At 34.9% G+C, this 70014-nt stretch overlaps 3 protein-coding genes and 3 pseudogenes across 3 annotated transcripts in view; 3 read left to right on the plus strand and 3 right to left on the minus strand.

Moving 5' to 3' along the window:
- Nucleotides 1–1615, minus strand: part of LOC122133906 — a 7093-nt pseudogene extending 5478 nt beyond the window's left edge.
- A 24496-nt stretch (nucleotides 1616–26111) lies between these two features.
- On the plus strand, nucleotides 26112–36903 carry LOC109065454 (peroxisome proliferator-activated receptor gamma coactivator-related protein 1-like). The gene is given in 12 exon segments (XM_042766958.1): nucleotides 26112–26267; nucleotides 29308–29565; nucleotides 30035–30118; nucleotides 30352–30552; nucleotides 30596–31292; nucleotides 32561–32611; nucleotides 32908–33424; nucleotides 33612–33776; nucleotides 33851–33917; nucleotides 33999–34120; nucleotides 35332–35483; nucleotides 36592–36903. Coding segments are annotated over 12 exon segments (2499 nt in total). The 5' UTR covers nucleotides 26112–26180; the 3' UTR covers nucleotides 36690–36903.
- Nucleotides 36904–38741: 1838 nt separating this feature from the next.
- LOC109086863 lies at nucleotides 38742–49578 on the plus strand (annotated as a pseudogene).
- A 1656-nt stretch (nucleotides 49579–51234) lies between these two features.
- On the minus strand, nucleotides 51235–60739 carry LOC109045504 (annotated as a pseudogene).
- A 2496-nt stretch (nucleotides 60740–63235) lies between these two features.
- Nucleotides 63236–69381, minus strand: LOC122133907 (kynurenine formamidase-like). Its single transcript, XM_042766997.1, has 12 exons — nucleotides 69227–69381; nucleotides 67996–68098; nucleotides 67658–67732; nucleotides 66955–67003; nucleotides 65433–65518; nucleotides 65279–65351; nucleotides 65104–65201; nucleotides 64932–65012; nucleotides 64822–64833; nucleotides 64591–64733; nucleotides 64414–64518; nucleotides 63236–63469 (listed from the first exon to the last, which is right to left on the minus strand). Exons 1-12 carry the CDS (start codon nucleotides 69254–69256, stop codon nucleotides 63386–63388), a joined length of 939 nt encoding a protein of 312 aa, XP_042622931.1. The 5' UTR covers nucleotides 69257–69381; the 3' UTR covers nucleotides 63236–63385.
- A 410-nt stretch (nucleotides 69382–69791) lies between these two features.
- LOC109086856 (thymidine kinase, cytosolic-like) overlaps nucleotides 69792–70014 on the plus strand; it is a 5518-nt gene continuing 5295 nt past the window's right edge. The window contains exon 1 of the mRNA XM_042766998.1: nucleotides 69792–69908. Coding sequence (XP_042622932.1) covers nucleotides 69832–69908 — 77 coding nt within the window. The 5' untranslated portion in view covers nucleotides 69792–69831. The remainder of the gene's footprint in view (nucleotides 69909–70014) is intronic.

The following is a 70014-nucleotide window of genomic DNA, read 5'->3' on the forward strand; positions in this document are numbered from 1 at the left end:
ATGTGTTACTTGCCTTTTTTGTAACGATTTGTGAAATTTACAAACAATTTCTAAACGAAAACTGTTTCAAAGTAAATCCTACACATTTTTTTTCAGTGCAGTCATGAGTTACATAGTAACACCAGGACTAACAACAGTCTCAATAGATCCACTTGTGATCAGATCACCTGACGCAGATTCTTAATATCAGGCCAATGTCATAGATAAATTTATGAGAATCATTAAACACAAGCGAATCTTTAAACCGGGTCTGATAAGTGAATGACATAGATGTCAGATCTAAGCGTCTCTGGATGAAACACTTGATACGTAAGGCATAGCGTCATCCTCAAAGAACTCAGTAGTGAAAGCGTCCCACCACAGATTATCACACTCCTGAGAGAGAAACACTGATATCATTCATCTGAAGCCGATAGATGTTTCTGTGCCAGCGTTACAGGGTTTACAAAAGTATGTTAAGTTTTTATGATGTTTTTAGTGCTGATGTTTTAGAGTTACGGGGTTTAGGTCTGTAATTTGAAACATTTAAAGCAGCTCGCCTCTCACCTCTGTCCAGTTCTGAAGCCGTTTGTTGAGTTCAAATATCCTGTAGTCTGTCTGATTCCCGTAAGGTGTGTGTCTCCTGAGAAAGACAGACTGTTTGATTTGTGTGTGTTGTGTGTATGATGGGATGTTTAGACTGTTTGAATTCTTGGACTTTATGTACTCTATTTGAATTATTATAGTGATTATAGTGCTTAAAAACAGCTACAGTTATCACGTAAACGATCAGACTTTGCTGTTTTAAATCTCCTGCATGTCTTCAGTCGTCTCATTGATAGTTTAGAGTGTTTTATCCAGTAAAAGCTCTTTTAGTGCATGAGCCATAAAAACCCAATGATCAAATATGACACTAATAAATGATATTTTAGAATGTGAGACTTGTGTTAGCATTTGCATATCATTGCTCTTTTGTTGATTTGTTGCTTCTATTGTCCTCGTTTGGATAAAAGCGTCTGCTAAATGTCTAAATGTGAGCTGTCTCACCCGATCCCTGGCTCCAGGTAGTCGTGGGGGAGGATACAATGGGCGTCGGGCTGCAGAAACAAGACAAAGCAAATAACCATGAAAGATCATGATCATGCTCACATAACATGCTTTATAAACGCCCTCATCCAGACACTGTGAAGTAAGCAAGTGCAGTTCTCCATCACAGTCAGGAAGAGAGCTGTTTTCTGCATTTATCAGTGCTAGAGTAGATACAAGGGAAGCCCCACCCACTTCCTGGACACTGATTGACAGCTGGCTCTTCCTGCTCCCGCTATCTGACAGAAACACATCCACTGACTGCTGATGCAGCTGAACGCTCTTCTGTCCTCACAGACGCTCGCAGCAACATCACAAGTGACTGATTTGAATCGCTCTCCATTTTTCATGCACATCATAAATTCTTCTTTATGGATAGTTTTTAGTATTATATATTCATGATACTGCTTTTGAAACAGACGGACTCACCCCACGTCTCTGTCCAGCATGGTGCCGGGGTGGAAGGGGGGGAAAGCGCTTCCGTTGGGGGGCTCCTTTGGGGAGTACAGCTTGAAGGACTTGGAGGAACAGCCTGAGTGTGGAGAGAACGAGAGATGCACACGTTCAGCTGTGATTCCACAGCATTCATTAATCAAACACCAGGACACAGAGATACTACAACTTCATTAAGAGCGGGAAATATCACAAATACACGCATCCTTCAAGTGGTCGCAACGACAATAAAATAATTATTTGTTCTTTACAAGTAATTGTATTTAATAGAAGCAATGCAATAAATACAATATAGTTTATTAGCCTAGTTGTAGGATTTGCTAAAATACCTAGGGTGCATTTATTTGATCAAAATACAGTACAAATTGACAAAAAAATTCAATGTGAATATCTGTTAAAGTAATTTATTTCTGTATTTTTCAGCATCATTACTCCAGTCTTCAGTGTCACATGATCTTCAGAAAATCATTCTAATATGCTGATTACTGCCCAAAGAAACATTTCTGATTATTATCAATGTTGAACACAGTTGTGCTGCACAATATTTTTTATATATAAATATTATTTTTCAGGATTCACAGATGAATAGAAAGTTCAAAAGAACAGCATACATTTTGAAATAGAAACAAAAAATCATTTGTTACATTATGAATGTATTTACTGACACTTTTGATCAAATTCAATGCATCCTTGATAAATAAAAGGATTAATTATTTCTTACTTCAAACTTCTGAAAGGTAATATATCACAGTTTCCACAAAAATATTGTGCAGCACAACTGTTTTCAACACTGATAATAATCAGAAATGTTTCTCGAGCAGCAAATCATCATATTAGAATGATTTCTGAAGATCATGTGACACTGAAGACTGGAGTAATGATGCTGAAAATACAGCTGCACATCACAGAAATAAATTACACTTTAACAGAGATTCACATAGCAAACAGCTGTTTTACATTAGAATAATATTTCACTATTTTTACAGTATTTTTCATCAAATAAACACAGCTTTGGTGAACAAAAGAGACTTAAAAAAAACCTGTACTCATTCCAAATACTTGATCAATAGTGTATATACACCATTATAATACAGACTATTCCAGTGCTGCTAAAACACAGAGATGCTGATTTTGCATTGACCTTTGTGAAAGAGTGAATGTATAGTGCGTGTGTGTGTGTGAGTGTGTGTGTGTGTGTTGGGGGAAAGCATACAGTGTCTGTCTCACACACTCAGGCAGTAAAGACCCTCCATAAACAGAACACAGGGTCGGAGGTCAGCCACACCCCTCTCCCTCTCCATCCCACCAATTAAACACATCTATAACACGATGCATTCAGCCACAATGAGGTCACGACCCCTGCTGTCGCGGGAACAGCTCCGACTCATAATGACCGCTCGACGTGTCTCGCAAATAAATCGGAGAGCTTTATCAAACACTGACACTATTTACCAGGAAGGTGCTTTTAAACCACAGTAACTTACAAACATACACAGTAACCATTAAACATGTTGCTGAAGTTAAAAGCGGTGGGAAACGTATAAAATCCGCCTGTAAGCTTGAAGCAGCAACACATGCTCACATAAACAAGATTCTTCCACACATTAACATCTACAATGCAGGAGTCTCCATGCAATTTTCAATGCTGGACCGTCCAAAAGCTCAATCTGAAACACATATAAAAAATTCTCACGCTCACAGCGTACAGGAAGCGTCTCAGAGCACATCCTTCATTAAACATTCATCACACAGTCTTTGAGCCATTAAATATTCACTGGGGACGACACTGGACACAGGTCAGGCCTGTTCACGCAGCACAAAATATTCACTGGGGACGACACTGGACACAGGTCAGGCCTGTTCACGCAGCACCACACTTATCAATATTACACGCAGTAAGGCAACAATGTAATATATTTAGGGGAACACAACACATCAATATGGTCTCATAATGTAAATGTCAGTGTTTTAGCTACACCGTCAAAGCTTAACATTTAAAACACAACTAACAGCTTTTCTAATCCATTTAAATCCAAAGAAACAACAGCTTCAAGACTTGAATAGCTTTGCTCCAAACAACTTTTACCACAAAAAGTGATGTTTTTCTTCCGTATTTCTGTCTTGTCTTTCCAATACAAATGTGTGAAGATTTAAAATCAAGATGCACAATGACACAGAAGAAGCTCTTGGGTTCTGAAAAATGTATATAATTAGTTTCTTTCCCTCCAAGTAACATGTCAAAACGCATGATGCAAATTATTTAGCAATAGTTTTATGAAACCGCATCATGATAAATTAAACAAGCATGTTGATAAATCTGAAATAAAGAAATAATAGATTTAAAGTAACAGGACTAGAGTTTAAACATTCATTCTTAGGGGGAAAAAATGTAAATAATAAACAAAAACAATAAAGAAAAAGTCAGTTTACTTGTGAAATAAACAGAATAAGATGGTCTTCTTTGTGAAACAAACAGCAGATCGATCAAAATGATGTGAGTTTATGATTAAAACATGAACAAATCTGCTGCTGGGCTCAGAAAAACTATCTAAATTCAAAAGAAAAACCAGTTTTTATATCTAATAGACACATTTGTTCTTGTTCTAAACATCTACTCCAATTTTGTTCACTTATTTTAAAGACGCTTAATCCCTTTACTCTTACTTAATCTCAAATAAAATGCATCTTGATTTAAGAATGTTTAGGTATTTGTATTTCAAAAACGGTAGAAAATATTCATTTTTTTTTATGCAGTGCATGCAACATTTAATGACTTAATGAATTTAAGGCTTTTTATGACCCACACAAACAGATAAAGCGATATGCACACAAAATTTCTGATGGATAATCAGACTAAAACATCAAAAGCATGTCGAAAGGAAATCAGCCTGTTTATCCATTTAGTAAGTAATAAAACGTGAGCATTAGATCTTAAGAGCGTCCCATTAAGAGACATCATTCAACAGCTGCTTAATGACTTACTAAATCAAATCAAACTACAAAACTCAAACTTCCCGTGCAGTAAATTGCTTTCTTGAAAACATCAGCAGCAGCAGCAGCAAAGCAGCGCACATTACTTCAGGCTACAGGGTTGTCCATAATCCGAATTACCCGTCTAAATGTGTCACCATGATGAGTTGAGTGCACACAGGACAGCAGACGTCATTACACCAGCCCAACATACAGATCACATACAGACGAATCATCTGATATGTCTAATGGACTGTTTTCACCCACAACACCACAGAGACCCTCGAGATCGCGCTGATGGCTTCCAGTAAATGGAAATTACTGCGAAATCAAGAGCAAAAAAAACAACTTTTCAGAGGCCAATGCGGGTGCTGACACGGGGATATTTCACACTCGTAGTAATAACCAGAAACAAATAGTCTTACCGTGAAAAAAGGCAGTGTTGTTCCCCTAAATACAATGCAAAAATGCAGGACTTTGATTTACTTTAAAGGTGTACTGTTCATGCAGCCAGATTATGGCATGCACATGCATCTGAAACAAACAGTTTTAATGAAAATAGCATACAGTTTAAGTAGTCAAACTAGAGTTTGAAAACGTTTTATTACTTAGGCTGAAAGGTTTCAAAATGCATAATCTGACAAATACACTACCCTTAAAGTTTAGTTTACTCGTGAAATAAACAGAATATGAATGGTTAACACTTAAGATTGAGAGAGAAAATCAATCATATGAACGTATCCGTCAGTTGTTTACACTATATAACCGCGCGCACACGTTTCACATAATACACAACACGTTTACTGTGAAAATCCCGGTCTGCATAAACTTAACAACGCAACACTGTAAATGAAAGGCCGTCTCTGTAGGGTTGTGAATGAGCTGATAGTTCATAAATAAAGCCCCTGTGATGAGGCCGCGGCTACATGCTAATGCTAACATCGCAATAAAAACACCGACATTAACCGATAATCCGCTGAGATACAACAGCTAAACTAAATCAGATAAAACGCGAAAATCCGTGTTAAAATAAAAGGTCGACAGTGAGGTTGATATAAAGCGCACGGTCTGTCCAGATAAACGGCCTGCAGAGCGCCGTGCAAAATAGCTCTCAGCTTTAACCTGAATACCTGAGGGCCGGAGGACCGAGCGGGACTCTCCGCACGGTCTTTATGCGAATCCCGGACGCGGAGGATCGTTAAATCGGTGTGAACTCATGGTATAACGAGCGGCTATATCGCAGAATCGTCCGGTTTGCGTCGCGCGATGCCTACGAGCTTCAGGTCCCGGGCGCTCGTCAGCTCATCACCACCCGCCTCGAGACTCTTTGTTTCACGCGCGGAAGCGTGAACAATAGACAGCGCACAGTCCAGACTGAGACTCGCTCGCCTCGCTCCTCGCTCTCTCGCTCCCTCTCTCTTAGATCCTCTCTCTCACTCTCGTCTCACCCTCTCTCCTCCTCTCTCGCTCTCTCTGCTCTCCTCCCTCACCGTCTCTCCATCTCTCTTCTCCTCTCTCTACACCTCCTTCAATCTTAGGATTAATCGCTTGTTTACACACAAAGCTTTCTATATATAATATTTATATAAAATTGTACTTTCGTACACACCCAAAAAAAAAAAAAAAAAAAGGATAGAAAACATTGTATTACTTAATTTTATATAAATAATTATTAACCATGTCATGCACCAATATTAAAAATAATGTGTAAAATAAAATAATGGATGCTAAATACAGAAAAAGTATATGTAATTATTAATATATATATATATATATATATATATTAACATATATACTAATAATATATAACAATCTGCAAAATAATGAATATAAGATAAATGTAAAAAGATGAAAATTATGAATTTTTTTCATTTCTTCTTTGCACCTTATTTTAAAACTATTTATATATGCATTAATTATACACACACACACATATATATAAGTAATTACTTTGCATATTATTATATTACTTTTTTATGGTTATTTGTTATTGTTATATTGTACATTTCATTTTCTAGAACATTAATGCTTTGACAGTATTGTATGTAAACACAATCATGCCCCTAAGTACTTAAACTGATATAATTGCGGACAGACTGATCGAATGTTTTGAGACCCGTTTTATGAATTGTGTGCCCCGTCTGAGTTTCCCCGTTTCATGTTCGATTGAATGAGTCCATTTTATTGCCATTAGAAATATCCCTCTGGTGAGATGGAGCTTCGTCTCTGTGTGTCTCCAGCGCTGTTTGTTTGCGAAGCACTTTTCACATCTCTGTCATCACGTATCGACCGATAAAGAAATAAATCATGACTAACAAATGCACACATCACGCTTCGTTCTGATTCAGTTTTTTACAGCTTTAATGCAGAAGTCCAATGCAAAGGCCGTATTTTTTTTTTTTTAAACTCTGGGCTTTCAAAAAACATTCATTTGGTTTGTTATTTTTTTAACTCAGTCAGCTAGTGTCCACAACAATAAAGCATTCATAACACCATGACGCACACCCCCCCCCCTTGTGAGGAGCATTAGCATACGCGAGCCTGTCAAAGCAAATCAATGATTAACTATACACACAACAACATCTCGACCTGCATTAGTAGTCATCTTCATAGTCTGCCGCTTCTTCGACCTCAGCTGCAGATTAAAATGATAATTTATTACAGATGGGAAATTTCAAATAATCAATTCTGACCCAGGTCGACGGTTGAGACACTTAAGCATATTTGGTTCCCGTGTTACAGACTGACAAACAATCCAGGTTCACATCACGCTGTCAAAACATGTTTCAGTGTATCTGCATGTGATGCATGTGTGTTTCTGATATTTTTGAGATGCTGGCCCAGGAAAACAGTTACCCTATCTACAGCCTAATTAAAGACCTCACACATACAAATATGAATACAAAGATTTTTTTCTCTTCCTAATGTCTTGCTAAAAATGTATATTAATTTATTTTATTATTTTAAATTTTATTATTTTTAATGTTATTATACTTTTATTAAATAGGGCCTATATAGTTAACATTTTTATTTAATTTAAGAATTTATTTTGAAATAATAACTAGATATGATAATTATGAATTAATTTCTATTTTTTTTTATCCATTGCTTATACCTTATTTAAAAAATCACAAATAATAAAAATTTATATATATAGATATATCTATATATATACTATAAAAATTATTATGTTATCATTTTTCATTTCATTTAAGTTAATTTCATAATCCATGAAAATGTATTAAAAATAAAAATGAAAAAAATAAGAAAATAATGTATTTTTAATTTATTATTCAATTGTAGTATATTTAATTACGTTTATTATTTTTCAGTTTATTTGTTTTTGAATCTACTATAATTTATTATTAAATTCAATTACCATATTATAAATTTCTTACAGCTTATTATTTTTGTTTATTATACTCTATATTTGAAATATTTGATCATTATTATCTAATTTTATTAACTCATTTTTATTAACTTTTCATTTTTATCATTCAATGTTTTATTTTGTTATTAAAAAACAACAAACTTTTTTTAAATTTCATAACAAATTCTTATTTATTGGTATATTCTATATAAGTATTTTTAGTGTCATTACTGTGTCTCCAAAAGAAGCCTCTTCATATTATATGCACCAAATATCACAAGCCCAGCAATGCTGCTGTTGCAATGAATAAATCCAGACTAAACAAAGGCACATGGGCCAATAAAAACTTCTGAAAAAAGGTCCTGAGGGCACGAAACATGCATCAAAAATGTTGTATGATATGATGGCAGCCTCCTGCGGTCACTAGGGAAACGATCTCAGTTTATCTCAGGAAGGCTTGTAGCACTGCAAGCGACTACACAAAGGTGAATCGTCCTGATGTTTGTGGGGCGTCAATCTCAGCTTTAGCTGTCCAGAACTACACACGAAGGCCCAAGACCCACACTGCACATGAAAACACACGCTCGGATCCTTCAGAACCGCTCTGAGATCAGATCTCGGAGCCGCCTAAACCCCCGGTTTTTTTTTAGGGAGATGCAGTGCGGTGGGTAGCAGACTATGTTTAACTTTACTAAAGCATGCTGGCGAGATAGCAATCAAAGCAGCTCTGCAACAAACTGCACGGGGTTAAATATTGGTTTTAGGGTTCACTGTTTGTTTTATAAAGACCAGCGCAGAGTGTCTTCTGATTTCAGCTCACTCCTGAAAATCAGCTTGGATTCTCGCAGGATGCTACGGGCTGAAGACAGTTAGCAATCAACTACCATTCAAAGACACATCCACAAACATAGAGTTATGGTATTGTTTTTTTAAGTAATGTCTTGATGTAAATGTCTATTATATTATACTAAGTTTAAATATTAATATATTTATTTATGCATGGTACAATGAAAATATAGAAATTCTGAATTAGTATTTTTTATTGAATATATAATTTTGTTATATAAATTTGATTACTGTCACACTGCATATATAAACGCAAAGTAACTGTATTTATTTTGTTGACTTATATGTGAATTCGTCATCATTCAAAAATTACATAATACCTTGAAAAGATATATACACACACATTCTATGACTTTTAATTTAATTATTTTTTGTTTTTACATAGTATTTAAGAGATTATTTGTAATTTTTTTAAGTTAATTAAAACATAAAGATTTTTTTCTTGCATTCCGTTTTTTAATTTATTATTTAAATTAAAGATAGAAATCTTATTTTTTTATAATGATCATTTATTAAAAATAATTTTAATCTATAGATTTTTTTCTTATAACTATGTATTTCAATATAACTTATAATTTATAAATATTAAATTGAATTTATAGTTTTTTTATCTTATTTTTATGACTTAATTAGTACCTTACTTTAACACTAATTTTATATATTATTGTTATTATACACATTTTTCCCCCGCTTGTCATACTAGTTCCGTAGGCTTTTGTATAAAACGCTCTGCGAATATTGCCAAAACCGATCATGCAATAATAAAGTACTTAAGATGAAGATTTGATTAATAAGCCAAACCTTGCATTATAAAATCTCAGTTAATCAAAGCCCGGAAAAACTGTGAATAATCCAGCAGAGAAAAGCTCATTATCACTCTGAGTGTTGTGGAGTTGGTTTTGGTCATGCTCTCTACAGTAAAACACACCGTGGAGATGGAGCTGAGTATCTCTGCCAGGCCAGGCTTTCGCGCTGAAGGGTGTCGTTACACGATATGGGGGAAGGCTCTGAGGACTATCTTCGACAAACTCACTGTGTTCCCCGGTTCCACAGGGAAGGCAACGAGACATACATCTGTCACAGGCTTGATAACAGCCGCTAATGCAAAGCCCCCGCTGCCCCTGAAACCTGCCCCGCAGCTGACAGACTGTCCTTATAACAGCACAATACTGTCACTCAGACTAATACACAGAATAAGAAGTCAATGGGGCTCCACCACGCTTTACGACCCCTGAAATCTGCAAGATCGGTCAGGGACTTATCCAGACGCTGTGGTGATCATGCAAATATACGGCTGCACTAATTTCAGCAAAATGTGAAATAATAAGATTTTCATTATTATAGTTTTTTTTTTTGCAACACAGCATTTTTAAATAAGATTTTAAATAACTATAGTTTTTTTCAAACAGCAAATTGAGCATAATTGCCAAATTGTTTTTTTTATTTTAAAGTCATATAGTTTTGTTTTTTTTATGTATATTTAACTGATTGTTAAAACAAAATGATCACTAGAAAAAAGACTCAAAAAATAAAATAAGTTATTAAAACACACATTTGTGATTCACTGATAACTTTATTTTTTAAAATCTCTTTTTAATTATATAGTTGCACAATTTAAAAAAATGGCAATTTCTTAAAAAAAAACAATATATATTATATTCATATATACCCTTAGAAATACTGCATTAGTTTTTCTTTAAATTAATATTAAGAATTATTGAATTAAATGTGTTAATTTTTGACAAAATATAGGTATATAGGTATTTAGATTGCCAATATAGCCACACCACAACACACCACCCAAGTAGTGCATTTTTAAAACTCTGAATGCAAAATTTCGACTACGAAAACAAATGTATATACACACACACACACCACCACAAAAGTTTTGCAATTACACTTTTTCGGTGTCGAAAACCAGGCTTCCATAAAAAAACATTTCTAGCAAAATAACACAAAAAATGTCCACAATTTGAAAAAACTGGTCTATAGATACAATCCCCCCATGATTTTTGTAAAGATACTCTCTCATATTTCCAGGTTTGCATGAAACAATGACAAAACTTAAAACCACACAGCGAAATCTATGGGCCCCCAGAAAATTCACCCTAGGAACAAACACATTGATTTCTATGGCAAGTAACTGGATTTTGTCCATGAAAAATAAACAATTTAAATGTGTCCTTAATGATTATTCATGTTTGCAAATTTAGCGGACTATTGCACCTATTCCCTTTAAGCAGTGAGAATGTGACCCATAATGCCCCTCTGCACACACTCTGATTCACAGATATAATGAACAGAAGTGGCACCCTGGATTCACAGCTCTGCAGTCAAGCCCTCCTCCCCCTTCTGACCACAAAGAGGTGGGCGTGGCTCTGTGATGATTGACAGGTCTCCCGCAGGGCTGCTGTATTTCTGTGGCGTTAAGCAGTAAATCAATGCTGCTGTAAAGTGCTGATCACAGCGTTTGGATCAGGATGCAGCGAGCTGGAGGCGCTGGCAGAGTCTCCAGGAGACACACACCATGATCTGTTTCAGACGCAGGAAATGCAGCTCAGAGAAAGAGCTGTGTTCAGACCGAGTCTGCAACACACGACGCCTAGTGGTGACAGTCTGACAGGAAACCAGATATTACAACACTGCCTTACTGTTGAACAAAACACAAAACAATTAAAAAATAATGTACACACACAGACACACACACACACACACACACACACACACACAAACACACACACACACAAACGCACACACAAACACACACACACACACACAGACACAAACACACACACACACACCAAACACACAAAACACACCCAGCAACACACAGGACACAAAACACACACACACACACTCAAACACAACACACACACACACACGACACACACACACACACAAAAACACACAAACAAACAGAACAAAAAAACACAAACACACACACACACACAAACAAACACACAAACACACACACAAACACACACACACCCACACACACACAACAACACACACACAAACACACAAAGTACACAAGGTCTCTGAATTCTCGATTCTGCCATAAAAAAATAAACAGGCGGGGCAAATGGGTCGTTTGAATCTTTTGAAATCGTCCTATTTTCAGCATGTTAATATTCCCTGCATCTATAAATTCCCATGAAAACAAAAAATATTCAAAAAGAGCACCCTTTTTACAATAACCACAAAATAATGTTGTTTTGTTCCTAGAGCACCAATGCACTACATTCGAAAAAGAACAACCCAGGTCTAAACAAAAGACCCATCTATGCGAAGCATAATACATTCCACAAAACAAAGAATAAAAACCTTTTGTTCTTCAAATATTTATTTACAGCAGTACCCAAACTCTTGCAATATAATTTATTTGTCCACTCTAATACAAACAGCAGAACCACATCAAGTTAACAGGCGAAACTTTATCATTCACGCAACTTGGCATCAGCATGTTTTAAAAATCGCTGCATTAATATGTGGTCTTATGCCACAACATGTATTGAAAATAATATACCACATTGTTATGATTTTCTAGGACAATATAAGTTAGAGATGATGCTGTGACGAATGATCCTAACCATATCAGAGACAACTCCAATTGTCCCTACAAAAAAATGGTGAGCAAACAATAAATGTCTGTCCCCCAAGAAAAATCAAATTCACGATCCGCGATCCGATTGGAGAGCGTCGAAAAATCCACAGTGAATCGATTTTGCAGAACAAAACGCAAATTGATTTCGGAGTTTGGAAAAGCTCCCCAGAACTATCAAAACACACTGGAGCATCACAAATCCAGTCATAGGTGTCAACTTTTGGAATTGGACAAGTATGCAATCTGAAAAGCTGAATAATAATCTCTCCACTGATGTATGGTTGTTAACAGGACAATATCATGTCTGAGAAACAAACACATTTGACAACAACAAACAACATCTGATGGGAGCAAAAAAAAAATCTAAATATTGACGCAAACAATCTTTAAAGTTGTTCAAATGAACACAAAAAGCAATGCAACGAACTAATCAAAAATTAACCCCAATGATATAATTACGGTAACGACAATGTACAAAAGCACTTCATGGAACATGATCTTCACTTAATATCTAATGATTTTGGCAAGAAAAAAAATAACAATAATTGTTTTGACCAATACAATGTATCGTGTGTCAATACCCCAAAAAGACTTAAGAATGCTGTCAGTGCTGCAAGGAAAACAAATACGTTACTTTTTAAAATATACAAGTGATGTTTGAACACGTGAAAAAATTAATGTCTTGGGGATCAGTTTTTTTCTAGGGAATGTTTGACACTGAATGAACAGTTCAAAAAAAAAACAAATGACTCAAACAAAAAAGTTGATTCGTTTGTCTGCATACATGCCGCCTTTAGCATCTCCACTACTAACAAAAAAATGTCAAACAGATGGTTTATTTATAAGAACACAGCCCAAAGCCACCGCCAAAAATGCAATACGGTTGTGCTACACGCTGTAAAAGCACGCTGTGAAGGAAACCAAACCATCAATCAAAACACAAAAGCTTCGACTAAGGCGAACATTAACGCCGACACAGCTGAGGTATGATTATCTACTGTTGAGATCACACGAGGCCGCGCCCGGTGTCAGTCTGAAATACTGGTGGCAAAACGGGTAACGATAACACACCGCACCGCACGAATGCACAACAAACACGGCCAGTGTAATCACGAAAATACCAACATTCACACACACAACACGACAACAGAACAAGCACCCCATATAACCAATGACAGCAACAGCATTTAAACCAAAAAAAAGACACACAACATCATACACATAAGACACAACCCAACGCACGCACGACCCACACCACATCGGCCCAACAAATAGCTCAGACCAGCGAAAGCAGTAAAAACACACATACAAAAACGACAAAGAGCAACTCAATGACCTCGAATCACGCATAAGATAACAAAGAACAGAGCAAATCAACAAAACACAAATTCCGCAGGATGCAAAACACACAGAAACCCAACAATCGAGTTACACCTCAACCTCAACATCACAGCGTCACATACATACAATCACACAAAGACAAGAACACCCAACAACAACAACAGATAAACACAAAAAAAAAGCCAACAATGACATATTTGCATAACATGGACACACCACAAACAAATCGAAACAAAACAAAGAACAGAAAAAACACCATAGTGAATACAACCCCCCTCCATAAGCACAGACAATAAGCCACCACACAAAATATTACAAATACCCACGCAATCCCCACCCGCCCCGATAACACAAATACCAAACAACATTCTACAAAAAAACCATAAACAAAGATAAAAAGCACTACAAAACGGCCCCCCCGCGCCCACCCCCGAAGCCCGTAATATCAATCATAACAAGAAAAAGTACCAAACAATCAACATTAGATAAAAACACATAGCCAATTTATAAATGACAACATTACAATATACATTACACAGAACCCAGTTTGCAAAAAAAAATCATAACAAAAAAACAACATATTACAAACATACAACACAAGAATACAAAACCAAAACGACACACCAAACAAATACAAAAAAAATATTCTAACAAACAGCAACCATTAAAACACAAACAACGATAAAAACAAAACATAACAATCGTCCATTTCACAGAACATAAAAAAAAAAACACACGACAAGAAGCCCGATACAATATACAAGGAAAAAAAAAACCAGAATGTACACAACCGAACAACAATCACACACGCCCACCGACCAACACAAACACCACACACAAAAACATAACCAAACAAATACACATATAACCCCCGCAAAGCCACGACGCCCCCCACGCAAAAATCTCACAACAGCACCAATAAACAACCAATACAACCATCCCCCCAAACACATCGCAAAAACCAAAACTCTAAACAAAATAAAAATCAATCACTACCAAACAACACACAACATCACATCACCCACACACAGCCGCCCCTCACGCTCCAAAACACACAAAGAATACACGACCCCAACAACATACAACTCAAACACACCACACATAAGAATATAAAACAAAAAACCACACTACCCCGACAACATATAAAGAAACAACAAAAACCCACACAAACACCAACACAAAAAATCACATATAAAAAAAAAAAAAACAATACATCATACACTCACACATCAATCAATATAATAATCATAATCAACTAAAAAATAAAAAAACAAAATCATAAACAAACAAACAATCAACTCAAAATACACATACATTAAATACATCAACACATCAAAATATAATGTAGCAGACATCACATAAACACAAACAAACAAAATACATATAAACACATACAGATATCAAACAAACAAACATAAGCAAAATCTATCATAAACAGAAAAAAAAATAAACAAATCATAACATACAACAAAAACAATTCAACAACAAAAACTGATAATAACAAACATACAACAAAACAACAACATCAAGCAAAACACACAAACATCATACATCAAAACACAGTCACAAAAAAAAAAAAAATACAACAAAAGAACACAAAAAACAACAAAAATTCTATAAATGACATACATGTGTGCAAACAAAAACAAACACAAACAAAACAAATGAAAACATCACAAAAACAAAACTCTCACAAACACACACACACACACACACCACACCAAACACACACACCACTCTCTCAACACACACCACCACAAACATACACACACACACCTCTCTATCACACACACACACACTCTCTCTCTCTCTCACACACACACAAACACAAAAACAGAAACACACACACTCGCTCTCTCACACACACACACACACCACACACACAGACCGAAACATTGCCACAAACGAACACACACACACACACACACAGACACAACAGTCTCTCTCTCACACACACAACACCCACACACACTCTCTCTTCACACCACCACACACACACCACACACTCACACTCTCACACACACACCCACACACATACACACTCAGACAGACCACACACACAAACACCACAGCTTCACACAACACACACACACCTCTCTCTCTCACACACACACACACCACACCACACAACACACCCCTCTCTCTCTCGCCCAACACACACACACACACAACACAACACCCTCTCTCTATTAACACATCAGACACACACACACACACTACACACACTCTCTCTCACAACACGGGGCAACCACCCGACACCCCACACAGGCACCAACACACCTCTACACACACAACACCACACCACACATAGGAGGTCAGACAGACACAAACATACCACACACCACACACGACACTCTCACACACAACAACACACACACCCTGGTGGTCTGGGTCACACACCGGTTTTTTTTTCAGGTACAAAAGGGGGGGGGGGGGGGGGGGGGGGGGGGGGGTCTCCACACCCTAAACATCACAACCAGTTCGTGCCTACTGGGGGGTTTTTTACACAAACACAACTTCACCTTAAAACACAGGGAACACAACAAAAGAGGGGGGGGGGGTAGACCACACGGCTCTCACCCAGAGGACCCCCCACAACACGTACGAGGGGTTTAAAATGCCCAGCACCGAGGTTATGAGGTTTATTATACTAACAAATCAAACTCAAACCTGCTTATACAGAGCTTTCAGACGGATTTAAATCGATGATTTTTGAGTTATCCTCAGCAAAACCCCCCCCCCCGGGGGGGGGGTACTGTCCCACAATAAAAAAAAAAACCCAGTCCCACCAGAACCGGGGGGAGATGGGGGGATGAACAACCCCCCGTAAACTAAAGCCCTGAAGATACGAAGAACCAAATCAATCTGAACCCTCAGGGGGCGGGGCCCCCACTGGGTGCTAGGGGGTTTTCCACCCCCGTCTGACGGACACACGCCGTGGATTTACTTTTCCGCTGTGGGGGCCCACGTGCTTTGTGAAATGTAATTAATTCTTCGGGACAAAAAAAAGATGGGAAGGAGATGCTTTTATGAACTGGTATAAGAGTCTGTTTTTTGAATCAAAACAGCAACGACTTTATGTAATCGTGAACGCGGTAAACACGGAGACGCGGAGAGGTGGGCCGTGGCCCCTGAGCGCCTCCGTCTAAGGCAAAACACGCGATCACAGCGAACAAACATGGAGGAGGTGAGAAGGGTTTCGAGTCAAATCAGCGAAGGAAGACGAGGCTTATAGTTTTGTCACTTGTTCTGGGTTAATAAAAACATGCACATCTTGGGCCAAAATACTTAATGTTTTAATTAGATTTGAAATATTTTCAGGTTAGTATTAGATTTTTTTATGTCAGGGGAGGGCCAACCGGGGGGTAAAAACTACTTGGTGCGGGCAATCAGGGGGGTGGGAACAGTAATCAAATAATTTTTAATCAAGAGTTTTATATCTAGAAGTTTTTGGTAGTTAAAAAAAAATCCCACACAACATTATATATATACACACATGACATATATAATAAGGGGGCAACAATAAGGGACATTATCATGGTGATAAGCTAATCAACCCAACCCACACCCCCCACCACACTACATTAATTTTGAAAGAGGGCCCGTTAGCCAAGTTGAAAACACCATGCATTTGATATAAAACCCAAGTTTGGGGAGAAGGAAAGAGGGTGGGGGGGTGGTAATACGTAATAAACACACCCACCCCAACCCACACCAACCAAACTTATGTTTTAGAGAAGGGGGCACAAAGTTGGTTGAACCCAACCCACTGTAGTACATACCCCCCCCACCCCGGGGTGGGCTTGTGACAGACCCCCCCAAAAACCAACCAAAAACCCCCGGTTTGCAGAGTTTGAAAACCCCCAAAACAACCCACCAATACCCCGGGGGGGACATAGGGAGTTGGAAACCAAATACCCCACAAACCACCCCAATAACCCCCCGGGGAGTAGCAAGTGAACACGGAAGCTCGACACCACACCCCCCACAAACCCCCCACCCGCAGCCAGTGGAAGTTGGGGGGTTAAACCCCCCCCCCCACCCCCAACCCCGGAGGGCAAATAGTGTGCAAACAAAAAAAAAAAAAAAACCAAACCCCCCATTACACCAGACCCACACAACCAACCCGGCGAGGGGCAAGTGGAAACAACTAAAACTAAATGGGATGACACAAAAAACCCACCCCCACCCACCCCCCACCCCCCAAAACCCCCCCCCCCACCACCCAATAACCCGGAAAAAAGGCAAAGTTGACAAAAACACCCCCACACGCACCACAACCACCACCCCGGGGGGAATAAGGGGGGGGGCAAAAACAGGGGGGCCCAGGTTGGGAGGGCCCAACCCCAGGACCAAAAACAAACCCCACACAAAGCAAACCCCGGGAAGGGCAAAGGTTTTTTGGAAGACCAAAAAGTGTCAACGGGGACCCAAAACATCCACCCCCCCCCCAACTGATCAATTTAGATATCATTCTAATATTCTGATTTATATGAGTGTTGGAAAACAGTTCCTGTGGTCTAATATATTGATGAATAAAAGGTAAAAAGAACTGCATTTATCAAAATAAAAACAAAATTCGAATATTATATTGAATAATATATTTATCTTTACTTCACTTTTTTAAAATTTCCCCAAATCATTGCGGAAAAAAAGTTTTGATTTTTTTTTAAAAAAAGAAAAAAAAAAAAAAAATTAGACCCCCAAATTACTAACCGTAGTGATATTGTTTTTAAAAAATTAATTTTTTTAAAAAAAAAAGGGTTTCTTTTTTTTTTACTTTTTTTTCATAAAAAAGTACCCTAAAAAAGAAACACATTTTAAAAAAAAATTAACAGCAAAAATGTTTAAAAATTTTTGATAATTACCCCAACATATTAAAAGATTTCTAAAAGGATCATGTGAAAGATCCAAAAAAATTAGCTTTGATACAGAAATAAATGATAATTTAAAGTATAATAAATTTAAAAACAATTATTTTAAATTTTAAAATATAAACACCAAAATTAATTTTTTTTTTTGTATTTTTTATCAAATAAAGCAGGGTTTATAGCAGAAGGGGAAAGTTCTTTCAAAAACATTAAAAATGTTTAAAGTTTCCAAAAATTTGGGCCCGTCGGATTTTATATATATATATAAAAATGTCTGACAATATAGTTTAAAAATTTGCCCAATAATGAGGGAAAATTTTTTCGATAAATTTTAAAGAAGAACTATTTTTTATCAATTTTTTTGTTATTAAAAAAGCATCATTTCGAACATTGTTTATTTATATGATAGGGCGTGTTGTACGGGACGCGAGGGGCGTCTCTATTTAGTGTCCAAAACACTAATAAAACTACACACAAAAACCCCTAAACATCTGCCGCAAAGCCCCTTTATCTGAGGGTGTGAAAAGAAAAACGTTTTTTTGATTCGGGGGTTTGTGGGGCGACAAAAAGCAGGGGTCGGGGGTTTTTAAAAAGCCACGGGGACCTTTACCCTCTAAATTTTAAGCCACTCCCAAAAACCTTTTTAACCCACCCCCCTTTCAGCTATAAAAACCCCCTGATCTGCGTTTTTTTAAAAAAAAAAATCCCCGCTCTTTAGATTTTGGTCACGAGCGACGCCCCCCTGGAGGAGAAAAAAAAACTCGAAAGGCAGCGAAAGCAAAACCAAAACTGTTTTAGCAAAGAGAAGCGGCGTTTCAAAGCTGCTGAAGGGAAGGGCGTCAGGGGAAAGGGCCCGCCATGTTTTTTGCCCCATTAAACCGTTTCCCCTTGTTCATCGGCGGGAAAACCCGGAGCTTACCGGGGAAAAGCGCCCGCCTCCCACCGACATCTTCTCAAATCCCCGTCGCCGGGGCGCGGCCCAACGCTGGAAAAAAGCGAAAAGATTCTCCTTTTGCGCTGCTGTGCTACAGGGCGTTTTTGTTTTTCCCCCACCCTCACACACACGCAGCCGGCTGGAGAGCCAAAAGAAAGGGGGAGAGAGTGGAAAAAGAGGGAGAGAGGGAAGAGAGGGAGAGGGGAAAAAGGGTTAAAAAAAAATCCCGCACAAAAACGAGAGAGAGAGGGAGAACCCGGAGCGAGACGCACGTAACTCTGTGCGCTGGACTCCCACTTCTTTAGCTTTTGTAGTTCTATGTACGTGTCATTCGTGGGTTCAGTCAGTTTCCAGCTCAAAGGCACGTGGATCACTGTTATATCACCTTTATCAAAAAGGGCATCTGATTAACCCTCGATTCAGGGATTTTCCATTTTTTAGTTTGCCCAGACCCCAAATCGATCATCGTCACATCAAAGACCCCAGACTAAATGTACAAGACATCTAATAGTTTCACCTAATTATACTGTGAAAGATGTGTATTAAAATATTTTCTAAAATATATTGGGAAAATATTTAGCTTCTATGAAGTTACTGTTAGCTATTTATTTTTGTATTTTAACTCATTTGCTTTTTTTTTATATTTTTAAATCATTCATAAATTATAATTTTTTCATCTTTTTTTATTTATTGTTAGCATTATTTAATTTAATTTTCATCTTTTATTATTTAGTTGGAATTTTGATTTTATTTATGATTGATTTAATTTTGTGTTTTTTGTTTTGCATATGTAGACTAATACTTAATCTTTCTATTCTATAAATGGTTAATTATTATAAACTTATTAATCTTCTTATTATATATTTATACATTTTTGATTTATTTACATATTTTACTCAAATTTTATGTATTGTTTACTTTCTATCAAATGTATTTTAATACTTTTACATTGTATTTTTATTTCTATTACTTGTGTATTTTGAATATAATGTATTATTTATTGTTATGTGATATTTTGTTTAAATGACTTTTAATTAATGGTTTTGTACATTTTTACCACTGTTTTCTCAAAAAATCTCTGCGGGACCCACTAACACTCCTTGCAGCCAACGATTTCCTAATGTTTTGCTCTACTATTTCTTGGTTATGCCAGAAATTAATACTAACGACATCAATTTAAAGTAGAGCTACCAATTTTTTCACTAAAATTAAGGACAATGCAAAAACATATTAGTTTTTAATGCAGATGTTAAATCCAGCTTTGAAAACTTTTATCATTTTGCGACTCTAATCAATTAACCACTTGATGGTAAGTTTCATATAAGAATATAGAAGAATAATGTAGTCCCTTTAATAAGAGTACAAAGATGTCTGTTTTTACAGAAAAATTAGGATTTTGCAAATGATACTGCCTCACTTTGTAAGCTGTCTCAACTCGGGCTTTATCTCTCCAAATGTGTATAAAATGAAAAAACAAGGCGATGAACATATAACGTTATTTAGTAACTGCACTTATTAATGCAAAACTATATAGTGTGTGTCTGGGGGCTGGGGGACAAAAAAACTAAATATAAATAAAACGAAAATAAAAGGAATAAAAAATAAACAGTAAAAAATAACATATATGACTAAAAATATAATATTTAATATTTAAATTTGTTTTCAATAAATTTTTAAGAAAATGATCGGTTAAAAATATTACACTTTATTTTTAGTTTTTAAAAATATGCATGTTTTCCACCCTTTATTCCGTCTCTCAGCTCCTCCGTCGGTCTTGTCGGTGCAGTGGCTTGTGGAGGATAGAGACCAGTGGATGGAATAGAGCCCATAACGGAGAAACAGACAGACTGAGGCGAGAGAGAAGCTGGCTGAGAGAAGAGCGAAGGCGAGAGAGAGGAGAGGAGAGAGAGAGAGAGAGAGATGACGAAGAGACAGCAGTGTCACCATGGCAATGTGGCGCAGCGCAACACGTGCAGGATCACCACACGCACCTAAACACACGCTGTGTTCGCCTTGACATGACAACCAGCCAGGGAACACAACGACCTTAAGGCGATCAATGTTAGAATCAGAAAGGAACGCGCTGTGATTGGCTTTGGTTAGCTGGTGGGACCTTGGACGGAGAGGAGCATTGATATGGTCGCATGACTGCCCCGTCGGGGGTATTGGTTGTTAATGGGGCAGATGTTCCATTCACAGCCGTGCATCAGAACTAGTGCAGGCACATGCGAGTCGGAAGATGTCAACAAGACACCAGTCACGTACTTCTGCGGAATAATTAGAATCATTATAAAACAAAAGTCAAGGGGGAGCGACCTCATGTTATGGTTCTCACCTACGCCGAGTTCAAGCTGTGCTCTAAATAAGGAGAACAGCGTTCACGGAAACAAATGCTGCATAAAAGACAGATGAAATTCTGACTTCTGTATACAGTATATTGTTTGTACCTGTACTTTGTGCATGTGCCGCCTTGGCAGCACTGAGAACAAACAAATCCTGAAATGCAAGCTTCAGAACAAATAGTAATTCTGAGCTGTTTTCAAGTGAATTATTAAGTTACAGTTACATTGATTGAACGAAATTTACCAAAAGATACAGACTTGAGAAAAAGATATTGGCTTTAACATATTTGCTTTTTTAAACATCTCGAATTGAATTATATTTTTTAATAAACTATTAGATTTGTTTTATTTTATTATTTTTTTTTAATAGATATTTTATCTAATTTTGGATATCTAATGTCCATCTGCTCTATTTAGTTTACCTGTGCCGTTATAAACTCAGTTAAGCTTTAAAAACATTAAAAGAATTTAAAATGTAATTTTAAAAATTTAAATCCATTTTTTGTGAAGACTAAATTTTTGCAGCATTTAAATAATTGATTTTAGTTTTGTAGTGTGCTTTTTTATTTTAATTTTTTTTTTTTTTTTACAAATAGCTATAACATAAAAATAAACCCATCTTATCTATATTAATCAGATGAATATCAGTCGATTTCTGAGAAATGTTTGCAGTTTAATTCCCCAAAGTAAGTGTCTGGGTGAGATGAGATGTAAATGATCCGAACAATAATGCAGTGATTGAGAGATGAAGAAAAAAAGGCTCCTCAGAAGATGTGAGATGTTCTGGAGGCCATGTGAAGTCATTCCTCGCTGAGAACAGTGAAGTAAAGCTTCTGGAAACAAACGCTCCTCAAAGATCCTGATGATCAGATTTGAGACTCTAAAACTGTTGATGGAGAATCAAGTAAAGCTGAGCTGCTTCAGTCCAGTAAGAGTTCATCTGGAGATGTTACTGCAGTTATTCTGAGTATTTCTGAGCGTCACATGCGCGGCTTTTGTGTAAACTTGGCATTAAGTATCTAGAAACGTTGTGGGGTTGTGTGTGTGTGTGGTGTGTGTGTGATCCTGTACCTCTACAGCTGTGATCTTTTCAAAGCTGGTTGTCTTCCTGTGTCGCTCTGTCAGGTTTCTCTGCGCACACGTTAACCTCCGAAAAAGTTTCCTTTCATGTGTGTTCTCAGCTCCTCTCTCTCCAGGCTGATCTGGGATCAGATGATTGCACCAAACCCCACATCACGAGCAGCTTTAGTAACTAGGCTGGCGTTCTGTGCCAATGCTGATGGGGGTCAGGTAAGGGCAGGGGTCCTGCTGACTGATGCTCTCTGCAGACCAAAACACACACAAAAAAAATAAAAAAAACAAACAATCAATTGACATGATTAGTAAAAAAGGTCCAACAGTGACATTTTCTTTGTTAATACCCTAAATTTGTTCCAAACCGTATGAGTTTCTTTTTTAAAAGAAAAAATTTGAAGAAGAGTAGGGCCAAAAACATTACGGTGCCAGATTTCCCCAAAATATTTTTTCTTACAATGGAAGTAAAGGTACCGTCAATTTTTTGATCCTTATAACTATTTTGTACCCGGGTCACTATTTTTTAGAATTCTTTAAAACCCAATAAAAAAAGAAAAAAATGAAACAATACACTAGGCAGTGGTTTTTAACCTGTGGGGGCCCCGGCCCTAGGGGGTCGCGTGTTATTGAGGTGGGCCGCCAATTTTATTAAAAAATAATAAATTGTTAAAAAGTAAAAAAGTCAATAAATAAAAACATCATTTCATTATATAATTAAATAAGCCACAGTTATTTTCTGTTCTTGCCAGGTCATTCAGGGTGTGCGATAGAAAACGTCCCTAAAAAACGATTTTAGCGTGCGCGATTTTTAAATCGTTTAGAGAAATTTTTTTCCCCCCCCCCAAACCCCCCCGAGTATGCCATCCCATTAATCAGAAGCAAAGCCCTAGGCGGGAAAACGAAAAAACTGGAATTACCCCACGTAAAACCCCGGTTTAACACGGCGGGATGCGCCTTTTTCCGAGCCCAGTTTAAAATCAGAGCATTTACACGCCGCGGGGAAAAGGTAAAATAAAAAAATGCGAAAAAATTAAAATCTAGCAATGAAAAGAGAAGTTGTGGTGCCGGGCCAGTTTTGCGCGAGAGAAGACACGTTTTAATGTGCGACGCACTTTTTCCGGGCGAGCGGGAGCAGCGTGTTCTGAGCCGCGCGTCTGGTTTTGTGACAGAGCAAAAGAAATCTGCGTGCGGACAGATTCTGCGCTAGGCATTAATGAATTGTGCTTGCGCGTACATTAATGGCGCTCCGCTGCTGCTTCTGCACACCGCACCCACATACTTATAGCACTGCAACGGATGTAGGCTACGGTGTGAACTGTATAATGTTAAACAAATATTTCAACACCTGAGGCACCGCTACAATTAATGAGCTCTATGAAAATGTATGGCAGAAAAGAAAAAATCCCTGGACACAGGAATGTATTTATTTATATTTTTTTGCCATAAGTCTGAGAATTTTGTTACACCTTTACTACTTATTGATTATTTTGAACTTCATGTCTGTTCCTAGAGACGTTACAACATTTTGATAAGCTCTAATTGGTGTTTTCTTTGAAAAATATGTTTCAAATTCATCCTGAATGCATTTATGAATGTAAAAAGCATATCTGTGTATGTGTGTCAAGACAATTGTGATTAAAAATCGAAAATCGGCAAAATTGATCAGAAAGAAATGTGATAGGTTTTTTTTTTTTTTTTTGTCCATATCAGCCATAGTTCATTCAATACATTACAGTTAACAAATCTAGCTTCTGGATTACTGAGTTATTAACCTTAACATTAAGCGAGGATTCACGGTCATTTTTTTTTTTTTTTTTGGACAGTGGGCGTATGAAACATGTAATTTTGGTTCTTGTTGGGCCTGCGAGTTGAAAAAAGGTTGGGAACCACTTTGCACTAGTGGAAGGAAATTGAAAAGTGTGTGTGGGTGTGTGCTGTGTGTGTGTGTGTGTGTGTGTGTGCTGTTTTCTCTATTCTACGTTTTCATTTGAGAGGTTTTCTGGGTTTGCTGGCAAATCCTGAGAGGCCACAGACACTGGAAACGAGGGACGAGGAAAGAAGGCACAGGAGGAAGCTCTGTGAGCGTAGCGCGTCGTCTGCTGGAGGAGAGCGGATCTACCTGTGTGTGTCCAGATAACGTGATCTCTCGGGAGAAACAGCAGGGTCTGGACTGATCCGGAAGGTGAGCCACTTTCACGGAGCTCCCTTCTGCTTCAAACAGCGCCGGCTCGGAGAGAGAGACACAGAACATCCTGAAAGACAATGCTGCTGGACGGCAGAAAACAGTCCTGTAATGTGGACACACTATAAAAACCCTTTACTGAAATGAAAGAGTAAGTTGTTGTGTATGCACTGGCTTAATTTTACATTCTGACAAAATATCCAAAGACACACTAAAGTGTTATTTAATACACGTGGGTCAATAGCTGTACTTATTTGTCTAAATAAATTAAAAAATAAAACATAAAAACCAAAATAAATATTTTTAAAATCTCACATGAATTTAGATTATAAATAATAATAAAAATGCATATCGAAAAGATTACATTTAACAGTGTTATTAATTTATTAGTGTTTTTATAAGATAATATAAATGTAAAAATGTGAGAGATGTCCAGTATACGCTAATATATTTAATATTGACTGTAGCAAGCAATACATTATGAAACAAAGCAACTTTTAAAAAAACCAGTGTTATTTGTTAATATTGTTAATTGTGTTTTGTTAATATATTGAATTAGATTATATTTTCGTTTTTTCATCTTAAATTATATAAACTAAATAAATAACATTTATATATTTTTAATTATATATTATATGTATATATTACAATTTATATTTAATTTCTAGTATTTAGATTTAGTCTAGTTATTGTAGTTGTAGTGATTTTAGACTAAAACTAAATTAAAATTAGAAATGTTTGCTTTGGCAACTAGCTAAAAAGCAAACAAACTGAAGTGTATTTTTATTCATCCTAGGAATGTCGAGACTTGAGAGAAAATTAATAAATCGTTATCCATAAATGTCTACCTGACAAAATCGCAAACCACTAGATGGTCGCTCTATTCCGTCATCCTAATTACAGAAATCAAACAAAATATGAGCAATAATAGTGATTTAGAATACCGGGGGGGTAGTCGAACAAACTGAGATAAAAACGCTAGGCGGGCAGTGTAAGTTGTGTGCCTGGCAACTGCAAACGCCGTTTTTTAAACGAATTCTAAGAGCGAAACTGTCATTTTCCCGGGAATCTCCGCGTCACGTGACTCACCCGGCGCCTCGCGCGCAGCCCCGCTCTCCGAATATTAAAATGGCGGCGCCGCATGGCGTAAAACTGAAGGATTTAAAGTGTGATTTGACGGACTGTACCGCAGCACAAGCGCAGCAGGACTCTCAGGTCTTGTATATGTTTCTGTTGTTTATCTGCAGGTGTATATATAAAGAGGCTGTGACGTATGATCAGATGTAGAAAAGCGATTTCGCGCGTGAACACGTGGGGACGCAGCGGCGTGCTCCGAGGCGGATGTGAAGTTATTACACGCCGCAATAAATCTCGAGAAAAAAAAAATGAGCTTTTGAGATCTTGATTCTGTTAACGGCTCAAAGGTGGTGTTGGTTCGTCGATTCGATGCGTTTAAGTGTTCGATTGAGACTCTTGATCACCAGTTTTAGGTTTTAAAACTGTTTAAATGATCGTACCCCCCGGCAATTATGGATCATGGCGTGGAAATATAACTATCCAAAATTAAATATACTTTGTTATAAATCGCTGCCGTGTTTGTATGACAGCTTCTGTACTCAGGTCAGTATGAAAACGCCATTAAATGAATGAATGACACGAGTCTTTCTGCTCGTGTTCATATTTGAATGCATGAATAAATGAATCATTAATTATAACTGAAGCTTATCTTCACCGTCAGATAACGCTCACGCATCTCAAGTGACGCTGACGTGTCTCACGCACGCGGGCACGCGCGCCAGTCAGTCTGACGTGATCATACTGAATTTAGTTCATTCTCAGATCAAGATTCAATCCGAATCAATTAATCTCCACACTTAATACTGCAGAAAATCAAATTGAGAGTTTTGCAGTTTGTTCTTTAGTCTATTCTCGTGAACTGGTATACTACTGTGCGAAAGTTCACATTTCTTTTGTTATACCGATTTAAAATTTACACTTTTCTTTTCTATTAATTATTTATTAACTTTAAGTTTCAACACTTAATAAAATATATAATTATGTTAACGTTATATTTCTTCATGTATTGTTTTTACTGTAAAATAGTAAATCAAATAAAACATGAAGAGTTAATTTATTAATCTTTGCAAAAATAGTTAACCCCATTTTTAACAATTTTCAAAAATAATGTTTTTTTCATTGTGCATTCCAATTAATCTCAATTAAACGGCTGTTGGGTTATTCTGATTAGGTTAAAAATACAGCCAACTCATGCAATAAAAACAAAATAAAAAAATATGATTTTTGAAAATAAAAAACGGAGTTATCTGTATTTTCAAACAAACTCTTCATATATAAAATGAAATGAATTGTTACTATATAGTTAAGAAAATTTCAGTACTTGCAGTTGTATTGTAATAATTGTATTAATTTTTTTTTACTATAATTACCATTGTGGCAAATTTTTATATGGTTCACAATATGAAGTTTTTATTTTTGGGCAAATATTATTTAAATTATAAACACAATGCTCTTAGTTCATTCGCACTGTAAATTTCGAGCTAGTGTACTACTGAAAAATTGACAATTTTTAATATGCATATTTTAAAATGTACACTTTTCTGGTTAAATAACAGTCTGGCTACATACAATTTAACTTTTAAATTAAATTAAATTTAAATTTATGCATTTAGCAGACGCTTTTATCCAAAACGACTTATAGTGCATTCAGGCTATCAATTTTTACCTATCATTTAATATATATTTAATATATATTTTTATTAAATGTTAATTATTTAGTAGTTAAAATGAGAAATATGATGAAATAAATTTGACATTTTATAGTTTATTTCAGTCAATGTTAGTTTGTTTCTAAAATGTTTTTTGTGGTTGTAGCTTTATTTAGTGATAATGACACTTCTTAAAACAAATGGGAGTTATGTAAACAACTGCATTATTGAAATGCAGAGTAGAATAAATATTTGATAAAAATAAAATCCAAATTTTTTGACCAATCTAGTGTACCAAACCTTTTTAAATTCAGACTGTATTGTAATTATTTCTATTGAAACTATTAATTATTAACTATAATAAAATATACATCGTTGATGTTACATTCATCTGTTACTTCAGTAAAATTAGAAATCCAAATGTAAGAAGCTTTCAGTATCTTTTTCTGATTACAGTTACAGGAAATATGACTCAAGTTCACGGATTGTAGGACTGTTGTAATTCCTCATCATAATGACTTTACAGCTTTGACTTTACTGGAACATAAAGGCAAGAGTTTATCCTGCAGGGTTTGAATCTGACATTGTTTTCCAGTTCAAAAAAGCTCTCTTCCATAATGTACTTTAAATGCGGTATTTTCATGCACTAATTTTGTAGTTAATATACTAAAAGTGATTCTTTAGTACTTCTTAGGATCATCTAAGTGTACTCAAATACAGAGATAGTATATTAAAAGCACATTTTAGTTCATATTCATATATAGCACAGCTGAGTACACTACAGCAGATTTTGGCAAAAGTGGATTTAAAAAAACATTTAATTCAAGTATCAAAAAGTTATAGAAGTTTAAATGTACTGTAAATAAAATGCGCTATATTAATTTTATTTTATTTATTATAAATATTTTACATAACAGGTTTTACTCTAAAATTGGTATAAAATTAAAGCCTTGTGTTTAAATAAGTTATGTTCCAAATTTGAAGTTGATATGAAAAAATTGAGGTTCCCGTGAGATTGTATTTAGGGCGTCATACCACAAACAGCCACCAGGAGCCATCAAAACTCCTTTGAATTTTGTTTAATGAATTTTTCTCTAGATTTCTCTGTCAATTTTACTTCTATCTCAAAATAACCAGCAAATATGAAATCCTGAGACTCAGACCTTTCCAATGATATGTTTGTTGCCAAGATTATAAAAAGTTTTGTTTCTAAAAGACCGTAATGCATTTTGTATATGACACTTGACTCCGCCCACTAAGGGGGGGAGGAGACCGTCATAAGATTTTAAAGTACCATTTCCACTGGTAACGCAATGTCTGATTTCAAAAAATGGTTTTCACAGGATGAATCTTGGGCTTCTAAGCTTTCAAATGATATATAATTTATGATGATTACTAAAAGATTTTATAGAGAAAAAGGACAACAACAAAAAAGAGCGCCAAGCGTCCCACAGGTGGGACGGTGACAGTTAAGGGGTTAAGGAAGTGTACCTTTGTCACCTGCGTTGTGTGATCTGTTTTATCCGTAGGTTGAATTTGTGAAACGCGATGTTCCCGTCTTCGAGCTGGATGTGGGAAGGATCTCCGATGCTCTTCACGAAAGCCTGGATCCGTCCATTTTATCCATGTTTCAGGAGAAGACGCTGACGGAGAGCGTGGAGAGCGAGGCGTCGCTGCTGTCCGCTCTGACCGAGATGTTGGACAGCGTGGACGTCGAGACACTGTCTCCATTCGACACGCTGCCGGACACGGAGCTCTTCTCGGCTCAGAAGGGTTCGGATCACATGGTTAGTCGACATGGACAGGGATGTAACAATATTATTAATATCGTGATGATAAAACTGTCTCGATATTATCGCGGTCACAATCAATGAATCAACATTTATGATAAGTATGCATAACATACAGGGAATTGCATGATGGTGTGAGGCATCCCACAGATAAAAATAACAATATTACACGAGAGAGAACAAAATCGACTTCAGTTTTCTTAGTTAAGAACATGGCTGCAGCTCTTCATTCTGACTCTCAAAGTGCATTAAATAGAATTTAACTTTAAAATGTCCAACATTTTCATTTCTTTCCAATTCTTCATTTGTCTTTTTTTTTTTAAATATCACAATAAATATCATATCATGGACTTCGTATCGCGATATATCGTGAGATTTGATATTGTTACATCCCTATTGTTTAGTGTTTCAATATACGTAAAACATGTTTCGGTATTTACTTTTGTCAAACGTGTTTCCGTCACAGCTCAGGAATCTGCTTCATTTGAGTTCGTCATCACCGGATCGGCCCTCAATCTCTGCATCAGCAGCCGTAAAGAAGTCAGGAAGAGTACGTTTCCTCGGATCGCTTCAGTTATTGACATGTTTATATGATGTTTAAATACAATTTACAAGAGAACATTAACATTTTCAAAACGTAATTTGCACGTGGCATGTACAGTTTTTTTTTTACGTAAAATATATGAAATAAAATATATTTAATTAAAATGTTTTCAAAGCAAGGTTGTTGTATAATCAATTGTGTCTCAATGTTTTGTGTGTTTTATTTCTTCTCTTCTTCAGGAGGTTGTGATGTCAGACAGACAGTTGAGACCCCGTCGCATTTTAGTGACCCAGAGTGAGATTTCAATCCGATCTGTGAGAACCTTCCGGATCGAATCCGACCCGATATTCCCACAGGACTGCCGGGAAGCACTTGCAGATTTAGTGAGAAGGATGGATGCGTGTTGCTTGAGGATATTGCGAATGGACGGACGCGAGTCTGTGGACCATAGCGGAGGAGGAGGAAAGAGGGCTGGGTGAGGAGGCGAGGAGAGTTGTTGATGTAGAAGGTTACGAGGAACAGGACGAGAACATTCTGGACCAATCAGAAAAAGACTTGAATCCAAAAGCGGAAACAAATGCACAGGAAGAAAATGCCACAACTTCAGACCAAAACGTTAAAGCGATGGCTAAACGCAGCGCTTTAGTCAAAACCAGCGATGCAGGACGGGTGAAGAAAACCGTGACTTTTGCGTTAAACTTAATCTCCGTTCACGAGATTCCACCCGACGAAGAGGAGACTCTCTCTAAAACCGACATCACTTCCTCTCAGAAGCCCAAAGCGCTCAGTCTGGACCAGTACCGTCTCCTCAGACAGAACAGACAACCTCCGGAGGAGAAACAGATGGACTTTCGGACCAAATGGCCTTCGCTTCCCGACCTTCCCAACGAGCTTCCGCCAATCCTGCCGAAGCTGACTCCGAACGCACCTTCTGTTAAACCGGAAACACCTCGATCGCAGCCGCAGGGAGTCACACGTCCCTCTCGGAAGGACGTCAGGAAGGCTGTAGGTCTTTGCATTGACCCTCCGAACCCGGTTTTAGTGCCCTTGAGACCCACACGACACACAAACTCGGCCTCAGAACCAGATGCGTGTGTTTCTTGTGAAGAGGGTCAAGTCTCTGAGGTCAAACCTGAAACTTCAGAAAGGAGACCGAAGCAGACGACGTGTGGAGAAATCGGTGAGCAGACTCATTCATGAAGATATGAAGGTCATTTATGTAAACTTAACCCTTACAAAAATATTTCGTTCCTTAAATAAAATATTAAAAACTACTTATTTAGTTTCAGCTAGTTGCCAAAGCAATTTAAGTTAATAAAGTTTTCATTTAGTTTTACTTGATGTGATAAAACTACTAAAACCATAACTGAAATAAAAACTAATAAAAACAGAAATTTCTTTAAATAACAGAAACTAATAAAAATGACAAAGAACACTCAACGAAATTAAAATAATGGAAAATATGTAAACATATAATAGAAACTAAATAAAATAAAAAAATTAATAAAATTATCTACTTGATGTAGTAAAATAACTAAAAATAAAACAAAAATTAAAATAATTTAAAAAATAGATTTTTTAAATAACAAACTAATACAATGGGGAAAACAATATAAATATAAAAAATATAAAACAAATTAATTTAAAATATTAAAAACTAAAATAGAAACTAAATAGACTAAAATAAAAATATTATATAGATATAAATATATTATATAATAAAATATATATATATATATATATATATACAACAAATAAAAATAATACTTTTTAAAGGTTTAGCTGAAATTAAAAGCAAATGTGAAAGTTAATGTTTTTTACAAATATATTGTGTGTGTGTATATATATATATATACTATAAAATATATATATATATATATATAATATATATATATATATTATATATATATAGTCAAAAAAAATTAACTTACAAAAATATCTAAAAATTACTAAAACTTAAAAATGAAAATGGAAAATATAAAAAAGTAATTCAAATTATTTATATAAAAACTATAGTAGTATATCCATCATACTAAAATAAGTTTGATTGTTTTTCATGTTTAATTTATAATTAAATTAATATTTATTGTAAAATATTAATAAAAACTGTAATAGCAACTAAATAGAATAAAAAAACTAAAACTAAATAAATACTTTAAAAAGGTTTAGCTAACAAAACAATGTTTTTATAATAATTATATATATATATATATATATATGTATGTACGTATGTATGTGGAATCTAAATAAAAGCTACATACAAACTTTTTTTTTTTTTTTTACAAAGAAATTTAAACTTACAAAAACAACAAGCTTACTAAAACTTAAAAATTTAAATGGAACATAAAAAAAAAAGGAATTCAAATTATTTATATAAAATCTACAGTAGTATATTCGTGATACTACAATAAAAGTTTGATAGTGTTTCATGCTGTGTTGGTTCTGCAGGGATTGAAGCGGCTGATCTGACCAGCCTTTTGGAGCAGTTTGAGACTCAAGGTAAATGATGAATTTTTGTTGGTTTTTGGTTTCGTGTTATTATAAATATTATATAAGGTAAGTTAAATCATTTTGGATTAGATTTGTGTGCTTTATCTGCTCTCAATCATTCTCAGTCCATAAAAGCTCATCTTGCCTCTTGCTTTCAGATTGAATTGATAGTCCTGTCTCCTACGATGTTATCACAGATTTAATGCAGTCGGAGACGAACACGCTCCCAGTGTTATTAAAGCAGAATCATTAAACTCTCACTGAGACTATTATAATTATTTTGTTTATTATTTTCTTGTCTCCAGGACTAACTCCACCCGCCACACCTCCACATCAGATCTGGAGGCCCCTGGCGTCGCTCAAAGGGACGAGACACGAATCCATCAAGCCGTCACCCAGCAAAACCATTCAGATAATCGAACCTCGCCCACTGCCACGCAGTAAAACCCACTCAAAACCATCACTTCCCACCTGCAGTCCAGCGCTGAATCCCGCTCAGGCGTTCCTGGACCACGACTACTGCGGGATTCAGAGTCCCGCTTAGGCGTTCATGGACGCTCTGTCCGGTTCGGTGCTGCTGTCTCCTGACAGCTCCCCCTGCAGGATGGAGGCGTTCGAGGAGGCGGAGTCTCTGAGGGGGCGGGGCTTGCACTTCTCCTCCCACTCTCCAAGGCCATTGGACCGCGGAAGGCTGAAAAGGCGGGGCTATGAAGGCAGATACCGGCGCTCCAACTCAAGGTCTTGCTCCTCATGTTCTTCGTCGTCTTCATCATCTTCATCATCATCATCTCGTTCCAGGTCTCCTTCACCACCCAGAAAACGGTAAATGGACGCTGACAATTTGTTTATTTTCTATGCTGATTTACTCACCTACAAAGTCACCCCAACCCTAATTCCAAATAAAAATAGATGGATGGAAACATAGCTAGTGATATCATAATCCCAGTGAATACCAGAAATTGTCGTTATCTATTTATAAGCCATGCCTGTTGTTTAATTATGATTTCAGGTACAGGTCCAGGAGGCATTCTGGAAGCAGCTCCTCCTCGCGCTCCAGCTCACGCTCGTCTTCTCGCTCTCCTCCTCGCAAGCGTGGATCCAGATCACGATCCGGATCGTCACATCGCTCTCGTTCGGGTTCGCGCTCGCCTGAGCCGGACTGGAGATGGACGAGGTCAGTGTGAACGCAGCAGAACTGAGTGATTCTTCCGGTGTTGATCTTGAGTCTAAATCAGTGGTTATTCTCAGTCGCAGACAGAAGGAGCTCAACCGCAGACACGAAGAGGCTCGCAGACTCCGGCAGCAGAAAGCCATCGTAGGTGGACCAACGATTGTTTGGCTTCATGTTGGACGGTGTGTGTGTGTGTGTGTGTCTGACGATGGGTTTGATCCCCAGGAGGAGCGGAGGGTGGTGTATGTGGGGGGGATCCGTGGAAGCACGTCTCCGTCGGACCTCAGAGATCGATTCTCTCTGTTCGGGAAGGTGGAGGACTGCACCGTGCATCTCAGGAGCCACGGGTGAGATTTACACACACACACATCAGCAAATCAAATCACTACTATTAGAATATTTGATTCTTAAATACTCAATCTTTTTTAAATTTTACAGTGAAATATTAAAATAGTAATATTTCTTATTTTTATTTATTAATTTTAATAGTAGTTTTTGAGTAATTTTTATGTTTTTATTTAGTAGTAGTAATAATAATAATTGAAGGTTTAATGTTTTAAAATGAACAAATTAAGATATATATTAAAATATTAATTTAAATATCATAATTTAACTTGTAGTGTAAAATAGAATTTTTTTTCTTAAATCTTCAGTTATTTTACAGTGAAATACTACAATATTAATAATTCTTATTTCTATTTATTAATTTACTGGTAGTTTGAGTAATTTTTATGTTTTTATTTATTAGTAGTAATAATAGTAATAATAATAATTGATGGTTTAATGTTTTAAAATAAACAAATTAAGATATATATACATTTTAATATTATAATTTAGCTGTTGTAATCTAAAATATAATTATTTTTCTGAAATATTTTGTTTTATTTTACAGAGAAATACTACAATATTAATAATTTTTAGTTCTATTTATTAATTGAGTAGTAGTTTTTGAGTAACTTTTATGTTTTTATTTGGTGGTAGTAATAATAATAATAATAATAACTGATAGTCAATGTTTTAAAATGAACAAATTAAGATAAATATTAAGATATTAATGTTAATATAATTTAACTGTTGAAGTGTAAAATATAATTATTATTTGTCTTAAATATTCGGTTTTATTTTACAATGAAATACTACAGTATTGATATTTTTTAAATTGTCTTCATTTAGTAATTTTTGTTTTTCAGTAGTATTAATAATAGTAGTAATAACATTAAATAAGATATTTTCTTGAATACTTAATATCTTAAAAGGTTTTTTTTCACAGTGAAATATTACAATAGTTTCTTTTTTACGTCTTCGTTTAGTAGTTGTACTAATAATAAAAAATATAAATAATAAAAAAGGAGAATTGTGATAAATATATGCACTGTTTTACATACTCATTATTTAATGATCAGTAAACTGTAATACTAACTGTGGGGGGTTTTATCATGATTTATCGTTAAACTGTTTTTTGGTGCATCGCTATTAGAAAACAAGTGTTTGAGCCTCAGCTTCGGCTTTTGTAATCGGAGCTGATATATTTTCTCAGTGTGTTATTCTCTTCTCGTAGAGACAACTACGGCTTCGTCACGTATCACAGCACAGACGACGCTTACGCTGCTATCGAGAACGGCGGTAAACTGAGGCGCCCAGACGAGCTTCCCTTCGACATCTGCTTTGGCGGCAGACGACAGTTCTGCAAATCCAACTATGCAGATTTAGGTTGATCTCCTGAACGATTTCTCATTTCATATTGCTTCACTTATTCTGTGCTGCCGGTCTTTTTAGCTGATATGAGGAGAAATATATTTTTGCATTGTCTATTAAGCATAACGGAGTGAGAGGCACATTGACTTAGAGCTGCATGATTAATTGAAATAAAACCTTAAATGCAATATCTTTAGCCTTTTTTTTTTTTTATTATTATTATTACTATATAAAAAATAAATGTAAAAATTTGTTTTTATTTTATAATCTTTGTTTTTTATTAGTAATAATAATAATCAAAAATTTTAATGTTTAAAAATTAAGACAACCATAAATATTAATAGTAATTTTAAAGTTGTAATGTAAAATTTTTATCAGTATTATATTATTTTTCCTGAATACTCAATTTTTATTATACAGTGAAATATTATCAGTAATATTTCTATTTGTTTTTTTTTTGTAATTTTTGTTTTTAATAATTATAATTACAACTGAGTTGTAAAATGAAAATATTAAGACATTAATAGCAATATTATACTTTAAGTTACTAGTGTATTGTTAGTACTTTAAAATAAAATGAGATTATTTTTCTTAAGTACTCTGATTTTATTTTATTGTGGAATATTACAGTAGTAATATTTCTTATTTTATCTATTTAGTAATTTGCTTTTATTTACTAGTGCTAATAATAATAAATATTATTATTATTTTATAGCTATATTGAACTCACTTAAAGAGTTATTTAGTAAAATTTTGCCAGGAAAAGTTTTTATCTCATGTTAATGTAAAAAATATTGTGTGATATAACTTGAGTTTGTTTGCTGGTTTTTATTGTATTTTTTTAATTTTTTTTTTTTGCTTTGATGCTGACATGGCATTAAATAAAAATATACTATACTATACTTATAGCTATATTAATATATAATATAGTTTTTGGATATATAATAGCAAATTTCCTTTTTTAAAATGGATTTTACAGTTTTTATCAGAAAAATCACAATTCGTTTTTTTCCCCCAAGATCATGCAGCCATAAGCAGAACTGTTAGTCCGTGTGAGATTCTGATGCATTGTGTAATGCATTATAAAAATTAGGATTGCCTGATTTCTTATTCTGTCATTTAGATTCCAGTCGAGATGTGGCTCCGGCATCCAGGAGCCGATGCGAGTCGTTCGACTTCGACACGCTGCTGAAGCAGGCTCAGAGAGGACGGAAGAGTTAGCAGCACAGACGATGAAGATGTTCATAAATCAGAGACTCAGCATTACCTCAGAGCAACAGATTTCACCGGTGACCAGCTCAAATGACCAGTTCAGTGGTCGACAATATAATCTGGTTCACACTGGTTGAAAGGAACATTCTGGGATAAAGGGATACTCCACCCCAAAATGAAGATTTTGTCATTAATCACACACCCCCATGTCGTTCCAAACCCGTAAAAGCTCTGTTCGTCTTCAGAACACAATTTAAGATATTTTGGATGAAAACCGGGAGGCTTGAGACTGTCCCATAGACTGCCAAATAAATAACAGTGTCGAGGTCCAGGAAAGGTATGAAAGTCGTCGTCAGAATACTCCATCTGCCATCAGACGTGCAATCTGGGTTATATGAAGCGACGGGAACACTTTTTGTAAGCGAGGAAAACAAAAATAACAACTTTATTCAACAATTCCTTTGTCAGCGGTCTCCTCTGTGTCTCTAATTATCACCGTATGCTGTGTATACTCTTCTGTGTCATCCGCACCACAAGGATGCGCTGTTTTATTTCAAATCAAAGCTAAACACATGTAAAAACAGCGCATCCTTGTGGTGCGGATGACACAGAAGAGTATACACAGCATACGGGGATATGGAGAGACACAGAGGAGACCGCTGACAAAGGAATTGTTGAATAAACTCGTTATTTTTTTCCTCGCTTACAAAAAGTGTTCCCGTCGCTTCATATAACCCAGATTGCACGTCTGATGGCAGATGGAGTATTCTGACCACGACTTTCATACCTTTTCTGGACCTTGACAGTGTAAGTTACTTAGCAGTCTATGGGACAGTCACAGGCCTCACGGTTTTCATCCAAAATATCTTAAATTGTGTTCTTAAGATGAACAGAGCTTTTACGGGTTTGGAACGACATGGGGGTGTGTGATTAATGACAAAATCTTCATTTTGGGGTGGAGTATCCCTTTAAGTACAGGTGACGCTCTATCTACAGCATCTGTAAGCTGCTGGAAATAATCGTGATATAAATGCACTTAACATCACATGCTGTACAGATGGTGTCCAGCCTTGAGCTGGAAAAGCAGTTTTTTGTTGTTGTTTTCGGCAGGGTCTTCTGCACTTCACTAAACTGACTTCGCTTTCAGCTCTTTCTTACTTGACAGTTAAAACTTCTGGTGAAGTACTTTTGCTCATTAAATTGTGTACATAAGAATGAAACGGCATTAAAGGATGCGATCATCATTATGAAAGGAAATATAACGCAACTGAATGGTTTGTCTTTTATAGTATATATAGGCTGAGTTTTTTGAAGTGATACCAAAAACATGTTTTCCCTGTTTTTCAGTTGGAATGACGACTCTTTACCAGAATAAAAAGGTTTATGTACTAATAAATGACGTCTCTTCTTTTACACTAAACTCAAAACACTGTAAATGAATGCTTTTAAGCTTGCTACTGTTCAGAGATTAATTGATTTTAGTTATCTGCTATTCATTTTGGTTTTTTGATTATATTATAGTTATTTATATCATTATAAAAACTTATATATATATAATTCATCAAATATTCATTAATAGTACTTACTGTTACTGATATCGGTCCTCTTGTTTTCCCGCTAAAACGATGTCACGTGATGGAGGATGACGTCATCAAGCAACGGAAAAACCTGTTAATTGATTACAAATTAAAACAATGTTCACAAGAAAACATGTTTAGCTTGAAAGATTATATGGTAAAGCGAAGAATGAACGCCTGGTGGCAATATTTTCTTAATAATTATCAGTTTGTCGTTGTATAAGTTCGTCAGGGAAACGAACATCCACTCAAACCAGTGTTTAAGTTCCTTTATGTTCACCTCAGCGTTATTTTCAAACATTTCATTTGACATGAATTCATGCAATTGTAATATAATTTCAAATGCAGTGCCTTTTATTAACATTTTTATAGTTTATTCGAACGGAGTACCTCAGCTGTAGAGTTGTCGGTTTGATGAGCAGAAAAAAAAGCGGGCGCGCGATGGGCGGAGCCACGCGCGGTGGGCGGGGTTTATCTGACAGCGGCGGAAGCGCGCATGCGCGACGGGGTGACCACGAGTTCAGTAAGGAAGTAGAGAGATTATAAACATAAACATTAATCTAAACAGCCGATTCAGTGTCACAGAACTCATCGAGCGGTCTAGACCCATCAGCTGCATGTGTGTGTAACAACCGACTGACCTTTAGATCTGCTGCAAAACCAGGAATCATGTCCAAGAGATCCAAGATGTTCCTCAGTGGAGTAGTCGAGGGTGAGTGAGTCGCCAAAAACATCTGATATAACATTAAATAATTGAATATAATATGAACATACGTCAAATATAACGCTAAAATTAATTAATGCGTTTATAACGTGATACTCTGTTTTGTTTAGTTTTATTTTGAAATTAAATTTTACAATAGTAATATTTTTATTTAGTTTTTACTTAGTAATTTTCGTTTTATTTAGTAGTAGTGGTAGTTTAGTAAGATAATAAAATAGTAATTTTTATTTATTTTGTTTTTAGTTAGTAATTTTTTTTATTTCATAGCAGTAGTAGTAAATTATTATTATAATTGTAATATTTATTTATTTTAATAATATTGCACAAATGTAGCCAAAATGTGCAGCCCTAAAATAAGGGCAGCATATCTGATTTTTTAATAAAATTTTAATTCGCGACCACAATTTTTATATTGTTTTTAATGGTATTTGAGTGATATTATCATACTAATAATAATGCGCAGAGTGTACCACTTATATTATTATAAATGCAGGACATCTGAAAGGTGTATATAATAAATAAGATATACAATTAGTAGAATATTGCATATTATGCATTACAGTAAATACACAAGACTTGTTGTAAGTTGTATTTCTGAAGGTTCTGTTGAAGCATCACTGTATGAAGTGACCTTTGTGTGCGGCAGGGTTTTATGGGAGGCCGTGGACTATGAGCCAGAGGAAGGAGCTCTTCAGGAGGTGAACGAACCGCTCTTATCACATGCCATCAGCTCTTATCAGCTCATTTATCTCACTTCTTCTGTGTGTGTGGGGGTTATAGGGAGCAGAAATGGGGCTTGAACACATACCTATACGCCCCAAAAGATGATTACAAACACCGGATGTACTGGAGGGATCTGTATTCACTGGAGGAAGCAGGTGACAATATGTGAAGCTGCACACTCATGCATTTAGCATGCACTATTATCCTGAACGACTTACACTGCATTCAGTTTTATATATATATTTCTATTAAGAGTGAAACAACACACTCATGTCATGAGTCGTGTCAAAACACAAAACTGAATATGATAATCTAACAGTGCTTTAAACCAGAGATGCCCAAACCAGGCTCGTGATGAACTGTTATTTTGCCAGCCATAACACAAGAGGAGGGAAAAAAAACATGCTATTTAAGCATATCTTATAATATTTCTTTTTTTTTTTTTTTTGGAATTTTTATATTGAAATGTTAACAAATATTTTTATTAAAAATATTGTAAACGTTTAAAAACAATTATAAATTTTTTTTGTTTAATGGATTAATTAATTTAAAATAAATGAATGCATTTTAATATAATTGGATACAATGCAAAATTTATTTTTGGCCCATAGAGGAGGGGGAATAATGCTATTTAAGCTTATCTTCTATAATAATAAAAAAAAAAATGTTTTAAATTTTTTATATTAAATTGTTAAAAAAATAATTGTATTAAAAATACTGTAAAAGTTTAAAAACAATTATATATATTTTTTGTTTAATGGCTTAATTTTTTTTTTTATTAATTCATTTTAATATAATATAACTGGATATAATGCAAAATTTATTTTTGCCTCGTAGAGGAGGAGGAATAATTCTATTTAAGCATATCTTCAATAATAATTTATATTTTTGTTTTAACATTTTTATTTTGAAATGTTAAAAAATAATTAAAAATAATGTACAAGTGTAAATGACTTTGTTTAATGGCTTAATTAAAAAAATAATAATACATTTTAATATAATATACTTATGAGGGATTTTTTTTTATTTTTAAGTGTTTAATAGATCTGAAAATAGGGGTTTTGTTTTATTATATATTTGTGTATAGTGTTTATATTTATTATGTATATATAAATACACACACACGCATGTATATATTAAAAAGAATATGTTATGTTTATATATTAAATATATTTATATATAATATAAAAATATAACGAATATTAAATATATAAATGTATATACATGTAAATATTTTCTAAATATAATAATTTATGTATGTGTATTTATATATACATAATAAATATACCCTGTACACATACATATATTATGTAAACAAAACTTTTATTTTGGATGTGATTAATCGTGATTAATCATTTGACAGCCCTAATAATTAGATATAATGTAAAATTTACTTTTGGCCCATAGGACTCAATCAAGTTAGATGTTTTTTAAGTGCTCATATTAAAAAAGTTTGTGCAACTCTACTTAATAGAGTGCAAAATATTTTTCTTTTTAATTTTTTCTTCTAATTGTTACATTTATGACATGCTAAAACAGCTAACAAAAGTACTACTGATTAACCAGAATAGAAATATTCATATTTCTTGCTTAGTTAAAAATACAGAATCATGTTAGAAGCTTGCACTCTGTGCCTGACTACAAGGATTTAAAAGGTTTTAAACATTGCATTTCAATGATTCATGTATTTTATTTCTAATTGTAATTTAAGACAGTAATGAAGATAAACTGCTTGATTGTGTCTTCCAGAGCAGCTGATGACGCTGATCTCCGCTGCTAGGGAGCGTGACGTGGAGTTCATCTATGCCATCTCTCCAGGGCTGGACATCACCTTCTCGAACCCTAAAGAGCTGGCGGCGCTCAAGAGGAAGCTCAGCCAGGTGCGGCCCGCTAGAAACAATCACACCTAGGGATGTAACGATACTATCACGGCCACATCTCGATATGAAACGATAGGTCTTCAGGGCAGAAAGTGTAGTGTTTAAATTACATTGACACATAAAAGGTGTTTAAAGTTGTGTTTGGGTCATTATTCTGTCAAAGGATCTGCTTCATCTCTTCATCAAGTCTGTTTCAAAGTGAAGCACACACTTGGTTCCAGACGATCAGCTGCTGAATCCGGTGTTTTCTGTCTCAGAAGGGCTTGGTTCACACTGAATGAATGCAGTCAGCTCCTTTATTTTTCACCTGCGGTGTGAGTTTAGAACAGACAGCAGTTCTGCTGTTATCTTCATGCAGCGTTTTCTCTAGATTTGTAGTTGAAGGGGTTTTTTTTAATCCTTTTTTCACTGAAGCTGGAGTTTCCTTCAGAATAAAAGCTTCAAGTGCAGCATCAATTACTGACAGCTACAGGTTTAAACACACTCCAGATTCTTTTTTAACGAAGTAAGGCCAGATTTAGTTTTAGAATTTTTATCTAAGATTAAATTTAACTAATGAATATAGCCGAGGTGGCGTTAAATCACAAACAGTTCAATCATGTATTCTGGATTGCACGCAGGTGTGTGGGTTCGGCTGCCGGTCGTTCGCGCTGCTGTTTGACGACATCGAGACGGAAATGTGTCCGGCTGATAAAGAAGCGTTCAGCTCGTTTGCCGAAGCTCAGGTGTCTGTCACTAACGAGGTGTTTCTGCACCTGGACGAGCCACACACCTTCCTCTTCTGCCCCACCGGTAAACTAGAACTCTACTAACATTATTAGTTAGACATGAAAACTATAATAGTACATAAATGATACTAAATTAACACAATTCCTCAACTGAAAAAATAACCATAATTTCCCATATGTTCCTCCGGCGGCACCATCATCTCAGTTTTGAAAGTTTCTTCGACGCACAATAAACTAAAGAACTAAAACTCAACCGAGCGCTTGATTGTTTCCGTGCATGTCTCTGGTTTCTGCAGATTACTGCGCTGCGTTCTGCACTCCTAGCGTGCCGCAGTCTGCGTATCTGAACACGGTCGGTGAGAAACTCAACGCTGGGATCGACATCCTCTGGACAGGTAACATCACGAATATTAATGCATTCGGCAGACGCTTTAATCCAAAGTGACTTGCATTGCATTCAGAGTCTGTATTTGATCAGTGCATGCATTCTCTGTGAATCGAACCCATGCAAGTGCAGTGAGAAATCTGAACTAAATGCATGAATGCGTCGTGGTGGTGGTGGCTTTCATTTGCATCGTGGACATGCATAATGTGCTTGTGTCCCGTCAGGGCCGAAGGTGGTGTCCCAGCACATCAGTGTGGCGTCTATAGAGGAGGTGTCCGCTGTCCTGCGGCGGCCGCCGGTCATCTGGGACAACATCCACGCTAACGACTACGACCCGCAGAGACTGTTCCTGGGACGATTCATTAAAGGGCCGGCCGAGCTAGTTCCTCAAAATAATAGGAGTCGTCATCAAAAACCAACTGTTGTGAATTTGAGCTTAATTTCGTGGCCGTTCACACGCTGGCCACGTGGTGCAGCTACGGACAGAAAGACGTCTCTATGGGTATATGTTCTGTTGAAATGTATCGTTTTCTTCATTTGTTGATGTGCGTCTGTCTGTGACATGATGTCATCGCTCCACAGATGGAGACGATCAGGGCTCGGACTACAACCCCCATGAGGCTTTGCGGCTGGCGCTCACTGATTGGCTGGTTGAGCTCAGCAGAGCAGATCAACCTGACGGTAAATAAACAACTCTGGTTTCATGTGTGACAGGGTTATTTATTTATTTATTTATTTATTGATGTTTCAGGTAGTTGCCATCTAACCATTTACATATAGTTTGTTGAAGTACAAAAACATAAATAAAACTATATATATTTTTTTTTTTTTTTAATTAAAAATTCAAATGAAAACAGTAAAGGAAAAAAAAAAGAAAAAAATCAAACTATGAACTTTTCCATAATACTAAATGGACACTGCTGTGGAGAGACAAGCTTTTAATTGAACAGTCAATCAGGACACACTGTATTTAATATTTAATGAATCTCACAAAACCACAAATTTAAGAAAACAAAAAGTTTTTCTTAGATGAAGCCTATTTTTAGCACTTTTTTAGCAAAGTTTTCTGCTTTATTTTCATGCAATCTACACACATTTACCCAGAAATTCTCATTATTATCATGCAAACTAACATTTTTTACTTTTAGTCTTTTTGAATATATATATATATTTTATAATCCTGATACTATGATTTATTTTATATATTATTATTATTATTATTATTATTATTTCATTATAATTTCAGTTAGTTTCAGTAATTTAGTTTTTTTTTAAATGTCAAAATATTTAATTATTTTAGTTTTCTTAGTACATCAAATGAAACTTAAATGAGAACAGAAGTTTTTTTTTTTTTTTTTTTTTAATTTAAAGTAATGAAAATAAACTTGAGCTTGTTCAGGTGTGTTTGATTAGGGTTAGAGCTAAACTCCAGGACCGACGTCGCCTACCCCTGCTGTAGAGCTTAATAAGAATCAAAAAACACTTTTTGCGCTTATGTGAGACTGGAGCACAAAAAGATTTATTTGCTCCCTCAGATTCCAGATTTTCAAATAGTTGTATCTCAGACAAATATTGTCCTCCTAACAAACCACACATCAATGGAGAGATTATTTATTCAGCTTTCAGATGATGTAGAAAACTCAATTTCATAAAATCAATCTTTATGACTGGTTTTGTGCTCCAGGGTCACATATTAGATTCCAAAACAATGGTAATGGTTCTAAACCGTATTGTTAATTGCTGTGAGTCTAGTCTGTAGTGTGAGTGGTTTTGTTGTACCTGTGCTCAGGCGCTGGCGGGGGCCGCTCTAAACGGCAGGCGTCTGACGAGGAGCCGATGCAGACGGACGGTTACGCTCCGGGACCCAGAGACAACCCTCTGTACACAGCTGAGCCGCTGACGCTGGACGACCTGACGCTGCTGTCTGAGCTCTTCTATCTGCCGTACGAACACGGAGCCACGGCCGTCCTCATGCTGCAGGAGCTGCACTGGCTGCGCACACACAGAGACACCGAGGAGCATCCGGAGCAGGTCTCCACTCCGCTTTTAGACATGCACTCCTGAACTTCCCTGAGCACACATCCCACACCTTTATTATTCACATTCCCTTGCATGGAGATGTGTGTATATATATATATATATATAATATATAATATTTTTTTTTTTTTTTTCGTTTTGTTTTTTTTTTTTCTAAAAAATTATAATTTAAAAAACAAGGTCAAATACCACACTCACACACATAATTACGTTTAAATTTTGTGTTTTGTTTTTAAAATGACTTTAATTAAAAAAAAATGTATTTTTATATTTAACTTATTTTATTGTATGTGTGTGTGTGTATTATATAATTATATATATATATATATATAATATATATATATATATAATATATATAGGATAGATATATAATTTATTTAATTTTAATGTAAATTATATTTTTAGTTTTAAGTACGTCAAATGAAACTTATTTTTAAGGTTTTATTATATATAGCGATCTATATATATATATATTTTGTTTTTTTTTTTATTTATTTATTTCTAAAAAATAATAATTAAAAAAACAAGTCAAATACCACACTCACACACATAATTACATTTCATTTTGTCTTGTTTTTAAAATGACTTTTATTAAAAAAATATATTTTTTATATTTATCTTATTTTATTGTGTGTATATATAGATATATATATATATATATATATATATATATATATATATATATATATATATATTTATTTATTTAATTTTTAATGTAAATTATTATTTTACATTATAATATATAATATTCATAATATACAATGTCAGGTTTATTAGACAACTAGATTATTGAAGTGTGTGTGTGTGTGTGTGTGTGTGTGTGTGTGTGTGTTTGTGTGTGGCTGCAGGGTAAAGAATGGCGGCGGAGAGCGGAGGAGTTTGATGAAATGTGTGTCGCTGTGGTGCGGATGTTCAACAGACTGTCCAACGCTCCCAACCGGATCGTCCTGTACGACCTCTACAACTACATCTGTGACATCAAGAGCGGCGTCACCATGGCCAAAGCCTACGTCAAGACTCTGGGTGAGAGCCGCTCGTCCTCACTGATCATAATAATAACAATAACCACCACAGACGTGTGTTTGTGTTGCAGGAGGTCAGACGCCTCACCCCGCTCTCGCTCTGACCGATGACCCCGAGCCCTGGGGCTTCAGAGGAGGACTGTCCGGAGAATTCCAGGTACTGACCCTATATAATATATATATATACATACAGTACAGGTCAAAAGTTTGGAAACATTACTATTTTTAATGTTTTTGAAAGAAGTTTCTTCTGCTCATCAAGCCTGCATTTATTTGATCAAAAATACAGAAAAAACAGTAATATTGTGATTATATTATTACAATTTAAAATAACACATACAGAAAATTGGTTCCCGGGACTTTTGAGAACTGTGATGATGCCAAAGCTGAATTTTTAGGATCATTATCACATGATCCTTTAGAAATCATTCTAATATGATGATTCATTATCAAGTTGGCAAAACAGTTCTGCTGCTTAATATTTTTTCAGAACATGTGATACTTTTGTAGGATACTTTGATGAATAAGAAGTAAAAAAAAAAGAGTTTATGCTTTTAAAATATAAATATTTTCTAATAACAATATACACTACTGGTCAGTAATTTGGGGTCAGTAATTTTTTCTTTCTTTTTTTTAAATAAAATCAATACTTTTATTCAGCAAGGATGTGTTAAATTGATAAAAAGTGATAAGTCATTTTTTCTTTCTTTTTTTTAAATAAAATCAATACTTTTATTCAGCAAGGATGTGTTAAATTGAGTTCTTTTTAACCTTTTATTCATCAAATATATTAGACAGGCAGAACTGTTTCCAAACACTCATAATAAATCAGAATTATTAGAATGTTTCTAAATGATCATGTGATAGACTGGATGTTACATGTGGACACTGAAGGCTGGAGTAATGATGCTGAAAATTCCGCGTTGCACGACAGGAATAAATTTTTTTTTTTTAAAGTATATTCAAATAGGAAAACTATTATTTTAAGTTGTAATAATAGTTCACAATATTACTGTTTTTTCTGTATTTTTGATCAAATAAATGCAGGCCCTTGATGAGCAGAAGAGAATTCTTCAAAAAAACATTGAAAATAGTAATGTTTCCAAACGTTTGACCTGTACTGTGTATATATAATATATATATTTTTTTTTGCCGTATGATGTTAGCAAGCTTCTTCTGTTTGTGTTGATGTTCAGCGGATGCTGTCTTATGGTGGTATGTGTGATGTTTTGCGGTGTTCTGGGGACACGCGCGTGTACAATTCTTCGATGCTGTACTAGTGACCAGGTGACACGCTCTTAAAGAGACAGTCCTCATGAAAATCATCCTTTACTCACCTGCACGTGTTTCTTCTGTTTAACATATTTTGAAGACAGTTTTGGTTTCCGTTGACTTGGTCAAAAGTTTGAAGTTAATAAGATTTGTTTTCAAATGAAGTCTCTTCTGCTCAACAGGGCTGCATTAATTTGATCAAAAATACTGTACAAAATTGTGAAATATTATTATAATGTGAAACAGCTGTTTTCTGTGTGAATCTCTGTTAAAGTGTAATTTATTTCTGTGATGCGCAGCTGTATTTTCAGCATCATATACTCCAGTCTTCAGTGTCACATGATCTTCAGAAATCATTCTAATATGATGATTTGCTGCTCAAGAAACATTTCTGATTATTATCAATGTTGAAAACAGTTGTGCTGCACAATATTTTTGTGGAAAACCGAGATGTATTATCATTCAAAATAAATTAATATTTATTCATCAAGGCTGCATTAAATTGATGGAAAGTGAAAGTAAAGATGTTTATTTTGTTTAATAATAATTGTTTTTAGAATAATTGATTTTATTATTAAATTTCTATTCATCTGTGAATCCTGAAAAATAAAATGCATCATGATTTCCACAAAAATATGAACTGTTTTCAACATTGATAATGTTATTTAGATATAAATGACACTTTAACATATTTACAAAAAAAAAAAAAAAATTAATTTTAATAATTTTACAAATTTTTTTGAGAATTTTTGATCAAATAAATGCAGCCGTGGTGAGCAGAAGAGACTTTAACAACATTTAAGTCAATCTTTTTTTTTTTACCAATAGTGTAAGTTAATGTGTCCCATATGGAAAAAATATGTGTAATAAATATACAAAAATGGCTAAAATATACATTTTCTAAAAATATATTTTGCCCTCCAAGAAAATACATTCACATATGTCACATTTGAATAAAAATCAGCAAGTTAATAATTTTAAAAATGCACTCTATATATATATATATATATATATCAAACATTAAGGCTACTGTAAAACTGAAAGTATATTTTCTTGCTGAAATACATTTTGGTATATGAAGGTTAAGAGCAAATATATTTTCAATTTAAAATATATTTCTTCACTGTTTACAACACATATTTTGGCGTCTGGGGTTACCGAGATTCTCGCTATGTTTGTTTCCAGCCAGAGGTGCAGAAGATCTTCAAGGAGATGCAGACTGAGACGCAGCAGAAGGTGGAGCTGGTTGGGGACCGGTGAGAACACACCAGTTAGTTTGGTTAGGTTAGTCACCGAGCGCTTAATCAAACCGGTTTCTCCGTCAGGCTGGTGGAGGGCCACGTCACGCCGTCACAGAGCTGCGGTCTGATCCTAGACGACGAGACTGGGGTTTGTGGTTATGCCTTTGCCCTCAGCGATGCCAAGACGGCCATGACTAAAGCTCAGGTACGGAAACAAACTCAAGTGTTAAAACTTCAGGAATGTCTTGATCTGGCCCTTTGTCTTCCCTCCAGTATCCAGAGAGGATGGTTGATGATTTATTTCATATGTGTTGTGGATTTTGATATACTCTAGAGTTTTTGTTATCACAGCACAGCCAGGCGTCTGATTGAACAGATGCTGTCAGCGCTGAGAGACAGCGGTGAGTTTAACAACACTGTGTTTTCGGAGCTGTGGGCTTCGCTGAGATTTAGCAGCGTTTTTTACGAATCTCTGTACTTACCTTAGTCTTTACATTTGTCGTTTGTTCTACAGGTGTTTGTATGTCTAACAACACTGTGCACCAATCAGTGCGCTTCGCTGAAGCGATCTCATTTCTAAATGACAACAATTCACCCGTTTCTATAAACCTTTGAAAAAAAAACAGAGAGAGAGAGAGAGCAGTTACTGTGTTTAGGTAAGAAACCGCTTCACAAACAGTCTTTTCAGCTACACAGTATTATTTCTGTTTTATTGTCGTTCATGATACCACAGAAATACTGGGATGAAAGTTTATAAGTTGGATATAAACACGGTGATAAATTGAGCAAATCACCTTTTTATAAAGTTTTTGTGTAGTTTTGTTTGTTTTTGCATTGGTTTGACCAGTAGGTTGCGATGTTATGAATTTTGTTTGTCTTTGATTCATTCATTCAAGAGATTCGTTCAAAAACGCTGATTCATCCACTAATGAAACAAGTAAAGTATTTATGAGTGAGTCATTGAATCATTCACTCATTATTTTAATATTAAAAGTTGGTTATTCTATTTTAAATACATATATTAGGTTACATACTAAAATGTTTAATAATTTATTTAAATAAATTAAACAGTTTTAAATAAACCGCAGCATTCGTGATCGAGAATCGTGATCTCTATTTGTGACAAAAAAAAAAAAATTGTGATTATAAATGTATTTATTTTTCGTTTATGGGGTATAGCGGTGTTTTTAGCGAGTTTATATACAAATAAGGGGGGTTGTTCGACTTCTTAAAGACGCTGGACGTGTTTCAGGTGCTGAAAGTCGAAGGGCTTCCCACCAACCTGGTCATCATGGGAACTAAACTCTGACTTAGTCTTTTTATTTACGTTTCAGAATCCATTCTGTGATTAAATCCATGATTTGGTTCTTACTTTTTTTGTAAAATCTATATAAAAACCCCAAACATAAATTAACTCCACAGGAAGGCACACCAAAAAAAAAAAGAAAAAAAAAAAAAACGAAATGTCTGAAATTCATAATAATTAATCTTTATTTGCATATTCATTTTAAATGTCTTTTAATTAATCCCATAAATCTAAGGAATATTAAACCTATCCAGTGTAGTTTATACACTAAAAAACACGAAAATCAGCAAACAATAACATAATAAAGTATGTTTTGAGGTGTTGTAGTTTTTAAAATAAAGGCAAATACTTGTTTTGAAACAATTACTGGAATTATTCTCATTAGTGCATTTCACAATGTACACATTTATTTATTACGCAGGGTTTCTGCAGGTTTGATGAAGGTAAATAAGACTTTTAAATTAGACACTTAAATTAGAAGTAGTCTAATAAATGTTAGAATTAATAGCTCTTGTAATGTTGAATGGCTAGTCAATGGTTAAATATTAGGGGAAAAATAATTTCATAGAGACATCAGTATCAGTGATACTGGCCTTCAGTCTTTAAAAAAAAATATATACAGTTGTTTCTGCATTCATTTGAAGATTGAATGTCAAATTATTGCAATATAAAAGTATATTTAAAAACTTTAATGTTAGGTTGGATTAACCTTTTTATTCTTCTTTTTTTTTTAAATTGATTGATTGACAGCACTAATAATATAACTTTCAACATTTGTACTGGAAAAGGTTCATTTGTTGCAGTGCATGCACCATTTCAGACTGTGATTTGAGGCATTTTAAGGCCTTAGTTTGTGAAGAGGTGAATCAGGGCGTTTTAAACCTGCAGAAACCCTGTCGTGTTCGGTTAGAGGTTTCCTCTATTATTGCATCTGTTTCCCGTTGTTTCAGTCCCCTGAGCGTTTCTCTGTGTCTCGTCCCACATCGAGGACGTACGTCTGCATACTAGGGCTGAGAAAATTAATCGACGCATTGCGAATCGAGAAATGATTCCGCATCGATTCTGAGATCGCGAGTCTTTCTTTTTTGAACAGTAGATGGCGCTGCATGCTTCAGAAACAGTTTCTGCATCCTTACACTTTAACCTAAAATAATCATTTATAAAATTCTAAAAGGTTGAAGCGAATTACAAGGGTGTTCACAGTGAGCTGTGTTTACATTAATCTTGCGTCATAAAAGCATTCTGAGCCGAGGTGAAATTACACGAGCGTTTGAGTGTGCGGATAAAAACTAGAATAGAGCGCCATCTGCTGTTAGAAACTAAACTCAGAATCGATTCTACATCGATTTGTGACCCTGGAGCACAAAACCAGTCATAAGGGTTAATTTTTAGAAATTGAGATTTATGCATCATCTGAAAGCTGAATAAATAATCTCTCCATTGATGTGTGGTTTGTTAGGAGGGACAATATTTGTCTGAGATACAACTATTTGAAAATCTGGAATCTGAGGGAGCAAAAAAAATCTAAATATGGAGAAAATCATCTTTAAAGTTGTTCAAATGAAGTTCTTAGCAATGCATATTACTAATCAAAAATTAAGTTTTGATATATTTATGGTAGGAAATTTACTTAATATCTTCATGGAACATGATCTTATCTTAATATCCTAATGATTTTTGTCATAAAAGAGAAATGTATAATTGTGACTCATACAATGTATTGTTGTCTATTGCTACAAATATACCTGTGCTACTGATGACTGCTTCTGTGCTGCAGGGACACATTATCATCGCAGCCCTACTAAACATAAACATGTCTCTGAAAATATACTGGCTGCCGTTTCATTGCATTATGGGTAACGGATGCCTGCTGTTTTGAAGTGTGTCTATATGAACTCCAGTCCTTCATATTTGACGTCTCCGATCTTGGCGTCAGGCAGCAGGATGCGTCCGTCCAGCGTGAAGGCGGTGATGTATGTGGCGATTCGTCCCGCGTCCTCCTCTGATTTGAGCGCCAGTATGATCTGGTCGTCTGTGTCTGGGATGAACTTGAAGGAGGAGAAGCCGAGCGTGGGTTTGAGCGGCCCGATGCGCGACGCTGAGATCTGACTGAAGTCCGGCGAGCAGCTCAGGATCAGGTTTGTGCCGCGACGCTCGTCTGCTGTTTCCTCGTAGCGTTCGGAGCTGGCGCGGCGAGGGAGGAAGAACCAGCGCTGGAGACGATCGCTCCACACGGCCGACTCGTGGATGAGATAACCTGAGACAGACCACAGAGAAGGAGAGCTTGGGTCGATATCTCCCACTCGTCGATTTGTTGAATAGGAAAACATAAAAAAGACATACAGGCTTCTATATAAGACAGTATATGAGAAAACTATAGAAACATTACTGTTTTTAATGTTTTTGACATTGTGATATATTATTACAATTTAAAATAATAGTTTTTAAATTTATTATACTTTAAATTATCATTTATTTCTGTGATGCAAAGCTGAATTTTTAGGATCATTACTCCACATGATCCTTTAGAAATCATTCTAATATGATGATTCATTATCAAAGTTGGAAACAGTTCTGCTGCTTAATATTTTTTTTCAGAACATGTGATACTTTTTTAGGATACTTTGATGAATAAAAGTAAAAAAAAAAAAAAAAAAAAAAGCTATGTTTTTAAAATATAAATATTTGTAATAACAAATACACTACTGGTCAGTAATTTGGGGTCAGTTAATTTAACACAACCTTTTTTTTAAATAAAAGTTTACTTTTATTAAGCAAGGATGTGACTTTTGAAAAAAAGTGATAGTAAAGAAAATATAATTAGATTTTTTTTTTTATTTTGAATAAATGCAGTTCTTTTTTAACTTTTTATTCATCAAATATATTAGACAAAAGAACTTTCCACAGCTCATAATAAAATCAGAATATTAGACATGATTTCTAAATGATCATGTGATAGACTGGATGTTACATGTGACACTGAAGGCTGGAGTAATGATGCTGAAAATTCAGCTTTGCATCACAGGAATCAATTATTTTTTAAAGTATATTCAAATAGAAAAACTATTATTTTACATTGTAATAATATTTCACAATATTACATTTTTTCTGTATTTTTGATCAAAATAAATGCAGGCTTGATGAGCAGAAGAGACCTCCTTCAAAAACATTAAAAATAGTAATGTTTCCCGAACTTTTGGTCGGTACTGTGTATTAGGTAATTCATAAGATAGCAATATAAGAAAACATGAAACCATTTTGGATAAATATCTGTCCCTGATTATATACAGAAGCAGTCAATATGTGGTTATATATGAGTTATATTTTTTTTGTGTGTAGATGTTTTATGTATTTTTTGTAGTTAGATTTTTTTATATGTTTTTTTTTAATATATGTTTCCAGAAGTGAACATGCGTGATCTATTTTTTGTCACTAGATGTTTTCAGTAAATGTGAGACTCACCTGGCGTTTGATATATCAAAACTTTCTTTTTGATTACCGCGGTATATGCATTGCTAAGAACTTCATTTCCACGTCACCATTTAAACCAATGAGCTTCTCCATATCGGGGTTGTTATTGACGAACTCGCCGGTGACGGTCGTCCACTCTTTACCGAGACCACCGACATACAGACGCTCGTCCTTCACCGCCAACCACTCCGCCTTAAAACCTGCAGCCACAGGTCGCAGAAAAAGATCAGACTTGCACGACGCACTAAAACTATGCTCAGACTTGCACGACGCACTAAAACTATGCACTTTTGAGCATCGGATTCATAAAATTGTGTCTAGCAATTAGTTCATGATGTACTTCCACGTCACCATGGAAACCTGAAGAGTACATGCACTGATTTTCATACTCGTCCTTCTGATTTCATTGACGAACTGATACGTGATGGTGGTCCACTTCTTTAAGAGACCACCGAGCCAGTCAAACGATTTTAAACATTTTTCACCGAACCACTCCGCCTTAAAACCTGCAGTCAGAGCCCCGGTGATTTAAAAAAATAAAATTTTCAATTTTACAATTGTAAAAACATCTGTTACCTGTGTGAATCTCTGTTAAACTGTAATTTTATTTCTGTGATGCGCAGCTGTATTTTCAGCAGCATTACTCCAGTCTTCAGTGTCACATGATCTTCAGAAATCATTGCTAATATGATGATGCGGCTCAGGTAAACATTTTGATCTAAGAGATCAGCTGTGGAACAAGAGTTTTGGGGTCAGCATGAATCATTTTTTTTAAAGGAACATGCACCGAGACGGGCGCTGTTAAAAGAGCTGTTTTTGATTATTAAAAAAACTTTAAAATTGACCAACAATTGAATAATATTAAGGTAATAAAGTATGTTTATAAACAGTACATTAAGACTGGAGTCATATTAACTTGTTCCCATATACTGCTGGAGTACTCTTAAGAATCATATCAACTTGTGGAAAATTGGCATCTGATGACCCCTTTAAGAAACGAAACACACAAGCCGTATTTACCTTTAGACACGCTGCCGTCTGGTACACCACACCCGTACGGTCGTCCACGCTGTACAGGTGCCCGTTAAACGCCACCAGCTCGGACAGCTCCATCCCGCGGCCCTTCTCCGACAGATGACTCTCCAGAACCACCGACTCCGGATCCCACTCCACGGACACGCTGTCCCCGCTGTCGGACACCAGCAGGTGGCCTCGTTTCAGGAAGCTGAACCACGTGTTGTCCTTGTGGCTGCGTGAGTTCGTGTCCAGGTCTGCTATGATTCCGATCCGGTAGCGGATCCCGCTGGCCGTGTGTTCCGGTGGGATCAGTTAGCGGATGGTGCTTGTCGTTTTTTCAGGGTGACTGAACTGATTCAGCCGCGGTCATCACGCCTGACTAGAGGTGGATAAAGTACACAATTCCATTGTTGAGTGAAACTACAGATACTGCTGGTCAAATACACTATAATGCCAAAAGTATTGGCACCCCCTTCTAATGAACAGGTTTGACTACTTTAGTAATTTCCATGAGTACAAATCTTAATGTTTAAGCATTTAATAATATTCTAGGGAATTCTGTGCTTCTAATTGTATAGCAACAGTTTGGACAAGACCCTTATTTTATTCTAATAATGCCTCTGTGTGTAAGGCAAGGTTCAAAAAGAAGTCAGTGTGGAAGAACTTGACTGGACTGGTGTGACTTTAAATGCAGATCTTGAGCCAAAAACTCATCAGCAAACACCAATGACTTGTACAATAAGGGTGCATTCATTTTAGACACCTCCAAAAATGTTGAGATGAGATGGAATACAGCTTTTAAATGCTTGAGTTATTTTTCCATCTTTGTCACAGTTTTGGAAGTGCCTTTTTCTGTTCTAAAGAAGGGGGATTAGCTCCGTTTTTTTGGGTAGCCAATACTTTTGTCCATATAGAGTATGTACAAGTCCATTTGTGTTTTGCTGATGAGTTTTTTGGCTCAAGGTCTGCATTAATTCCCACACCAGACCAGTCAAGTTCTTCCACACTGACTCAATCCCTCATTTCTTTTTGAACCTTGCCCTTACACACAGAGGCACTGTTAGAATAGAAAAGAGTCTTGTCCAAATGTTGCTATAAAATTAGAAGCACAGCAACACCCCTGGAATATCATTATATGTTTAAACATTAAGATTTGTACTCATGGAAATTACTAAAGTAGTCAAACCTGTTCTTTAGAAGGGGCTCCACTGGGTCTGCAATACTTTTGGCAATATAGTGTATTACTCCATTACAAGTGAAAGTTGTAAAGACCGATTTTTACTTAAGAGGAGACACTGCAGGCAAAAAACTTTTTTTTTCCATGCACCTGTCAAGTTTGAGATTTTGGGCTTTTTGCTGTTTTTCATAAAGTGTTTTTTCAGACTAGTGGAATGAAAACATCCAAAAGGCACTGTTAAGTGTTTCTTTTATAGCACTTTATCTATTTGTGTCAACAGATTTCAATTACAATACATATTTTAAAGGCCGTTTTCTCAAACTGAGTTTTTTCTCCTACACTGAGCCATAAATCTCCACTTCAGTAGCACTTACACACACAAACTTTACATTTTTATCCCTGTTTGAATTTGTTCATTTATATTTTTTTTGATTGTTTATATAAATTTATTTACTCCCAAAATTGTTTTTAATATATTTTTTTTTGTCTGTTTTTTGTATTTTTTTTATTAATTATGGAGTGACAAAAATAAGATGCCCAAAATTCCCTCTGTAAAAATATTTGACTCCAATATGTCAAAAAAATTAAGCTAGAATTTTGAAACTGACTTCATCCAGTGTTTAGATTTTTGTACTAGAAATATATGCAAATTTGCGCATATTTTATTAAATAATGCCTTTTTTGCATATTTAAACTTTTTAGAAAACTTGTAATACAAAAAATGTTTCATTTATTTATTTTATCAATTTAATGGGTAAGTTGGGTGATTAATAATTTTTACTATTTTTTTATTTTTTTAACCTGTTGTGTTTCGGCTTAAGTAAAAGTACACGAGTACATTGGTGGCCAAAATGATTATAATACTAGTATTGACAGCAGCTAAGAAATGGCTTTAAGTCGGTTATTTCTATCTTTTGCTGTAGTGCGTCAGTAGGAAATATCAGTTTACATTTCCAAACATTCATTTGGGCATTAATTGTAATAATCCAGTGAGATTTATGTTTAGGCTCCACACAGAGATCTGATCAGATCTGATCTCGAGAGACATGAAGAAATAGAACAAATTGTGCTCCACACAGAGATCTGATCTGATCTGGAGTGATATAAAGAAACAGAACAAATTGTGCTGCACACAGAGATGTGATCTGATCATCATCAGTCTGACATGAAGAAACAGAACAAACTGAGACAGACTCAACCCAGAAGAACTGTGTCTCCGAGACGCTTCAAGAAACCTCATGCGAAGCTAAAGTACTGTTATAAGTTTTAGGCACTTGTGTAAAAATGCTGTAAAATGAGGATGCTGTCAAAAATAATATCATAAATAGGTTTTCTTTATCAATTAACTTCTAATAACTAAATGAAATCAACATTTGGTGTGAGCATCCTTTGTGTTTAAAGCAGCTTTTGCCCTCTTGAGCAGAGTTTCTCAGGAGCTTTGCAGGAAGGTTTCTTGAAGTGTCTTGGAGACGTTGCCACAGTTCTTCTGGATTTAGTCACTACAAGAGTGATGACTGATAGACTATCTCAAAAAAAGGTCATGTTTTACAGAAAAAGAAAAAAAAATCACCCACTTGCTTTCAAAGCTGCTACATAGTAACGACTTTCTACTTCGAGGAAATTAGAAATGTAGCGGAGTCAAAGTCACAAGTGTCCAGAAAAAAATAATACTCAAGTAAAGAACAGATACTCAAAAAGCGTACTTAAGTGCAATACCTCTGCGCCTGACACGTCTCGGCTGGATCGCCACGAGCGCTGATTCCTAACTTTGCTGTCAGTGGAGCTCGATGACGTTTGGTGCAGGTACACGAGGACGGCCAAAGCCAAGAGGGTTGCCACCGTGATGGCTCGCCATCGGAAGCGGAAACGTGGGTCGGAGATGGAGCTGGTGATGGAGGAGAACATGGAGACACCATGAACGGAAACCCGCATGGAGTGCATCGGGTCACAGCTCTCTGTTGACATGGAAAAGAGAACATTCAAGATGATGAAGAATGAATACAAGTAAATAAAACATCTCTTGGCGATTGGGATATAAGTGCAAACGCAGGTGCAGATTTAAAACAAGACACCACAGGTGTATAAGTACATTAAGACAATTATTTGGTATTGCAGGTTTTCTGAAATGCTTTGTTTTAATTTGCATACATTCCCAGAAAATAAATGAAGCCAGGTTTAAAATTTTAGTTTGTCTTTGTTGACATAGAATCAAAGGTTTTTACACTCTACAGTTATTGTCAACAGACAGAAAACTAATACATTTCCGCAATGTTTTCAGGAATAAAATGTTGTATAAATCAGTGTGAATGATATATCAACAATCCCCACAGTAAAAACCTTCAGAATATAGAGAGGATTAAAACTGTAAAGTCTGGTGTCTGTAAGTGCTGCTGAAGTGGAGGAAAAAACTTTTAAAGATATGTATTGGAATTGAAATCTACAGACGCAAATAGAAAAAGTGTAATGAAATAAACACTTAAATGTGTATTTTAGATGTTTTCTTTCCACTAGTCTGAAAGTAGACATGTTATGGGAGCAAATTAGACCAAAATCTTAAAACTGACTTGACTGACAAGAAAAAACACAAACAAAAAAAAACAATGTTTTTGCCTTACATATAAATTATAGTACATTTCTTTAGTCATTTTCTCAAAATCAGTTTGTTTCTTCACTTCAGGAGCACTTACAGTCACCAAAACTTACAGTTTTATTCCTCTCTATATTCTGAAGGTTTTTACTGTGGGGTTTTTTCATATATCATTCACACTGATTTATGCAACATTTTAATCTTAAAAACATGGCGAAAATGTGTTTTTTTTCTATCTGTTGGCGGTGTTTTCTGATTTATGGAGTGATAAAAAGAGAAATCCAAAATCCCCTGAATAAAAACCTTTAAGTCTAATATGTCAACAAAGTCAAACATGAATTTTGAATCTATCTTTATGCAATATTCAGATACATGTTCTGGAAATGAATGGAAATTTGTGCATATTTAAACATAACATTTCAGAAAACTTGAAATACAAAACAATTGCCTTAAAGGCTTAGTTCACCCAAAAATGATAGTTCTGTCATTAATTACTCACCCTCATCTCGTTCCAAACCCGTAAGACCTTCGTTCATCTTCGGAACACAAATTAAGATATTTTTGATGAACTCCGAGAGCTCTCTGACCCTCCATAGACAGTAATGATATTACCACGATCAAGGCTCAGAAACGTAGCAAGGACATCGTTAAAATAGTCCATGAGACATCAGGGGTTCAATCATAATTTTACAAACAATACTTTTTGTGCGCAAAGAAAAGAATAATTTTTTCAGCAATTCTTCTCCCCAAGTTACCATCTTCCGCCGTTTTAGAGATAACGTACGTAATCAATGTAATCAGCGTAATTAACGTTCAGCGTACTCGCACTTTCTAGATGAACAAAGGTCTTATGGGTTTGGAACGACACGAGGGTGAGTAATTAATGACAGAATTTAAATTTTTGGGTAAACTAACTCTTTAATGTACTCGTTATTGAAATGAACACTGTACAATAACAGCACATGAATAGTCATGTTCTAATACTCATCATTAGCTCATATTAAAGTAATATTTAATTTAGGTATTAGTAGATGATTATTCATGCACTGTTAGTGTTACGTTTTTACCTTACTGTGATCAATCAACTGTGGAAGTATGGTGATATTGATTATTTAACAGTTTTACCCTACTAACAGTGTCTTAAACACACGTAACAGTCATCTATCACACACCGACTTCTGCATTCACATGCTGAGTTTATATTGATCTGAACTAACACAAAACACATCAGCAACTCAACTTTTTGACTCGAGGCATTTCAAATAAAATGCCCAAAACAATGCATGCACATTCATGAAATAATGAAAATCAGGTGCACAGCCAATCCTCTTTGAATTTTCCCCATGCAGCAAAGCATTCAGCATCTCCCAGACGTGCACAAAACAAAACAACAGCAAACATCCCATCCGTCCCGAGAGAGTTCAGCGCTAAACACGGCTGTTTATCAACCTGCCTGAGTCATTACTACACGCTTCATTAAGAAATGACACGCCACTGCGGCCCAGAGCACCACGGCTCCTAATCACACAAATCTCAGTAACAAACCCTCATGAAAACACACAGCTGACCTTTAACATTTACTTTTAATAAAAGTGACTTACAAATGAGGAATACAACAAACTATTTTCACTAGCGGTGTCAGATCTTTTGGACCACATTGTATGTAAAATATTCAGTATTCATTCAATTAAATTAAAAAATGAATGTCCTAAAAATTTTGTTATCCTTAAACCCTTTAGTAACACATACTTTCTACATTATATTATACCAGATTAGTTTTTTTAGTAATTTATTATACATTACTATCTTATGCATATATCTGATAGTAAAAAAAATTAAATTTAAAGAAGTACAATTACATATATTTTTTCTCTCTCATGATTTAATTAGAAAAAAATGTGGAGAAAACAGGAAACGCTGAATCATTCTTAACATAGAAACACATCTGAAAGACACTAGAAACACATTAATATAAAAAATATAAACCTAAATCTTCATAAAATACATTTTTAAAATAGTAAAGATAAATACAAAATGGATAAAATGCATACTAAACGAACATGCCAAACATAATTCGTAAAAATGTTATTTATAATAATAGTAATAATTAAATAAAAACATGCAAAGCCAAAGTATTTTCTCTGCTTGTGTCAAACTTTTGGACTATGATACAATAAAATAAATATAAAAAAATTACTCAATCCATTATTTCATTAAAAAATCTAGTTTCCTACACAATGACAATTCATCAAATTAGAATCTTGGATAATTTTTGATCTAACCGGAAAACATCTGAAGGTCACTTGTAATGTATCGTTGACGTGGCAACCACGACTTTACCTGTGAAAGGTGAGAGATTAACCAGTCCAACAAAATAAACAATTATACAACAATTAACATTGTTCCTCAAGTGCAGCACAGCACAAACAGAAGCTAAACGCAAGTCAAAAAATCATTTGTAATTCACTAAATTCTCAAAACAATTCATGAAATAACCATTTAAAAGCAAAACAGATACAATTCAATCAATTCATTGTTTCTCTCTAATAGTTGTGCAAATTATAAGTTGCTAAAAATTATAAAAACAAAAAGTAATGAAATTGCAAACACACTACTAGAGTCAAACTTCTGGACCACATTAAAATAAAATAAAAAATACTCAGTCAGTCAGTTATTTCACAACATAATTCATCTTCCTAAAAAATAAGAATGAACTGACATTAGATCCGTTTTATAACAGACATTCAACCAAAACTCAACTGAACTCGTCCTTCTCAATATAACAAATGTGAACACTAAAGGAGGAATAACACGAACCTTTCTTTCTGGCCCTCATGTTAAATGTTAGTCTCATTCATTCAGTGCGAGTGTGTTTTATCATCAGTTTCTCCCAGCGCTCATCTGTCATCATCTTCTGAGATAGGAATAACACAAACCTTTCTTATTGAAGGGGGAAATTATTGAGGCTTAACTTAGGGAAGGTTCAATTAACCTTTTAAGGATTAGGGGAAATTTAAAAATTTCTTAAAACGGTTTTGTCGTCAAGAAAACGAACGAGAAACCAGGCACTAAGGGTTTATTTGTGTCGCAGATTAAAGACTAATAATGTATTACACCGACTGCTTTTGTGTGTAAATCTATGCTCAGCTGATTTGTTTAGTAAATGACTGCAAACGAGACTGAACATGCAGATCTGATCCATTCAGATGAGAGCCGTGGACAGACTGGAACACACTTCAAGTAGAAACACAGTAAAACTAAAATATTCTGATAATACTTTATATACTCTACTATACTCAGATCAGTAGCTGTTCATATTTCTTATGAACAAACAAATGAACTATATTAGTGTAGCTATTATTTATTTATTTTATTAATTATATAGTAGTAATAAGAAAGTATATATAATGTAATTCATTATGTTTTAGGATATATTCATTTATTAATAATTTCAGTTATATAGACATTTATATGTATGTATGTTATGTGTGTTTTATATATATATATATATGATTAAATGAATGTAAATGTAATATATATATTTTTGTCATATTAATTAACATTTTACAAATTATTTTATTATTTTATTAATATTAATTGATTTATAATTATAATCTAATATTATTAGCATTATATAGATATAGATACTATATATATATATATATATAATATATATATATATTATTTCATATAATTAACCTTTTGCAGAATATTATATTAATGTTAACTATTATAATTATATAATTATGTATATATATATATATATATATGACTTAATTCAATATTATATATATAGTTAATTTAATATATTATATATGGCTAACAGTTTTTTATTTGGAAATATATTGACGTTTTTTTTTTCATTATTAACAAATCATTAAATTTAGTTTTTAAGTCAACCATCATCATCACTGCTTTAACTTTCACAGCCGGAAGTGGTCCCAGGTCTGCGCATCGCGCGGAACCCCGGCAGACACGCGCAGCTTTATTTACACAATTCACTCTCAAACACACAGAATAATCTCATCACAAACAGTCATTCTGGAGGATTTGAGCCTTCTTAATGTTTGTCCCTTCTCAGTGTATTATTATTAATACATTAATACAGAGTTTTTTCAATATAAACCTCGCATCAATACGACTTTTACACTGTGTTATAAACGAAACTTATGAGCGTTTAGACCTTTCTTTTTTTGCTGTTAGTGAGTTAGCCGATAATATATTGATTTTCTTGGAAATTTTAATTTTAATAACAAACACATTAGACTGAATTAACTCCCTAACTAGTTTTTTGCTGAATAACCCGGATTTAAACCCTTTATATTGCGGCTGAAGACGAAACGCTTGAGTTTCCTGAATGATTCTTCTCGGAATTACGTCATATACTTACCTGTATTTCTCTCAGATCCGATGTGGGAGTTTAGGTGTCGTGTGTTAAGGGCCTGTATTTCATCCCCCTCCATCCCGGTTCTGGCACCGTTTTCCCTCGCCCGTTCAGAACGAAGCGAACCGCCGGCTGCCAACACACCGCTAACGCGTAGCCCCGCCCATGAAACGCGACGCCTCTTGAATATTAATTACGCAACGCTACGTCCGTTCCGCTGATTGGTTGAAAGCAGACGTCGGGAAGTGAGCGCTAAGTTAGCCGACCAATCAAAGAATCACAGTGCGACTTCACTTTTAAATATTAATTAGGTTACGCAACTGGAAAAAATCGGCAAGCAGGAACGGCGACGTAACCTAATTAATATTCATGAGTTTTTTTTATTTTTTTATTTTACCTTTATTTTACCAGGAAAAAATCAAATTTTTGGATGCAGTGTATGTACAGTTTGTCATAATATAGATCCTAAATGTTTCTAAGGATATTATAAGAGTACACTGAACACAAAAGTCGGTTTGTCTGTGTTAATGTCTTGAATAATATCAGACCTCCAATACAGAGACTGTATTGTTTTTATAAACACTATCTCCATTATCTTCTGGACCGGCCTGTGACACGAACAAGCAACAATAATCACAACGAATGTGTTCATTTTTTTTTTCAGCATTTTATTGAACTTGAAATACTTCAAAACACACACAAACACCATATTCATATACAGTTCCCTTGCTACAAATGTGTAAACCAGTGTCTTTCGATTTGACTAGCTAACAACAATAAACCAAACAAGTCTGACCAGGGCAAGACCAGGTTAAACCGGTTTGTCCAGCAGAGTAATCTGTGCCCATTCATAAAACCTAAAACAAAGACATCTGTGCAATTTAAACAATGCAGAGCGAGAGCTGTTTCCAGTTCCATCAATCAAAACAAATCACTTGAATGTTAAATACTTGCTTTATTCATTTGTGACTTTATCTGATCAACGACTGATTCATGGCACATCTGTTAAACACTTTCATTTTAAAACACATTTAAATAACCATTTAAAGACGTTTACAGTAAATTCCTCCCAGCAGAAGCTTGAATGTACGACATACACTGCTGCTGTCTCAATAATAACATAAAACACGTAATACTAGCGTCTGATTGGACAAAGAGTGAGGTCTCGTTGAGCTCAACTCACAGGTCTGTTCCAGCGCAGTGCATTCTGGGTAATCTGGCGATCGTCAACTTTTTGCCCCATCATCTTTAGAAGGAGCTTTAGAAATATGAAACGCTGATCAGTAGCTGCACGATTAATCAAAATAGCCTGAAATTATGATACAGCTCAGTGCAAAAGGCAATTTTAAAAAAGGCTTATTACATTTAAATTAAAAAATAAAGTTATTTTACACAGCATTGGCTCATAATCAGCTCATCTTCCCAAAACTTGACATTAAAAATCATTTAGAAATGGCTGTAACAAACAGAAGCTTAAGGGCCTCCTGAGGTTTTCAGATGAAATTTTGTTTTAAAATTTAATTTATTTTGAAATTTAAGAAACTAGGGACAACCATAAATACTAGCATTGTTGCACAACTTATTAGTATATAATTAGTCATTTTATTTAATTAGTTGTAATCAGTATTGTTACAGTTGTACTGTAAATGAAAACAAATATTTAATTTTTCTTATATAGACTGATTTTACAGTAAAATATTACAATAATAATAATAAAAGTATTCACTATTGTAATGAATATTAAATTAAATATTAGTATTTTAATATTTATATTAATATAAAACAATTAGTGAAATGCTACAATAGTAATCTTATTTTTATTATTAAAAATAAAAATATTATTTTGTTTAATATTTCTATTTATTTATTTAATAATAATAATAAATAATATAGTTGCATATTTAAATATTAAATGCATTATTATAAATGCATAGTTAAATATTATTATTATTAAAAGTAATAATATACTATTATTATTACTATTATTAATAATAATAATACTGTATTATGCTTGTATTTATCTACTTATTTACTTATTTATTTAGCCCTCCAAACAAGCACCGCAAATCAGAAGCTTTAAAAACATGCATTCTGAACCACAATCGCAATTTATCAGTGAATAAATAAATAAATAAGCAAGCAAGGAAGATTTGCAATTTGTTATTTTGCCCAAATCATGCAGGCCTAACATGAGCAGCTAACCTTAGTCAGATGGTAATTTTCATCGACGAGTTGCTCTATAATGTTGAAGTGATCCGTGTTGGGAACGTCTTCAAAAGAGACTTTAAGACCGGCAGATTCCAAAGCCTACAACAACACAAAAATATCACATTAAAATAATATAGTGTCTGATAATGTGCATAAATGATAATGTCTCACTTTGAAATATTCCTCCGATTGCTTGCGAAACTCGGGCGAGTCGTTCTGCGCGACGGCGACGACGATGTCACAGGAAGCGGAGAGCGCGTGAGCTGCTGGCGGCAGGAAGTGACTGGGGCTGTTCCTAATCGCCACACTTCCTCCTGAAAACACAAACTCACGCTGATATCACTGAGATCCTTAATTTAGTGTAAACAGCATGTTTAACACACAGGACCAATGAGATTCCACTTGTGGGCGGAGCTTCACAGCATGATGTCACAAAACCAAGTTACTGCGGCTGGCTCTTTAAGAATAATAGCAGCATCTTTTCAAAGACTTTGCACAGAGGTGAGGCTCTCACTCGGTCATCTTCAGCGGCTCGTTCACGTAGGTGGACAGAATGGGCTGCAGGTCGTAAACGCCGCTGACGAGAAACGCACCTGAGAAGACGGAAAACAGAGAACAGATGACCTGAATATCAAAATCAGTTCTATTATTTCACATGTCAGGCTTTACGGGGTTAATTCTTACCTTTGATTTGTGGTGATATGTTGTACTGTGTCCAGTCGGTGGACAGAACCATCGCGGCCAGATGAGCTCCTGCCGAATGACCGCACAGATAAAGACCACTGCGAGACAACAGAGAGACGCCATGAAGCACAGGTATCCCATCAGCCACCTCACCTCACCTCACATCTGAACAGACCTGATGTGTGAATACTGCTGAATGACAGACACCAGGCTCCTGCGCACCTGTGACACCATCAGATCCATATCCCCTGAAGAGACCAACATTAATACACATAAACAACACCCTGGCAAAGTCTGACAGTCAGCATCATCCTCTCTGTGGACCGTACCTTTGGGAGCGATGCTGTAACCCACGGCGACCACCACCACGCCCCTCTGGACCAATGGCACGGCTAGAAACCCCGACTCGTCCTTACTGTAACCACATTATTCAGGTCTTATTACAGTACTTACTAACATTAGCAATTAGTTTGATTCATTTTTAGATTTTCTGTTTTCATTTTAATAATTTTATTGGGGAATTTCGTCTTTTTATTTATTTATTTACTTTAAAAATAATTTAGAATTTTTATTTCAGTTTTACCTTTAGTTATTTTATGTAGTACTTTAAATTAAACTAAGCAAAATGAGAAAAGAACGTTTATTAGTCATTTAAGTTTTAGTAATTTTGGTCGTTTTTATTAATTTTAGTTTTTTTTTTATATGTCTTTATGGATTTTATTATTTTAGTATTTTGAGTTAAACCTATCGAAAATGAGAAATGTTGAAATGTTGCTGAAACTAGCTGAAATAAAAATAAGTTGTTGGTTTTTTTTTATTTTTTATTTCCAGTAATTTTTTTTTTATTTATTTATTTTTTATTTATTTATTTTTTCAGTTTTCATTTTTAGTTTATTAGTTATTTAAATTCTAGTGATTTTGTTGTATGTTCTTGAGATTTTAATAATTTAAAATGTAAACTAGTTGAAATAAAAATAAACTAAGGTGTTCTAATATATATTTTTTTATATTATTAATTGTTTATTTTAGTTTTAAGAAACAAAAATGTTTTGGTATATATTTTTGTCGTTTTTATTAATTTTAGTTTTTTTTTTATATGTCTATATAGATTTTATTAATTTTATTATTTTAGTATTTTTTTAGTATTTTATTTATTTTAGTATGAGTTAAACCTATTGAAAATGAGAAAAATGTCGAAATGTTGCTGAAACTAGCTGAAATAAAAATAAAAATAAGTTGTTTTATTTTTTATATTTCCAGTAAATATATATATATTTTTTTTTTGTTATATTTGTTCTAATATATATTTGTTATATTATTAATTTTTTATTTTAGTTTTAAGAAACAAAAAATTTTTTTTTTTCATTTTAAGTTTATTAAATACTTCAATTCTAGGCATTTTCTTGTATATTTTTGTCATTTTAGTTGTATTTATGTATGTCTATAAAGTTTTTTATTTTTAGTTTTTTATCTATTCATTATTCATTTTAAAATTTTACAGCTGTAATGCTGTAAATATTTTTTCTTAAAAACACTTTTTTTTTACAGTGTTTTAAATATATTTTTATTTAATAAGCCCTACAAACAAGCACAGCAAACATGAGCTTTAAATAAATAAATAGCATTTTAATTCACAATCACAACTCTCTTTCCTTTATGCTGATTATTATATTACACAACAACGATCAGCTCAGTGCCCTTGTTGTGAGTCTGAGCTTGAAAAGCACAGGGGCACAATGCAAATGTGAAGCTCTGCTGTCTCTGACGCTGATATTTGATTTGGAAATCACATGAAAATGTCCCTGGAAATAGAAATGAACAGAAACATGAGGAGAAGGTGACGGATCAGACCTGAGGAACTGCCAGTATCCTCCGTGAAAGTAAATGAGCAGCGGCACGTCTGAAACACATTACACAGACAGACAGTCACACACGCAGAGCTTCATATTCAGCAGCAGACGCAACTGAAATCTCTAAATGATTTACAATGAGCTAATCTCACAAAAAAACATACAGAAATGTCACATAAAAGAAAATATTTTGTAATAACATTTATTATATTTTTTTTAATTAATTTTTTCATATACAAGTACACAATTCTTGACTGTTTTCAGTACCGAATAAAAAGAAAATAGAATGAACAGAGAATTGCTGATTTATTTATTGCAATTTATTACATATTTATAATAATGCACAATAAATGCACTTAATTGTCCTTATAATACTGCAAATCTTAATGGCTTAAATGGCTTATTTTTTTGTAAAGGCTTAATTTCTGAAATATAATTTTTATTGTATTATTTTGAATGTTTTAATTTTTATTAATACATAGGAATGTTATATTATTATTTTTATATATATATAAAAAATGAATTTAATTGAAATTGTAAAGCACACCTCTACGTATGACTATATTTAGTTCAGTTTTCTGAATAGAAAAAATACAGAGAATTGGTGATTTATTAATGTGTGTGTTTACTTTTTTTTGATATTTAAGTATAAATGAGAATTGATTCTTTTGACATTTGTTAGATAATTAGAGACTCATGCGCACCTGGACTAGAGCTGCTGGGAACATAAACGTCCAGCTTCTCTCCGTCACCATCACCGTACGGGACGTCCATGTTATTGTTGTTGTTTGAAATTGATTTATTTTTGTTTGCATACAAAACATACACACACACACACACACACACGCAATAAAAAACACACACACACACACACACACACACCTGATCTGAGCGCATGCTCACGGCAAACACAACACAACCCCACTGAGGACTCACAGATGTAGGTCACATGCTCAAAGCTCATTAATAATCTAGCTCATTTACCTTCTGTCTTTATATGGGTGAAGATGAGCTATTTCACTGTGTCAGCACACACACACACACACACACACACCTGCTTTGAGAGCGGCCACATGGGCTCTGATCACGTCATCGGCGGACATCCTGTGTGACCAGCGGCTGGGAGAGAACTGAAGCTCCAGCTCCTGTCAAAAACAACACAGACAAACACACATTTACCCAGAATCCCTCAGTGCAACAGATAAACACACACACAGCGGCACCTGCTGGAGACACACCCGTCATTACAGCACACCTACATCTGACGGATAGCACACTACACTCACTATTTCTGCAAACAGTGCACAGCCATGGGAATTATCTGTATGCATGCAATATACTAGGATGATTTATTATTTTGGACCAATTTTGTGCAGAATAAAACTGCATGACATAATGGCCATTTCCAGTGTGACAAAAGAACCTCAAGTAATATCAGCTGTGATTTTCAACATCTCTTTCATGCCTTTTTTTTATTGGATTAGCTAAAGTTAGGGTTTTTATAGAATGCAAAATAATCACATTTATTTCTATTTATTTATACTTAAATTTCTAAATAAAATATTAAACATTAATTAAAATATACAATATTTTATATTAATATATAAAATATTTTAATATATTTTACACATGTATTCCTATATTAATTAATAAATTAATATATTAAAATAAAATGTTAATTAATATATTTGATTAATATATTATGCACAATGTTATTAATTATAAATACAAATAAAACCAAACTGCATAGCAGTGAGATCATATCCAGGGTTAACTATAAATTTAAATAAAATTAAAAGTTTAAAATTAAATAAAATTTTGATTTGATATAAAATAATATTTAGATGAATTTTTATATATTTTTTTTTATTTCAGCTATTTGCAAAAGCAATATTTCACTTTCTCACATTTTTAATTTGAAGTAGTGAAATGACAAAAATCTAAATAAAGTAAAACATAAAAAAACATATCCATAAGAAACTAAAACTAATAAAAATGACAAAAACACACAACAGGATGACTAAAAATGTAACTAAAATTTAAACAAAAATATTAAGCACTTGTCATATCAAAACAATGTTTAAACATTTATTCTTGCATACATTTTGACATACTAATAATAACTATCTACTGCAGTTTCTAAGAAGTATATACTCACATTCAGTTAATAGTGAGCTATGAGCATGCAGTTTATGAACACATTTCATAATCGACACACACTTCTTCGAACTCTAGTGCTGTGTGTTTGATAAATAATCATTAATGTGACTCACGTCTCTGTTCATCTTCCTCCAGTCGCTCATGATGATATCTTCTGCTGGACTAGAGACCTTTGAAACAGCAGAAGAGAGAGAAGCTCAAGTGTTGTTGACACACAGTCAATTATTAAGTTTTAAAACTCAATGCGGAAGTCACGTGATGAGCGACGCCACATTCCGCATAGATCTGTACATTACTATAGTTTACAGTTTATTTGATTAATTTAATAACAGAGTTGTGCTGGATCGGTGGGTATTTAAAAGCTAACAAAATTTAGAAAAAAAAAAAGTTTTGTGTCTAAAGAGGCCAAACAGTACATCCTTAAAAAGCGAAGTGAAACCCTGGAACACATTGTCACCTTTTATATATATTGTTTTATATTTATATATAATGTTAATATTTTATGTACTTTTATCTTTGGTATCTTGACATTAATTAAAAAAAAAACAAAAAACTGATCGGTTCTTTTATAGATCTGTGCGCAAACGCGGCTGCGCGCGGCCTCGATTCTGATTGGTCCAGAGGAACGTGACGACACAGCTGCTATAAAAGCAAACACTGGCGGTGGCGCGATGTTCAAATCTTACTGTAAGTGATACAGTAAGAAAATATCATAAACATGGATTGCTTGAATGTAGCGAAGATTTTACCAAATTCCCCACAGAAGACACGAGGACAGATTCAGGTAACTGTAATGTCGATTAATTTAGTCAGTGATGAAGGTTTATGTCGTGCAGATGAGTGAGCAGATAATATTTAGATAATATTCATATTTTAAGAAAGCGAGTGTGGTATTTTTAGG

Source organism: Cyprinus carpio, chromosome A11, assembly GCF_018340385.1.
Source record: "Cyprinus carpio isolate SPL01 chromosome A11, ASM1834038v1, whole genome shotgun sequence".
Classification (NCBI taxonomy): Eukaryota; Metazoa; Chordata; class Actinopteri; order Cypriniformes; family Cyprinidae; genus Cyprinus; species Cyprinus carpio.

Excerpts from the sequence above, each read along its gene's own strand:
- LOC122133907 (XM_042766997.1), bottom strand. The coding sequence starts at position 69,256 with ATGAGCGACTGGAGGAAGATGAACAGAGAC. Across the intron at positions 65,013-65,103 it reads CATATCACCACAAATCAAAG|GTGCGTTTCTCGTCAGCGGC; the intron begins GTAAGAATTAAC and ends CCGTCTTCTCAG. Across the intron at positions 64,519-64,590 it reads AATCGGAGGAATATTTCAAA|GCTTTGGAATCTGCCGGTCT; the intron begins GTGAGACATTAT and ends GTGTTGTTGTAG.